Here is a 72,089-nt window from a genome sequence, read left to right as displayed (position 1 = left end):
TACACCAGACGCTGTTACATATATTTATAAATATATTTTCTTCTTTTGGCTGCTCCCGTTAGAGGTCGCCACAGCCAATCAACATTGGCCAAAAGACCATTCCCTCGGCACAATAAGAAAAGCACACAACCAATCTGGCCATGCCATCAAAATTAATTGGATTTTATTTCTGAACACTTTGCCTTTGCCTCTACTCCAAAATCTACTGCATTTTCACTGTCTGTGTTTTGGTGATTGAAAGCAAGAAAGTGTGTGTGTGTGTGTATGTGTATGTGTATGGAGGATAAGTGCAAGACGATAGATAGAGGACGAAAAAAAAAAAAAGGGTGGTGGGGATTGAAAGGCAAAAGAGTGAGCAGGGATACCCAGATGGATTGATTTTAAATAGCGCTGATAGTGGTCCATGTGCTGGGGAGAGTTGGGTAAAGACCATCGGCCGTAGACCTCTGTGACTGTGCATCCTCATCTTGCTGGAGGGCCTGTTGGAACCAAAATCCAACATCGTGGCACGTTCAGCTTTGCTATTCACTACTATGTTTCTTTGTTGGTGATGGATGGAACACTCAAGAGGAAAGTTTTAACTATAAGGGCTTTTCTGCACGCTGCTATCAGACTGTAGAACTCCTCCAGTGTATGTTTTCTGTGGTTTATAGGCTTCTTGCCAACATTTTGTCAATTTTTAATAATTATTAATAATTTTATAATTATCGTTGGGTCACCACCTTTCTGCCTCACTATAGAGTGGTGCAGGAATGAGTCCTAAAACCCAGAAATTAGTTAGCATTTCTGCATTTCTGGTTCCCTCGTCTGAAAGTCAGGGAAATTAAACGTCATCATGCCAAACACAGAAAATCATCTACTCACTAGTCCATATATATTTACATTTTTAAACCCCCAAACCGGGACCCTTAAATGTACAGCATGTTCATACACGCACACATGTATGCGCCATAGGCGTTTTCATGAGAGGGGAGCCAATTATTATGGTGCACAACGCTAAAAGCCTGCGGACCAGACCTTGACTGAGAAGAAACCCGGAGTGAATAATCCTCTTATTTTATGTTCCTATTTTGGCCAGCAAGCCTCTCTGTTTGAATCATTTATAAAGAATCACACCATGTCAGCGCTCCACTAACAGAAAGACTCTGTCTCCATCCCTAAACCTGTGGGTAGAAACAGCCATAAGTGGCGCCCAAACAGAGACTTAGGAGTAGTTGGGTGCTGAGTATGCCGCGACGGACAAGCCGGCCCACTGGCGCTGACTGGGAGCCGGTGGGGACGTATTCGGGCTTTGCCGGGTCCAGGACCCGCCTCCAGGACCAACACGGGATTCGGCGGGACCCTCACGGTGGCCTAAAGGAGACCGGCTGGGGCTCCGCCGGGCTCACTGGTGCCGCGGGATGCGCCTGGTGAAGCCGTACTTCTTTGAGATGTGGATCTTCTGGCGTCCGGGGAACTTGAACTTGGCTCTGCGAAGAGCCTCCACCATATGCTCCTTGTTCTGGGCCTTGGTGCGCACGGACATGATCACCTGACCAATCTGTCACCGGTGGAGATGCCTCCAGGCGTTACAAGGAGAGAAAGCATAAGGCGAAGGCTGCGGTTAGCTCCCGCCTGTTGCACTCAATGATTTTGGTTACGGGTTGGCCAGGACACTTTGACACTTTAGTGAGGGAGGTTGGGGGAGTGTGCCCACGGTTGGTAGGGAAATGTGAGTTGCGTGCGCAGTGATGCTGAGGGGACGTTAGTGGTTGCAACAAGGTCAGGAGGGGAGGAGTCCCCGCTGGGATGGTCCCCGGTCCCAATGGTCTCCTTCACAGATGATTTTCTGCTAGAGCAGTCACAGGACGGTACCCTACGGGTGGCCTTGAAGCAGGTTAAAATCAATGGCGAATTGGTGCGCCTTAATGCTGTGCTCACTCACACCTATTTCTCTGTGATTAGAGACAGATTATATCGAGTAGGCCGTAACACTCAGTCAGGAGAGGAAATAAGCCCAGCTGTTTGGAGCAGAGTGTGCTCTGCTGAGTGGAGCACTGTGCATGTCCAACAGTTTGACTGGCAGTTGTGTCACAGGGCGCATGAGCAGCTTGTTCAACATCTACGTGGAAAGGTACTGGGCTACACTGATTTTCTACGTAAATGTACATTATGGAGACTACGTATTTTTTCTTACGTATGTGCTTTGTGGATTGAACAAGAGTGTTTTAAACAAATGGAGGAGCATACGTTCTTCCACTGAGTGGAACGGCAAGAACGACTGCTGTGGGTGATGTACATACTGCATTGTTGTGGTTATTATTGGTGTGCTGACAGCAGGCTAGAGGTCTTCACGGGTCCCAAAATTCTGACCCAAACCCATTTGGACCATGGACATCCGATTGAAACCAACCATTAAAATATGTATTCATACCCAGACCTTGGCTGCTCCTGGATCCTGATTCCCTGCCTGTTTCCTGTTCCTGATTCCCTGCCTGTTCTTGGACCCTGATCTTTTGCCTGTCTCCTCATTAAACCATGCACCTACTCCCAAAACTGTTTTTGTGTCCTGCATTTAGGTTCCCCAGACTGTATCCCTAAGAGAACGATCTGACCAAACATGAACCTGGAGATTCACCTGGTAGCCACCAGTCTGCTAGCTGTAGGACCGCCGGTCGCCAGCATGCTTCCCGGCCTGGACGTCCACTTCAGGCACCCCCCGCCTGCACTCCCGTCAATTAGATGCAGGATTGTGAGCCTGGAGCCAATCCTTGGCTTAGCTCCCCAGTCTCCGCAGCCCAGCGCTCCCCAGTCTCCGTGGCCCAGCACCCCCATGTCTCCGTTGCCCAGTGCCACAGTCTCCACTGCCGTGCTTGCCTTTATCCTGGCAGGACTTTGGAGTTACTAAAGAGGTGTTTGAAGGCGAAGAGCCTGCTTTCCTCAGGCTACTCGCTATCTCCTGGAAGCAGGATCCTGAATTTGCCAGATGTTAGCGTTCAACAGGTGGAAGTTATATGCCCGCCCTTCTTCGCCTCCCCTTTCTTCAAAGCCTGTCATTTCAGCCTCCCCTGCCGAGGTTCAGGGCCTTCCTGAGACAATGGTCGATGCTGCTGAGGCTCACCCCGTCCCTGTTCCAGAGGCTCCCCTGCCAAGGCTCAGCACCTTCCTGAGTAGTTGGCCGATCCTGCTGAGGATAACCCTGTTCCAGAGCCGTCAGCCTCTCCCGGCTGAGGCTCAGCATGTTTCTGAGCCATTGGCCGACCCTGCTGAGGCTCTTTCTGTTCCAGAGATGTCAGTCTCCCCTGCCGAGACTCAGCACTTTCCTGAGTTGTTGGCCAATCCTGCTGAGGCTCACCCCGCCCCAGTTCCCGAGGTGTCGGCCGCCTCTCCCGAGGTCCAGTCTGTTCCAGTTCCTGAGCTGTTGGCAGCTTCTCCCGAGGTCCAGTCCGTTCCAGTTCCTGAGCCGTCGTCCGCCTCTCCTGAGGTCCAGTCCACTCCAGTTCCCGAGCCGTTGGCCGCCTCTCCCGAAGCCCAGTCCATTCCAATTCCTGAGCCACCAGCCGCCTCTCCCGAGATCTAGTCCACTCCAGTTCCTGGACTGTTGGCCACTTCTCCCAAGATCCAGTCCATTCCAGTTCCTGAGCAGCCTTCCACTTCTACCAAGGCTCGGTCCACTCCTGGTCCTGAGCCATGGGTCACCACAGCCTATGGTCAGCCACCCTCCTAGTGGCCCCGCCTACAGGGTCGTCCTCCGGAGCAGCCCCACTCATCTGCCCCGAAGTCAGGTCAACCACCTGAGAGGTCAGGTCGCCCTCCTGAAGGACTCCAATTGCCTGCCCTGTTGACTTGGGCAGGGTTTCAGTTCCCCGGCCATCTGCCTGATTGGTGCTTTGCTCCCTTTTGCTCCCACTTCTCCATGGCGGGTTGGGGAGGTCGAGTAGTCGGACAGGGGCGGGCGATTTATCAACCTAACCCCCTGAAGGAGTGGGGTCTGTGTCTCTGGTGATCATACAACTCATCCAACTTAACTCACCATCCAACTCATCCCCCTCAATCACCGTGGTGATTGAAGAAGAAAGAAGAAGAAGAAACAGTCTTTATTCATCACGCAACACACCACACTATAACACATGCTTGCACACACACACACATGCACATGCTTTTGATGGTGGCCGGTGAAATGGATTCTCTGCTTTTGACCCATCCTTCCTCCGGGGGCACAGCCAGGAGCAGTGGGCAGCGTACGTGGACGCGCCCGGGGACCAGGTGATAAATGTCCATTGCTGGTCAGACAATGATGTGTGCATGTTTTTGGTGGGGGTCCTTACTGATGTGAGGTGGAGGAAACCCCATGTGAGCACGGGGAGAACATGCAAACTCCACACAGAAAGGCTGAGGGTGATGAGTTGGGGCTGGAGGTTCCAAAAGCAATTGATCCCGTCCGCGCCCTGTCCATTAAACATCTCTCGCCAGGACAGAGCGCAGACGTGGCGACGTTACAGCAGCACTTCTTTGATGTCTTTTACCCCCTGCCGGGCCACACATCCCTCCTACACCACCAAGTGGAGACTAACCCAGGGGTAAAGGTACGCTCCCGGCCGTATTGCCTGAGCATGAACACAAAGTCAGTGCTGGTAGAATTAAAGGCCATGCTGGACATGGGGGTGATAGAGGAGTCTACAAAACTCCATAGTGCTGGTGGGTAAGCCCGATGGGTCGGTTCGGTGCCTAACCAGTCGAGCTACTTGACTGGTCCACTCTGCAGGGGTTGTACCAGTTTAGCAAGCTTCTGCTTGGGTTGGTCGGGGCCCTAGCCACCTTTTAGAGATTCATGGGCCAGGTTTTGAGACTTTTCTTTTGTGTTGTTTTGTCTTGCAGTGAGGATTGTGTGGTGCAGGACGCTTAAAGCCTGCAGACCAGACCACAACTGAGGAGAAAACCGGAGTGATTAATCCTTTTATTTCATGTTCCCGTTTTCGTTAAAGATATTCTGCCCTGTAAAGCTTTGACTATGTGTAAATGCCTTTGCCAAAGCACTGCCTAACGTCCTTCACCCTTTGGAAGCTCCATAATATATAAGGCAGTTCGACATTTCAGTATGTCAACCTTCTCAGAACTCTTGAAAGGTACTTACTACTGTTTCCCACTTGTTTTTTATCAGTAATGCAGTACTGTAACTTGTACTTATACGTTTAGACTTTTCTTCTTCCACAGTAATCGGAAGACTGACCCTGACACACACCCTGGGGTCACGGTCTCTGCAATGGAATTGATGAATCTCTCTTTTGCCCAAGAAAATAAACAATTTGTGGAAAAAGGTGCATAAAATGAAATCAATAAAAGAAATACTAAAAACCATCGTAAATATAGCTGGCATAGCAGGCTGCAACACACGGAGTCCAGTTTAGTCACTTAGTTTAGTAATCAGCAATTCATTCTCTTGATAAAGGTATACAGTATAATCAAATAAATTGTCAGTAATGGAATAGACCGTTATGTTGTAATGGCAAAGCATCTGGCTTTGATGTGCAGTGTCGGGCAATGATGACGAAGTGACGCAATGACGGAGTGACGACTCTCTGTGAGCAATTACAGTTTTGAGAGTTCCGTGAAACACAGCATTACAACTCTAGGGGTGTCACAATTCCATTAGATTTTCGATTTAAACATTTTCTTTTAGCACTGACGCTGTGCCATGGTTAGACTATCTACTCTTTATTTGTAAAGAAAAACACTTTTTTCTCAATAAGTAACTTTAATGAGAATAACCTTCTTCTTCTTCCGGCTACTCCTGTTAGTGGTCGCCACAGCGACCCATCTGCCTCCAATACCTTCTGTTCTACGCATCTTCCTCCCTTACACCAACCGCCTGCATGTCCTCTCTCACCACATCCATAAACCTTCTCTTTGGTCTTCCTCTTTTCCTCTTGCCTGGCTGCTCCATCCTCAGCATCCTTCTCCCAATGTAACTCTCATCTCTCCTACACACGTGTCCAAACCATCTCAATCTCGCCTCTCTCACTTTTCCACCAAACTGTCCAACCTGAGCTGTCCCTCTAATGAGAATATTTAAATGACACACCTAAATAGTTAAGAGCTTTATCAAAACTAAAACAATAAACAGTTGTTCATTTACCACACTATTTACAATTTACCCATTGGTTTTATGCCTTGACAACTGTTATTTACATATTCAAATTCTTCTTCACATGTTCACATTCTGTGGAGAGAGGGCTGCTTTTCGGGCTGTCACAATGTCCCCAGCCGTTGTGAACTAGGGATGTCACAGTGAGTAATTTTTTCCCATTGGTTAATAAACTCATGACAACATCTGTGTTACTGGTAACACTGGACATTTTATGCTTTTGCCTTTGACACCGAAACCCCTGCCATTGTCTTGTGTAAACCTAAGGTCTAGAGCAGGGGTGTCCAAGCTTTTTTCACTGAGGGCCACATACAGAAAAATATACAAAAGGGCTGGGCCACTCACTAGAGGTAAGGTATATCGCCTCACCTCTAGTGTATTAAAGTTACAAAATCAATCAAATGTAGGTAAATTATGCTTTATAATTGAAATGCTGAAGGAAAAAAAAACAGCCTTCATCACAGCTTTCCATTAACGAGTTTTAATTTATTTTGTTACAAAAATGGTTGGCAGCACATTCTCAAAAAAGCAGCCTCAGATTGCTTCTTAGTCAGGATGGTGATCCCCCTTCACAGCCCTGTATAAAGGGAGGGAAATAAGGGGAAAAGGGGATGGGTTTATTTCAAGCTTGTTATGCAAATAAGTTATTGGGCTTTTTAACACATCAACTAATGTTTGTCAGAAAATGTTATCAACTTTAAATGACTGAATTTATTAAGTAATTGGGCTTATTAATACATGAATAATGTGTAATATATTTTTAAGTCACCTATAATGGGAACAGCATTGCCCTCAGTGGTAGCAGTGATGCTACGCTTTGGACTAAAGGATGGCTGGCAGGTCAGGAATAAGTTTGGTGGTTGAGATGCGAAGGACATCACAGAGGTGGCTGTCAGTCATTTTGGTTCTCAATCTGCTTTTGTTCAGAGTTCACAGAGAAAATATTTGCTCACTTATGTTGAGCCGAACAGACTCATCATTCATTTTGCATGACGTCTCATCGAAAATTGGCCTTTTCCAAGCAGCGGTAGAAGTTGCGTAGGGAGAGAGAAGTTCTAATTGCAGACTCTCTTCCACTTCTTCTGCATCCATCAGGAAGGGAATCAAGAACTGACTGAATTCTGTCATGAGAGATCCAGGCATGCAAACTTTTGAGGGGTTAAAAAAGGTGAAAAGGATGTGTGAGCGTAGAAAAACACGTGCCATTTCTCAATACCAAGTACGCGAAGTCCGGACTTGCGGTAGTTCAGACTTGGCAAGTTCGACTCGGGAGTACAGACTCCCGGGGACGGGAGGATGCAGGACGGTCATTCTGCAAAATGCATTCTGGGATACTTGGCTGTCCCAAGTCCACACAAGTCACCACTGATGCATCCTCGATAAAATGGGCGGAACAAGTCCACATCCGGGCATTTGGACTGGACTTGGCTTGTTGCGTACTTTGAATTGGAACAGTACTTGGCTGCGACTGATGACGTTTCACAAGTCCACAAGAACACAAGTACAGACAAGAACGCAGATTGAGAAAGGGCCACAGACTCACTAGGAGGTTCCGGTGTTATGCTCTGGGGTGTTTCCTTTTTGAAAAGCAAGTTACTAAATTCCATTTTTTTATTACTTTTAGGATTACTTTAGGATTGACTTGATCACAAGTTAAAAGAATTACAAGACTGCGCAAAATTAAGTACAAATTATGAATTTATTAAGTTCAAAGGACAGCCCCACTAGGTACATAACTAATTACAAACTTGATACTCTCCAAGAACAATATTGTGAAACTAGACACGCACTCCTACCTCATTGCATGTCGTTGAGTTGCGTGGTGTGAACTAGGTGCGCAGTGGACGTAGTGGTCAGTGGCCAACAGAACTGGTCCTGACCTCCATGGCGCCCTATGGGAAATTCTATGTGCCAAATTCACCCTGAGGGTCCGTGTCAACAGAGAGGGTCCCTCTCACCAAGTTGATGTTGAGCCACTTACTGAACACAATGAAATTATACTAATCAAAAAAACTTTTACTTACATTGTCATCGTCACTTTCCACGTTACATGGAGGATTGGGGCGCTTTAGAACTAAACTTGCGTTATCTCCAATAGTTCACAACAATGCGACCGTCACTTATCTGATGTTTTCAGGACAATGAAACTTAAAATCAAAATAAGCTAGAGGTAAGCTAATATAGGATTTGTGTGTCGAAATATTTTATGACATATGACACCATCATAACTTACATTTGTGACCCACCACATACTTTAGGTACATTCGGTGGCTTTCGACTTTTATTTGTATCATTTGAAAGTGCAGAATCAGAGCTTCCAAACAAGGTGTCACTTGTGCAAATCAAGCAAATATTTACATCTGCGCCTCCCTCTCCTGCACCTTGGACCCGTTGCAGTTTGCGTACCGGCAGAACAGATCCACGGATGACGCGGTCTCCCAGGTACTGCACACCACGCTCACGCACCTGGATGGCCAGAAGGGGGCCTATGTGAGAATGCTGTTCATCGATTACAGTTCAGCCTTCAACACCATAGTCCCCACCAGACTGGCTGTCAAGCTGAAGAAGCTCGGACTTAATGCTCCGCTGTGCGCCTGGATCCTGGACTTCCTCACAGCCCGCCCCCAGGTGGTCAAGGTGGGGAAGCACATGTCAAGCGTCCTCACCCTGAGGAACACAGGATCCCCCCAGGGTTGCGTCCTCAGCCCCCTACTGTACTCCCTGTATGCACATGACTGTGTGGCCAGGTCCAGCTCCAACACCATCATCAAGTTTGCTGACGACACTGTTGTCGTGGGCCTGATCACCGACTGCGATGAGAAGGCCTACCGCGAGGAGGTGGCTGACCTGTCACTCTGGTGCCAGGACAACAGCCTCCACCTGAACGTCAGCCAAACTAAGGAGCTGATTGTGGACTTTAGGCGAGGATCACAATCGAGGACGCACGTGCCCTTGGTGATTAACAGGATTTCTGTTGACAGGGTGAGCAGCTTCAAATACCTGGGAGTCCACATCACAGAGGACTTAACATGGACTTTACAAACAGACACTCTGGTGAGAAAGGCGAGGCAGCGTCTTTACCACCTCAGGCAGCTAAAGAAAATCCGGGTCTCGGTGAGGATCCTCAAGTCCTTCTACTCTGGAGTAGTGGAGAGCATCCTGACAGGCAACATCACTGCCTGGTTTGGGAGCTGTACTGCTCAGGACAGGGGGGCCCTGCACAGGGTGGTGCGTTCAGCTGAACATGTCACTGGAACTACGCCCCCCTTGCAGGAGTTATACACCAGGAGGTGTAGTAGCAGAGCCTGCAGGATCATGAAGGATCCTCATCACCCCAACAACGGACTGTTCCAGCTGCTGCGGTCGGGCAAGCGCCTCCGCAGTCACACAGCGAGAACAGAGAGACTGAGATGGAGTTTTTTCCCGCAAGCCATAAGAACTGTCAATGCTGACCTCACCAGGGGTCCTCACTGAGCCACACACATAGGCTCAACTACCTACTGTACTATATGTAGCATACTGTACCGTATATTGTGTCACTGTTCAGGGTTGTTCGTGATGCCGTATTGCTGCGCCGTGTTGTTGTATACTGTGCTGTATTATCCCAAACACTACCTCACTTCAACTACATGCCACCTTAATGCACATATCTGTATATACATAATTGCCTATTACATATACATAATTAACAATAACAAATTCCCTCTATCTATTCCATTTTATTTCATTTTATTTGATTGTATTTTATTCGATATATTTTTATTTTATTCTATAAGTATTTGACTAACAGTATTACGTTTGAGGAGTCAGTTAGTTGGTCTATTAGAAATAAATTTTTCCTAGGACATATTGTGTGTTATCACCGGGTGTGTTGCATTACATTTCACTGCATATATGGATGAAAGTATGTATATGTATGTGACAAATAAACCTCTTGAATCTTGAATCTTGAAACTGCAAGCCTCTGGAGGATCCTACACCTTGAGGTTCACAGGACTCCAGAGGCACCAGCAGCTTCAAATACCGGTTTGCTGCTTTGTAATGGCATTTTATCAGCTGCTCTCTTAAGATTAATGTGTCTGGCAGAAACCTTCCTCATTCTGCTTTATCTGCACAAACCCGTCTGTGCTCTGAATCAGCCACAAATCTCTTCACAGTATGATGATCACGCTTAAGTTTTCGTGAAATATCGAATGTTTTCATACCTTGTCCAAGGCATCGCACTATTTGATGCTTTTCGGCAGCAGAGAGATCCTTTTTCTTTCCCATATTGCTTGAAACCTGTGGCCTGCTTAATAATGTGGAACGTCCTTCTGAAGTAGTTTTCCTTTAATTGGGTTCACCTGGCAAACAAATTATCACAGGTGTCTGAGATTGATTTCAGTGATCCAAAGAGCCCTGAGACACAATACCATCCATGAGTTTAATTGAAAAACAAAAAATTAAATGTTTATGACACTTAAATCCAATTTGCATAATAATTTGGTGTATGTACCTTTGGATGATGATGTCACAAAGTGGCCTACTCCTGAAACTAATGAAATTATGACCGTTTTTACACATTTTTGCTCAAAATGTAGATCGATATTGATCAAACTTGAGCGACAAGACATCTGAAACGTCTCGGTTCGAAGGAGACCTCAACCAGTTCATACTGCTGTTGTTTTGTTTCAGATACTTTTTAACTGAAAAATGCAGAGATAAAAAATAAAAAAACGCAGAGCAAAACAATAGGGATCCAGCCCTGGACCCCTAAAAATAATGGGCTGGACCCTAAAAATAATAATAAAGAACTATTTACAGATCTTGTAACAAATGCACAATATTAATCAATTTGATGTGCTGGATCTTGTGGTATACTATTACTAAGAAACATGAAACAAACAGAAATGCATTGGTGGAATAACCTCAAACATGTGCCGTTTTGGACACAAACACGTTAGTACCATTTCCTTCTCAGTACAGTACATGACAAAATCAATACTGGGCTGTTTGGCTCTGAATGAATCTAAGGAGTGAGGTCTTAATCCTGCCGACTGAGCACCCCTCAGCTTAGTGAGATGGCAATAAGTGAACGGAATTTACACAAGGGTTGCATTTATGCTATCCCCCGTGTCATAGAATTATCCTTTGGTTTATTATAGCCTTGGGTTAATGCCACTTGGGATTGAGCGAAGCACAACCCGTCCCAAGTTGTTACACGGTCACCAAAGCCCTGTCCACATGTTTACAGATTTCTCTGAAAATGCATTTTTCCCCCTCTGTTAAATAAAAGCCAATCTCTGTCCACACGAGAATCCAAAGACCAGGCCAGTAGGAGGCAATAATATCTCATAAAACGTTATGTCCAACACCACAGAAGAATTTTAAGAGCACGCATATTGAGCTTCTTCTTGAGCGTTCATAATATCAAACAATCATAATATTTATACGCAATACTGATTCCTAAAGTTGGAGACTTTTAATGTAGACACCGCAGGCAACACAACGGTTGTGGGTCGCCGCACGTAGGTTCCTAATGCATCCACTAATGCAAAAGTTGAGGTCCTGACATCAGCGATTTCAAGAAGCTCCGTTTTACTTTCTTTACAATAATACTTGGAAAGCTGAGCGTTGAAAAATCTCCACCCTGGACGACTTTTTCTAAATGCTTTGTTTTCAGTGACCTCTAACTGCATTTCCGTGTGGACAGGAGGCCAAAATGCAGAGAAAATACTTTGTTTTCAAAAATATCCGGGCCTAAAGTTGCTACATTTTGGTAATGCAAGGTTAAAGAAACATCAAGGGAAACTTAAAGAGCAATTAAAATGCCAAGAAATGGGTGTGGAGGGGTGTGTCTTAGTCTTGAGTAAAAAACTTGGAACTTGAAATACCAATCTACGTCAGCGCCCAGATTTCCATGTTCTCCCTGTCCTCACTCAGGGTTTCCTCCATTTAACATTATAAGAACCCCCACTAAAAACATGCACAACAAACATCATTTGACCGGCAATGGACATGGAAGTTGGTCCCCGGGCGCTGTACTGTTATCTGCCTGTCCCCCAGAGGAAGGACAAGCCTTGATGCGATAAATGCAGCAAAGACATTTCACAGCCTCCATCTGCATGTGTCAGCCGTAGCTGTACATAATGCATGTGTTGTGGTGTGTTTGTGACAATAAAGACAAGCTTAATATAATTAAGTTCCCTTTTCCACTGGCCCTTTTCAAAGACTTGGTTGTACAGCTACCTCTGTTATTTTTGACTCAGTAAAGGGATCTGCTGCCCTCTAAGTTTTAGAGATTGGTATTACATGCATCATGTCATTGATATGAAAACTTCCACCCAAGGAACAATAGCAAAATCACCTGATAATCACCCCATTTCCGACCTGTATACAAAAAAAAGAAGAAAAAAAAGAAAAATATCGTATTAATATCGGGCATCGCAGCCACTTTATTAACACTTTGAACAAAAGAGAAACTACAAATATACATGCTCAAACAATAGATGGTGCTGCAATTCAGGTCAAAAGTCACTCTGCCACAAGGGGGCCGTGGAAAGTTTAGAGGACTGTCACAAGTTATTTATTATATCTTTAGCATTGATCACCTTGCCAAAGGATCCAAGTCAGGTGCTAGTTAACGAAACACACCCTTTGTGGAATTTGTGGTTAAAAAAAAAAGATAAAATTCCAGTGATGTCAATAAAAAAATACTAAATAGCGGGCGGGTGTGAATTTACAAAGTGCAATGTTGATTGTAGTTTTTATCCCAGACAGTCTGTTAGACACAGAAGTAGGTCTGAGCACTGTTATCGAAGAGCAATTTAAGAAGACAAAAGAAGGCTAATGAGCTATTTTGGCAGAGGCCATCTCAAATTATAGCAGTAATTCATTCATTGACCCTTGTGTCCCGAATGGATTTCGTTCCTTGTCATTCAAAAAAAAAGAGGCTCTACCGTTATCTCTTATTCCATGAATTGTATCTTTAGTTCCACAAACTGGACATGGTCTTTTAATTTATATTAACCCAGAAACGTGCGGGTACAGGATGCAAACCGACCATGAAAACCCAAAAAGAAGAAGAAGAAGAAGAAGAAGAAGAAGAAGAAGAAGAAGAAGAAGAAGAAGAACACTGTGATCCTTAGTGTTATCTCCACGTCCCCGGGTCTGCCCGAGGCATCGAAGTGGGTGAGACTAACCCCGTGAAGTTCATCTTGGTCTTGAGTGCCACTTTGCCCGGGTCCTCCAACCTCCTCCTCGCCTCCTGGCACTTCCTCAGGCACTTCCCGCAGAGGCTGCCCTCCGAGACCAGGTAGAGGCTCTCCACCCGATCGATGGGGTCCAGGCTGCAGTCCACATGGAAGGGGTTGCCCTCCACATTGATCTTCTCCAGTTTGCTCAGCTGCCCGAGGCACTCGGGGTCACGGGTGAGTCGGTTGTTGAAGAGGCCGAGGTGGCGGAGGTCCTTGAGGGCGCTGATGAAGTGCGGCAGCGTTTCCAGGTGGTTGAGGCCCAGATTCAGGTGGTGGAGCTTCTCGAGGAGGCCGAGCCCGTTGGGGAGGGAGCCGGTGCTCAGGCGGTTGTTGCACAGGTTCAAGGTCACCAGATTCTGGAGACGGCCGATGGACTCTGGGATCGTTTCCAGCTGGGTGATAGGTTGGACATTTTAGTTTTTCTGGAACTAAATTATGTTTACATTTGTAATTTTTCTCTACTTCTACATTTTTTCTGCCTAGTTTTGTATATTTTCTCTTGAACATTATTTTGTTCACTTTTTCTCGTCTGGTGTCACTCAGCGTCTATTTATATTTCACCATTGAGAACTGGCACGAATGGTAAAAAGCACTTCCTTTTTAACATTGCAAATCTGGCATCTACTATATATGAATGTACACATTACATTGCCACTTTTTTTCTGTTTCGCAAACTCCTCACACCGAGTATCCCGGGCCACACTCACATAGTTACTGTGCAGATCCAGAAGGCGTAGATTGACGAACTTGTCGATGAAATCCGGGAGCTTTTTCAGCAAATTCCTGCTGAGGTCCAGTTCGTACACGTCGCACAGCTTCTGGATGCACTTTGGCACGATGGCAATTCCCTGGTTGCTCAGGTCCAGACGCCGTTTACCGTCCAAGGTCTGTTTCACGCAGCTCATGGCCATTTTCAGGGTGAGCTTCTTACCTTTGTCTTCAGCTGCTTTATTTTTGCCTTTAGCCATGTTTCTGAGATTTATTAACATAAAGGCGAATAAAACATGTTTTTCTCAAAACAAGGTTGATATTAGATGGACTTGTGGCTTCTACGGGAGAAAAAGCAAATTATTATATACCTTGCGTAATATTTACACAATTATTTAGAAAGGTTTGAAACCCTAACCCTAGCCAACAATGCATAGGCCTCATGGGTTAAGTAGTTATATTAGTAGTTATATTATTATAAACCTAAAAATGAAAAGAAGGTATGGGTGAAAAACGGGTTGGTGGGCAATAGCCATAGAGTTACTACTACTGGTTGGTCAAATCAGGCTTCAACATTTTCCACTAAGGTTTCCAGAAACGTCTGGGACAAAGTAGTTGACAGTGAAACAGTTGTGCTTGATCTTACCGCCTATTTAAAGTACAAGTGTTAAGGATTTTTCAACCCAGACCTGAAAATGGCCTGAACATTAAAATGTTCTTTCACATAATTTATGGCACATCCTCAATGAACACTTTCCTATTGAGAAACATACTACTCTGCTGCAGCTTCTCACTGTGTAAATGCCGCCCAATCCCTTAAACATTTAAGCCTAAACAAAAAAAAACAACAACCTGTTAAATCTCCCTTTCGAAAATAGGAAACTGGCACTTTAGTCAGTGGTTGCAAATTGTGGATGCTATCAGGTTCTCAAGAGTTTTATTGACTCTTTTGGGTGATTCTCATAAAACACCACAAGAACACGTCTGAAATAAATTGACACACATGTTGACAGAGAATGTAAAATATCGTCTGTGGTAAATGGACTGAAATTTATATAGGGCTTTTCACATCTTGGGAGCACTCAAAGCGCTTTACAGTACATGCCTCACATTCACCCACACATCCATGCATTGATCCATCGGTGGCAACCGTGCAAGGCGCACACCTGCTCATCCAGAGCAATAAAGGGTTCAGTGTCTTGCTCTAGGACACTTCGACGTGCTGCCAGGGGCAGCCAGGTATTGAACCAGGAACTCTCTCATTACTGGATGACCTGCTCTACCTCCTGTGCCGCTGTCTCAGGAGGTGCTTGCCTTATCAAAAAATGCATTATCGTATCATGTCCAGACAGTTAAAGTTGGCTATTGTGGTAAGGGATGGAGCTTAAAATGGGGGACACACAATGACAGTGCAGAAATGTATACTTCATCACTACATTCCCTCACTACTCTTGTCATGTTTACAATTAACAAAATGTACATTTCTTTCAAAAATATGAGATACTAACGACAAACCATGTTTGCCGGGATAGTTAAAAACAATTAAGCGACCAATATAGTAGGTGTACTTAAATATTTAAATGAATTTATTCACATTCTCTGTAAATATGTGTATAAATTCATTTGGGACATGTTTTATGGAGGTTTCATTAGAATGACTCTTTTGCACTTCTGCAGATCAGCTCTTTTGGCTACATCTGAGACAAAGAGACTAGAAACAGGATGTTGCTTCATACTGTTGTGTCCAATGCTATGCTTTGGATGTACTGCGGAAATTACCAATAAAATGTTATATTACTGTTATTAAAATCATACACTCAGGCACATGTTACTATTCTCGTTTTCGAAAGGATTTCTTTTAAGGGTTAAACATTTGCACATAAACATTTGGACTGGATTTCAACACAGTGAGAGGCTGTAGCAGAGTAGTATGTTTATCATTTATTAATTAATAAGGAGCTCGGCTCGGTGCGCGGGTTTGCACTTTGAAAAGTTAAAAGATAAGTACAGAAATGCACTCAAATATGGATTTTATTACCATTGTACATAAAGTGTTAACATGTACCTACAGGCCTTTTGTTTGTTTCTTTATACCCATTTCTATCCCAAAGGGTCACCTCAAGGAATGTTCGATTACTTGAGCTGTCCTTTGTCAAATTGTCAAAAAGACAACTTTCTTACCAGCAAGTCAGCCAGTAGCTTCTTCTGTATGTTGGGAAAAAAATTGGTCAGACTCCACTCGATCGCTCAAGACGGCGTGGCCAAGATGTGGGATAGTTCTCCTCTCAGTCCCTTACAAGCGGCGTGCCGGTGATGTATTGCTTTCATCTCCCTGGGCCGTTAATTATTTATGAAGATGATCCTTGTAAATAAAAACCAGGGAGGTGTGGGCAGATTTGTGTGCTCTGGAGTGGAAAGATCAGGCTAGTTCCACAGAGGGCCAAACTGCAGCACAGCAGGGCCTTGTCTAAGGGAATGTTTTCTTGGGTTTCTAAGCAACTGCTGGCCCTGTGTGTGGAATAGGTAGGGCAGTGTTTTGTCACCAGGGCAAAGGTGCATTTCATATTGGAGGTTGGATATCTAGCTCGATAGCTTGCTACCTAGCTTGATGGAGTTCAATAACCTTTAATCCATTCAATAGCTCAGTACATATTTAAATCTGCATTAATCAGAGGAGTATCTTTCAGCACAACAAAAAAAACAACTCATAGACGATTCCTGGTGAAATTGTCATGGTGTACTGGCCCTCTGCATGTTTATGCGCATGCTTTCTTCTTCATCTTCTTTGGCATGAACCGACGCCAGCTTCATGCTCAGCTTTAAAAGGGGCAAGCTGTGACGTCACAAAGACATGACATGATGGGGGGGTAGGGGATTCCCCTAAATCGTTTATGTGCGTTTCCATGACAACTGGGTTTGCGCCGCACTCTATTTTCTACAGACACATTGTATACTGGTAAATCCATAATTGTTTTAATTGTATTACTTTCCTGTTATAATTGTCTCCCACATCAAAACACAAAACACAATTTTCCTCCTGGAATGAATAAACTCCAAATCTATCTATTTATCTAGCTATACATAAACAGTATCATTGCTCGCAATTTTGCAAGCAAAGCGATTTTTTTTTGCCAACTTGTCATGTTAATAATAACGGTAATAAGGTTACAGACATCAACTTTGACGTTATACATAAATAGCCCACCTGTCTGACCTATTTCCCACTGTTTGGTATCTAGTGCGGTCATGAGACACTATATTGTGCCAGACTTCCACACATACCTTGTGTGTGTGTGTGTGTGTGTGTGTGTGTGTGTGCATCCTAAGACACAGACAGACACACACACATTTCACTTGTATATGATTTCACATAGTACCCACAGTATATTTAGCTTCATGGGGTGCACACGCACTACCAAAAGATGGTGCTGCGAAGGACAGTACTGATTACCTTTTGGCTGGCATTTTTAAGAAGAAAAATAACATTTAAGACCTGTCTTTTGCTCCCGAATGCCACGGTTCTGATCAGAGTCAACAGTTTTCCAAATGTCTTCTTTTTCTTCCTGAAAAAAAATAATTATAATATCTAAATAAATATTTGTACGAAATTGATTCAACTCCACCCCAACTTTACTTGCGTGTTTTGGCAATTTTACTATTTCCATTCCCACACACTTCCATTCACAGCCAAACCGGCATTTTCCCAGAAATTATACTACGTTGAGAGTGAGGAAATTTATGGAACGACTTTTACGGAACATCACTGGCTTGTGTTTACATATTACGCCAATACGGCTTTCATCCCACGTGGGAAAGGGGCTTACTGTAAGTCAAATACAGTTCAGACCATATGCAGGTCACACCAGAGGAAATGGACCTAACTGACCTCGACCTAACTGAGTGTGGTATTGAATGTCTGGCAGTATGAATGGCTTAGATTAGATCTGACGATTTAGGAATGTGAGCCTGTGTGTCTGTCTAAGAGGTGTGTTGGAAATGACATAGAAAAACCTTGTTTTTCTTAGTTTATAACATAGTTATAACAAATATGACAATGGTACAAAAGGTTAATGCATTCACTTGAGAAAAAATTGCCCTGTTTTTCTAAATTAATGCGATAAGTTTTTGTAAAAAACAAATTCTGCTCTGTTTTTCCAAAGTGACGATATACGTTTTCATGGAAAAAAAAAATATTCTCTGGTTTTCATAAATAAGCGGAAACGTATGTTGTTAATTTGGAAAAATAGAGCAGAACCACCAAAGAGAGCAGGACTGTGTTCCTGCAAGAAGCTCTTATTCCTACTTGATAGCTCAATTTCATGGACTCCTGCCTGTTTGGTTGAATCCAGTTTTATCTTGGTTTGGGTTTGAAAGGGAGATACGTGTTTTTAAGTAATATAGAGGATATTATTAGTTTGTGGACTTTGCGCAGGCACCTCAGGACTTTGCGGTTGTTCAGACAGAAAGCCCATTCTGATCCGCTGGACATTTTGCGTTTCTCCAGGATCTTTTGTACGGCGCAGATCTAAAATCAATATAGAATAAAATGATAATAAACTATACATTTGACCATAATGATCGTATTGTCAGTTAATGACAATGCGTTTCTGCACATAGTGGCATTTATTAACAAATCGCTGAGTCCCTACTCCTTGAATTGAACTACCAACAGTTGACAGAGTTGTAGAAAGTTAAATAGATACAGATTTAGACTGACACATAGATAGATACTTTATTCATTCCCAGTGGGGAATTGCAGTGTCATAGCAGCTCACGTCCAAAAAAAGGCAATAATAATAAAGCAATACAATAAAATTTAAAATGTCAATATACAGTAAACTATTAAGTATAACTAGAGGATATGAAGTTAACTATGTGATGGAAAAATGGGAAAATATTCAATAACTAAACAGTTAGTGGTAATACAAAAATGGTAATATACAAGAAATATAATGATACTGTGGCAGTTCTCCCATCACCCGCCACCCAAGTGGTGTGTTGAGGGACCTGCGGCACAGAGACACAGAAAACGAGGGGTTGTAAACACCACTTTATTGTAGAGAGAAGGCTAGGTGGAATTAGCCCAGGAGCAGATAAACATGTGTCATGACAGGGCTCCTCTCCTGAGTGTGTGTGGGGATGGGGGTTTTACCTGCTGCTCGTTACACCAACCAACGAGTAACATGTACGCAGCCACTCTGATCCTTATCACCCGGATCCAGGTCAGGTGTGGCTTCTCAAACCATACCATCCCCACACCATATACCCCTGACACCAAATTGAGGCAAGGGAGAATTCCTGGCGCCAATTGGCTGATGTGGGGGCTACTTGGAGGGGTGGCCTGGCTGATGGGCTGCTGGAAGTGGTTACCCGTGGTGGTTGCTGCGGCTGTTTCTCCCCCTGTCCTGCGCCGGACATCCTGGGTGCTGCTGCTACCAGTCGGGAGAGGGTTGGTGCTGGGGCCGCCTGTTGACCCGCTGATGACTCCAAGGCGTCGTTCCCTTCCCCGTGCCGGAGAGTCCCTGTACAGGTGTTAGTGTGGCAGCTTCTCCTACCACGCGGCACCCAAGTGACGTTTCAGGGACATCCAGCACAGAAGACGGGGGGCTGTAAACACCACTTTATTGTAGCGAGAGGGCTAGGTGGAATTAGCCCAGGAGCAGGTAGACATGTGTCATGACAGGGCTCCGATCCTGAGTGTGTGTGGGGATGGGGGTTTTACCTGCGGCTCGTTAGACCAACCAACGAGTAACATGTACGCAGCCACTCTGCTCCTTATCACCCAGATCCAGGTCAGGTGTGGCTTCTCAAACCATACCATCCCCACACCATATACCCCTGACACCAAATTGAGGCAAGGGAGAATTCCTGGCGCCAATTGGCTGATGTGGGGTCTACTTGGAGGGGTGGCCTGGCTGATGGGCTGCTGGAAGTGGTTACCCGTGGTGGTTGCTGCGGCTGTTTCTCCCCCTGTCCTGCGCCGGACATCCTGGGTGCTGCTGCTACCAGTCGGGAGAGGGTTGGTGCTGGGGCCGCCTGTTGACCCGCTGATGACTCCAAGGCGTCGTTCCCTTCCCCGTGCCGGAGAGTCCCTGTACAGGTGTTAGTGTGGCAGCTTCTCCTACCACGCGGCACCCAAGTGACGTTTCAGGGACATCCAGCACAGAAGACGGGGGGCTGGAAACACCACTTTATTGTAGAGAGAGGGCTAGGTGGAATTAGCCCAGGAGCAGGTAGACATGTGTCATGACAGGGCTCCGATCCTGAGTGTGTGGGAGGATGGGGGTTTTACCTGCGGCTCGTTAGACCAACCAACGAGCAACAGGTATGCAGCCACTCTGATCCCAATCACCTACATCCAGGTCAGGTGTGGCTGCTCAAACCAGACCATCCCCACACCACAGATACACAATCAATATAACCAGAAAAATAACAAAAAAAAAACCTATAAAAATGATCCAAATAATAAACTAGAAAATGTACATATATTTCATATATAATACACCTATACACTAACTAATGTATAGATTCATTTTCCATAGGCAATAAACCTAACAACTTTTAAATAACTAATAAAATAAACCTAACAACCAACCAGGGAAAATAAACTAAAGATAAACAATGAATGGTAAATTCCCTGCATTGAAATATTCCAATAAATATACTATGAATACAGTATCAGTACAAGCATTCTTTAGATTGTATTGTAATGCTACAGGCCAACACTGTTAATTGTAAATATTCATTAAGTACTACTGTACAGAATAACTATACATACAACTATAGTGTTTTATATGTAATAGTAGTGATAGTAATAATAGTTCTATAGTGCAATTCTACGATAATATAGTCAGCGCAGTGCAGCAGCAGAGCAGAGATTACACACAAATGGAACAAACTGACACAGTTCTTTTACCTCACGATTCCTTCCTTCCTCCCTTCTTTTTTACTTTTAATATCTCACCTACTGTCATCTGTTGGTAATCACCCCCTAATGAGGTCTTGTTTAGTTCCACAAAACAACCCAAATTTGTGTTTATCATAGATAGCAGATATCTATGATAGATCGTAGATAATCTAAATTGTTACTTCACCTGCTAACCTGCACTTTGTTACATCGTCGAAAGTTACATTTTTTTATTTTTATTTTTAGTTACCGTGAGAAAATAGATGTTCCTTCATAATTTTCCGTGATTTGTCATTGAACTGAAAATAATTTTCTCTTGTTTATTGCATGAGGAATTGTGTCTTTTGATGGATGATAGTATCAAGTTGAGATGTAATTGTTCGGATCTCATTTCGGATCTGTTCAGAAGACGAGTGGGTTTGTTGGGAGTGCAACTCCTTTAGTCGCTGTTCGAGTTTATTTTGGCATTCTTGTCCTTTCTTTTTCTTGTGAGTGGAGAATGAAATAATACTACCTCTTAGAACTGCCTTAGCCGAGTAAGGATGGTGATATTTCTGGAGAGTCATTCAGTTCAATGGAGGAAGTCCGTTCTCTGGAAAATAAATGGTTACATTCTTTATCTGTCAGAAGTGGTGCGTTAAACCGCCACCTGTCAGGAGGGTTCGGGTTGGTTTCGTGATCGGAGTTAGGGTGGATTTCCGGATTAGTGATTTTGGACATTACAGAGTTACTTGTCAAAAAAAGTCAGTTCTAGAGACGCTTTTGTGGGGTGGTGAATAATGTGTATTCTCTAGTATGTGGATCAACAATCAAAACAAACAACAATCGCTAGGAGCAAGATCACTCATATATTGTTCTATAGTGTCAGACGAACGCCAGGGCTTGTGATTATCTCTGGTTTGTGAACAGTCTAAGCTTGGATCAAGTACTGTGTTGAAGTCCCCTCCCAGTATAAAACTTGAATCAGAGAATTCTAAGAGTTTTGAAAATATATTGTGAAAGAAATTTGGGTCTTCCTCATTGGGGCCATAAATATTAGTTATGGTTAATTTGATGTTTCCTCAAATTCTGTTTATCATTATGCATCGCCCTGCTGTGTCTGATATTGTGGTTTTATTCTGATATGGGATGGCTTTTATTGATCAATATAGAAACACCGCTTTTTTGAGTTGTACGATGCAGAAAACATCTGATGAACCCATTATCTTTGAGTTTGAGGTGCTCGGATGCAGTGAGGTGAGGAACTTGACTTATATTTTTCTCCAGTCCTTTGGGATGTCTCGTCTTTCATTTGAGGTGTCATTCGGGACCCTGTAATTCAACGCAAGGCTCAAGATGTGTTTGCAAGTGATAAGTGATGGCCCATCAGACCATGTTTTGGAAAACTGACACCAAGGCGGCCCATGATATCAACCCCTGGTGTTTATCTGAGCTCCGAATGGACGTGGGTAAGTGAAATGATACACAGATATGATAGGCCTCAGGTTGAAAAATGGTGAACCTATCCTTAAAGTGCCATCAGGACGTTGCTTTGCAAAACTCAGATCGCCAACACAGGATACATTAGTACTTCTTGTTTACTGCACATTGCAATTGTATCGATGGCGATGATGATACGTCTGGAAAGGCTCTGTGATCAGACCCAGACGGAACAAGCTGTTTGCTCTTGTTCTTCCTTTGTTCTGATGACTTCAGTCGCTTATAATAGTTGTGCACATGCTTTACTTCGGATGTGATTTCACAAGAGGGTCATCGAGGGACCTGCCTAAACTTGTACGACACCCTTGCTTTGCCATATGGGTTTCTTTTCCATCGATTTACCTCCTTCTCCCTTCACGAAATGCATTTGTTTGTTTTTTCTTTTGTTTACTGTTGATTTAAAACATTGTTGTCGTAGAATTAGAATTAGTTTAGCCAAGTACATTTTGACATGCATGGAACTTATCGTGGTAAAGATTGGTGCATTGCGGATAAATTAGAAGAAAAGAGGAAGAAGAGTCTTTTATTAGTCACGCAACACATGCTTGCACACACACGATGGTGGCCGGTGAAATGGATTCTCTGCTTTTGACCCATCCTGGCTTGTCCTTCCTCCGGGGGCACAGCCAGGAGCAGTGGGCAGCACAGTGCCAACAGCACCCCAGGCGGGAATCGAACCAAGGACCTTCATGCTGTGAGGCAGCAGTGCAATGCACTGCGCCACCGTGCCACATTAAGTAAATGAAGTTGAAGGCAATAGCTGGGGCTAAGTGAAAGTATGGTCGTGAGTATGGTAATAGGTATAAATCAAATAAAATAAAAATATGACTATAGGTGGATGAGTTTTGATGTCATGCCGTGTCTTTTATATATATTTTTTTACATTTCTTGTACCTAAATTGTTAATTGAAGTTCTATGTCTTCCTTGTCCGAATCCAGACTTGTTTTTCTCGTGTTTACAGATGTTTTTTTAAATCATTGTTATGTGCAAAAACAAAACTAAACAAAACAAAAAAGACGTAACCCATTATTCCAAAACACATTCTCAGCTCATACTCAACTCTCTATTTACTGAGCCTCAACCAAAAAACTAGTTGACACCCATCCAGGCTACTGGCAGTTGTACCCCTCCCTTTAAATCCTCTCATTAAGCTAGCTGAGAGGTGAGATCTAACCACTGTTAATAGCAGGGTTTAAATCCATACGGAGGTTGTGGAGAGAACATTGGACCATAATGTCCCTCACCTCAATTGATACGTCTAGCTACGGCCGCTCCCTTTCACCACAAACTTCTGTGGTTGCCGTGTGTGGGGATTTTCTTTGTTTCAGCTCTTTATTGACTTCCGTTGCTTTCCCAAACCGAGCCTCATAAAAATATCTCTGACTAAAATATGATCATATCCGATCAAAATATTCCACTCAAGTATAATAAAAATAAAAGTATTGGCAGCCTCCGTCCTGCGCCACTTGGGAGGGTAGCGGAGTAGCAGCGCGAAGTGGTCGGAGGAAAAACGGTGCGACACGGCCGAACCAAGTTGTATTATTTAGTTCTCAGTGGACACCTCAAACCCTGGGGTTAGTTGTATGCCTCGCAGCAGGGAATAAAAGCCTGTTAAGCTTCACACAATGATACGGTCTGCTTCTCCTTCATTGCATCCGTCTGGTTAACACCGCTTAGCCTCACAATATATATATACTGTATATATATATATATATAGAGTGGTACCTTGACTTACGAGCGCACTAACATACGAGTTTTCCGAGTTACGAGCCGTCGTTCTGTAAATTTTTTGTATTGATTTGCGAGCAAAAATTCGAGTTAAGAGGAGGGAGCTTCCTATATATATATATATGTATATAAACAGAAAAATCTTAGAAAAAATTAAAAGAAAAAGAAAAAAATAAGGTATTCCTCCTAAGGTATTCCTGGTGCACAGTGGTTAGTACCTACCAAAAGTGGTCCAAGAAAGGAAAACCAGTGAACTGGTGATGGGATCATGGGCCTCCAGTGCTCATTGATGTGCATGGGGAGCGAAGCTTAGCCGGTCTGGTCCAATCCCACAGAAGAGCTACTGTAGCACAAATTGCTAAAATAGTTAATGCTGGCTATAATAGAAAGGTGTCAAAACACACTGTGTAGCCACTGTGTAGCCGCAGATTGGTCAGAGTGCCCATGCTGACCCCTGTCCACCACTGAAAGCGCCTACAATGGGCATGTGAGCTGGACCGAACTGGACCATGGAGCAATGGAAGAAGGTGGCCTGGTCTGATGAATCACATTTTCTTTTACATCATGTGGATGGCTGCATCATTTAGCTGGGTAAGAAATGGCACCAGGATGCACAATAAGCAATGTTCTGCTGGGAAAACATGGGTCCTGGCATTCATGTGGATGTTACTTTGACACATGCCACCTACCTAAACATTTGTTGCAGACCAAGTACACCCCTTCATGGCAATGGTATTCCCTGATGGCAATGCGTCCTGCCACACTGCAAAAAAATTTCAGTAATGATTTGAGGAACATGACAAAAGAGTTTAAGGTGTTGGCCTCCAAATTCCCCTGATCTCAATCCAATCATGCATCTGTGGGATGTGCTGGAACAACAAGCCCGATCCATGGGTGCCCAACCTCGTAACATATGCCATACGCACGACTTTTAAAGTCATCAGATGGCTGTACTGTTCACACTACAAAACTTTATGTCTGGTGATTGGGAATCTTGCAGTAAATCTACATGACTGATCGCTGGCAGGGTCACACATTACAAGATCTTTCACCAGGAGGAATCCTCGACGAGTCTGTCAGGTCTCCAAACGACTTTTTGTCACGGAAATACATACAAGAATTGACACCGGAAATGACACAATACTATGCGCAGGACAGGATTATTTCTTTTTTATTAGATTACAGTTAGCGGAAATTACCAAAAAATAGCTATTAGCATCTCACCTTTTGCTTTGATACAGTTCAAAATGCATTTTAAAAATGTGCATACCTTTCTTTGTGAAAAGAGGGAAAAAAAGAGAATTTGTCTTTCTTGAGAAGATTTCACATTTCAGTGTGTCCATGAATGTGTCCATGTGTTGTCCGAGTATCACACACACACACACACACACACACACACACACACACACACACACACACACACACACACACACACACACACACACACACACACACACACACACACACACACACACACACACACACACACACACACCAATGGCCACGGATTGTACCACATAGTGGGGGGGACACAAAGAGGGCGGGAGGGGGGTCCCATTACGCACGGTGCTTTTTTGTTTAAGGAACCTTAAACAAAGGAAACGGCACACAATAAAGTACATGTAAAATTAAAAAAAACACATTATCATTATTAGGACGGTGTCTTAGTGTGTTAGGAATGAAGCATGGGGACGAGCCTCGTTCAAGTTCGAATTGGCGGAGGCGGAGATGAGCGAGCAACACACACTCATCATGTGGCCACAAACAATATTGATAGGCTTTAGACATTATTGCCAAAGTTCTATTACTGTAATACCTGGCATAGACGTTCTTGCCAAAAAACTTTTTCCATAATACCTAAAAGTGGGGGGACAAAAAAATCCCGGTGTCCCCCCTACTCCGGCACAATGACACACACACACACACACGCACACACACGCACACACACACACACACACACACACACGCACACATGCATACACACACGCACGCACGCATTCCTCAAAAGTACAAAAATGAACAGCAGATGTGATAGCAAGTTAGCAAAGGGCTGAATGTTAATGTGGGCAGAGGTCAGAGGTGAGAGAGAGAGAGAGAGAGAGAAGGAGAGAGAGGGTGTGTGTGTGTGTGTGTGTGTGTGTGTGTGTGTGTGTGTGTAAAAGAGCAGAGCAGAGTTCACACATGTGGTTCTCGTTAGCGGCCTCCCACTGAGGACAATTTGGTCCGGAGGACGCTTTCACAGTTTCAGGACACTCTTTTTTTCACCCTTGAAAAGTTTGCTTTGAGTTGTTGTAATCACAACATAAATACAAGTTCCTATGAGATGGTGGAGAAGGGGGGGGGGGGGGGGTATGGTGCCTTTGTGTCTGGGTTTCAAATTCGGTTTGTGAGAGAGGGAGAGAGAGATCCTGTCTCGCTTTTTGCTTTTCCACCCTCAAATCCAAAAAGTCGTCAGATGGAAAAAGAAGGATAAGCATTTTCGCACTGATGCCGACAGTTATATCGTCAGTGTTGATGGTATTGATTTTTTTGATTATTTTTTTTTTTTACAAGTGCTCTTGGTAGGATGACCCCATTTTGAAACTCCCATATATATATATATATATATAAATATATACATACACACACACAATATGGACAAACCGGGGAGGTCTGCTCACCGTAGCTTTTGGATGCAAAAGATTACAGCTCACGCGTGAAAACAAGTTTGCAGCTTTATGTATATAGCTATGGGAGCATGCGTTTATGTGCTCTTGCAGGGCACATAAACGCGTTTGTGTAACTAACACACCTGTTGGTGTTGGCGCCAGATAAAAGGGCTAGCGTGATAAAGAGGAGGGGTGGTGGGAGGTAATCGCTGCCTTAATGTCAACCTTCCACAGCTGCAGCCATTTTAAACTGCAACCGACACACACCAGACAGAAGGCAGATGTGAAGGTTGATAGGAGCAGTAACTTGGGATGAAACTTGTGTGCCAACAAAAGGGGCCATCAATACTCGAGCACTGAACAGATTTGTGTTTCCATTTTTGTGCCATTTAATACTTTCTGATGGCAATTCCTTCTGCCATACATGCTTGTCCATTACACAGTGGTGAAACTGCTTTAAACAAACCATACTTAAAATGACCTTTTCGCAGCCTAACAGTATAGTTAGGTCAAGGAAGATACAAGCTCGGTAACAGTATGAGGGAGAAAAAAAAAAAAATCCATTGTATTACTGTTGCGGATTAAGGACAATTACAATACACTTGGCGTACAAAGCAATAATACAGATTATAAATATACAGTACTTTATACAGAAGCCACAATTAATAGTGGTGCGTTTGCGCTCCCTTCAAAATTGCCTCTCTTTGAACAATATCTGTGCGTACACCGTGCCGGTGCACGATGTCTTGCTCTCGGGCAGGGGCTTCATCAGCTCCAGCTCTGCATAGGTCAGACTTTCCTCCGCTATCTTTGGCTGGTAAAGGGGACAAAAAGTGTACAAGTATGTAGGACAGCGGGGAAAACTGCATGTAACACAGAAATAGCAAAATTCCCAGCTGCAATTAGTGAGAGATTTTTTTAAATATATATATATGTGTGTGTTTATATGTATACTGTATGAACTGTATGTTCTGTATGTCTGTGTTGTGGTTAGCGTCATATGTTTTTGGAATGGGAAAAAAAAACAAAACTGAAAATCTCCAAGATAATCCTTGGTTTACAACCCTGGTAGCCAAGACAACTATAAAAATAAAAAATAAAAACTGTCAGCAAATTACCAACAGCCCTCGGGATGCACACATACCGTGTAAATGTCTTCATACTCGTAAAAATGTGATGATACCTTATCCAGACATCAATGTAAAGTGAAGATGTGTTGAGTTCCCAGTTTCATGTTTTATTGTGAGAACTCAGTGATGTTTGACCTTGTTTCTACTGTATCATACAATAATACTAGCAATATAATAATTATGTCACTGAAAATAAAATAAATAGTACACAATTTTAGCGACTGGTATTTACCTTTACCGACTGAAAATTTCAAAGAATGAATATAATACTAATATCAGTGTTACAAAAAAGTGAGCCCCAAGTGAGAATAGGTCTTTAACCATTTATACTGCAGTGCTGAAAGCCCAGACTGTGTGTTGAGATCCAATCAAGGAAAGAGGGCGGTACTCACCAAAAGCACTTTCCTTGGTTGCTGCTTGATAAGTTTTGGTTTCCGCAACTTGTCTCCAATGGGAGCTGCAGAGAAAAAATGAAAGCCAACGGTTTCGCATGGAGCCTCTGGAGCCAAATATGATTGTCTCAATCAAGACCCCTCCAAACCACAGACACAACAGACCCTCCTTCATATGTTTTTAAAGCTGGGTATACATTTGACCTACCTGTACCAAGTTAAGATAGTCGGCTAAATATTTAAAGTGACAATGGGAGTGAAGATTTTCTAGATGTGCGTGAACTGATGAATTACCTATCAAAATGGGTTTATGGCGGCTTAAGAAACAAAAGGCAGGCACAAGGAAACACTAAGGCTGTAAAAAGAGTCTGGAATCTGTTCAAATACCTCCGTCAGAGTATTGTCAGTGACTATTCATAGTGATGAAAGGTACGACTCATCTTTAAGATTCAGTTTTTATGAGTCACTCAGTAAAAAGAGTTATTTTCAGACTTGTTGTTCATCTGTTCAGTTGATGTAATGCAAAGTTAACAACTTACTCTTACTAGTTGACTCTTATTGCGAACCAGAGTCAGAAGAGTCAGTTGGCTCTGAGTCGTGAATGGAATTCTAACACAAATCATTTTATTATGTCAAAAGTATTCATTTTTGTTGAAATGCAAAGAGTAAATCCGAAGCATTCTAATATGAATTATTCCTTTCTCTTTTGCTTTGGACTTAAATGTATTCCTCAGTAATTATTTTTAGTTTGTTAGTCAAAGATTCACTCTTTTGACTCTCGAGTTATTTAAAGGATTTATTCGTGTCAGGATTTATTTGAGTCGTTCAACGTGTCACTACTAGCAGGTCATAATAATGATCACAATTAGACATGTTTCGGACATTTTTATTGGTTAAAAGGATAGTGGCCTGAAATTTGCATTGTAAAAAGTGTGCCATGGAAGTAAAAATGTTGGTAAACTAAGTACTACGTATTGATATAAGTATTGACTGTACATACAGACACTCTGGTGAGAAAGGCGAGGCAGCGTCTTTACCACCTCAGGCAGCTGAGGAAATTCCAGGTCTCGTCAAGGATCCTCAAGTCCTTCTACTCTGGAGCAGGGGAGAGCATCCTGACAGGCAACATCACTGCCTGGTTTGGGAACTGTACTGCCCAGGACAGGCGGGCCCTGCAGAGGGTGGTGCGTTCAGCTGAACGTACCACTGGAACTACCCTCCCCCCCTTGCAGGACTTACACCAGGAGGTGTAGTAGCAGAGCCCGTAGGATCATGAAGGATCCTCATCACCCCAACAACGGACTGTTTCAGCTGCTGCGGTCAGGCAAGCGCCTCCGCAGTCACACAGCGAGAACAGAGAGACTGAGACGGAGTTTTTTTCCGCAAGCCATTAGAACTGTCAATGCTGACCTCACCAGGGGTCCTAACTGAGCCACACATATAGGCTCCACTACCTACTGTACTGTATGTAGCATACTGTACCGCATACTGTGTCACTGTTCAGGGTTGTTCCTGATGCCGTATTGCTGCGCCGTACTGCTGTATACTGTGCTGTATTATCCCAAGCACTACCTCACCTTATTCACATTCCACTTTAATGCACATATCTGTATATACATTATTGCCTATTCCATATACATAAGCATAATCCCTCTATCTATTCCATTTCATCTCATTTTATTTTATTGTATTTTATTTTATTCTATATATTTTTATTTTATTCTATAAGTATTCAACTTACTGTATTACATTTTAGGAGTCAGTTAATTGGTCTATTAGAAGGAAATTTTTCCTAGGACATATTGTGTATTATCACCGGGTGCGTTGCATTACATTTCACTGCATATATGTGTGAAAGTATGTATATGTATGTGACGAATGAACCTCTTCAATCTTGAATCTTGAATCTATACTGGCTAGAGTGTTCAGGGACATTTTTTCAAAGTTCCTTCTTCATTTTTGGTATGCTGGATATATAAAATATCATATTGCCACTGTCCATCATATTGGCACAAATTGGCAACATAACCGTTGATGCCTGCGTACCTTTGGCTGGTATTTCTGGAGGCGTGTCCTCCTGGTAATGTTTACTTATTTTCTTTCGGTACCTCTTCTCTTTCTTCGGCAAGTCGGGAGACACACTGATCACACTGGTAACTGTCTCCCCAGAGCTGGAGGGGAAAACCAGTTTAGATACTCGCTGTGACTTTATGTACTGTTCAATTCAATTCAAAGACGGGAGGTGTATGTGTATTTTTTTCCATAGTGTGACTCAGCAGATTGCGAGTAAATAATGTAGGAAATACCATTTGGCCTGATTTATGGAAAGTTTTGTGTTTGGGGAGATCGGGGAGATGATTCTCAGGGCGATTGGAAGTATTTAGCAATCCTTGACATTACAGGAACTCTTCTGATTTGATTTCATGGCTGAAATATTGCATAACACAGCTTTGATTGACTTTGCAAAGAACGTCGTCGAACAGGGAGATGTTCATTAAATGCATGGAATCATAACATGCTGTAGGATAACACACACCAAAAAAATATAACTCAAAGTTAAGTAAACTGTCATTTTTCAAGCTTACCTGTTCTGCTGACTTTTGACCAAGTGATAATTGTCTGCATGGAAAAAAACTAAATGAAAAACAGATTCAGACATAAGGAAGGACAAACTATTCTTGCATAATGGCATTATGTTCATTTCAAGCGAGCTTGAACTTGAACAAGCAATAGCTGTTTATACAGTGTATTGTTATATGATTGTATAATGTGGTGGTGTAGCAGAGATGAGTGGAGCTTTTGGGAAAAAACTAAAGGAAACGAGGAAGACTTTATTTTCCAAAAGGAGGGTAATTTGAAAAAACACCAAACAAAGAGGTCATTGGGTATCGATGAAGATGATGGTGCACTGCTGACCTTTTAACCTCTGCTTCTTCTGTATGTACTGGCACGTCACCGTCACGGTGAACATGCACATACACAGCAGGCCCACCGAGCAGATCAACACCGCGCAGATGTACACGTCTGTAAAACACACACACACACACACACACACACACACACACACACACACACACACACACACACACACACACACACACACACACACACAAGTTTGACCTAAGATTTATTTCAAAAGTAGTGCTTAGTTATGAGTCACTTTGACAGAATCGGAAACAGTCCACATTTTGTCTGAGTATGAAAGGTAACTATAGCGTGGTTGGGCTATTTTTGTCAACCAAGCACTATACTGTCCACATACACACGTGGTGAAAATAAACAGAAACACGTCTTACCTTCAAATAAGCTCCAAAGGCTTTCTTTGGCCTTGGTGGCGGGGAGAACATGCACTGAATAAGGAAAAAGAGAGGGGTGTGGGGGGTTAGGAATCAAGTAAGGTCCATGTTCATCGCTTGTGGCTTCCCAGCCACTTGATTACACACTGCACAGTTTAAATAAAGCTAATTGTAGGAAGACGAAGGAAGAAGTTGAGGTTTGTTTGACCTCGTTGCCATGAGCGCTTAACTTAACGGTATCAAATGTGTTATTAGCAAGTGTGAAAATCTGGGTAATTCAGTCCGCAAACATCTCAATGAGACATTAACGTGAATTTTTAAGAAAATAGTTGTGCTGAAAAAAACCTCAAGAATGAACATTTACTGTAATGGGAATTCCTGTAGCAATGTGTCCAAAACGGCACCAAAATATGTTCCCATGCTCCTTGCCTTGCCCTGCAATGTTATAACATTTTTACTTCTCCACCCTTGCTGACCACACCGGTTTTAGCACTGTGTTGTACCTCCTGAGCTGGTGGTAACAAGCTGGTGGGGTAACACCCACTGATGGAGGCCATGCCAAAATGTCACAAAACCGTGAGCAGCTGATGACAGGTGGGCACTTGTCCAGGCTACAGCCTCGCCTACATGCAGACAGAGTTTTCCAGAACTTTCACTGGATGACTTACAAGTCTGTCAGAGTCACGCAGTCTCTAATTTGCGATGCATAACTTGCTTTTTGTGAAATAGATTTAACTTGTATGGCTACCCACAATTCTACATAACTATTTCACTCTAGCCATGGTTAAATATTGTATTGTTTGCGCAATGGAAAGAAGTCTTATGATGAGTCATATTTCACCCAATTTCCTACATCCAGAAGAGTTTATGTTTGGATCAGGCAGTCAATGGTAGCCTTCAACGCACAATGGTATGGGAGTCATTGGGTCCAATAAGTCTTCTGCATGGTCATAGAACGGCCAAGGACTTCTTCGTCTTCTTTTTTCTTCTTTCGGCTGCTCCTGTAAGGTGTCGCCACAGCGGATCATCGGCCTCCAATACCTTCTGTTCTGCGCATCTTCCTCCCTTACACCAACCACCTGCATGTCCCCCCTCACCACATCCATAAACCTTCTCTTTGGCCTTCCCCTTTTCCTCTTGCCTGGCAGCTCCATACTCAGCATCCTTCAACCAGGGTAACGCTCATCTCTCCTACACACATGTCCAAACCATCTCAATCTCGCCTCTCTCACTTTTCCACTAAACTGTCCAACGTGAGCTGTCCCTCTAATGTACTTATTGTTAATCCTGTCCATCCTTGTCACTCCAAATGAAAATGTCAACATCCTCAACTCTGCCACCTCCAGTTCAGCCACCTGCCTTTTTGTCAGTGCCACCGCCTCTAAACCGTACAACATAGCTGGTCTCACTACCGTCCTGTAGACCTTCCCCTTCACTCTTGCTGGAACCCTTCTGTCACAGATCACTCCGGACACTCTTCTCCACCCACTCCACCCTGCCTGTACAATCTTCTTCACCTCTCTCCCACACTCTCCGCTGCTTTGGATGGTCGACCCCAAGTACTTGAACTCATCCGCCTTCTCCACCTCAACTCCTTGCATTTTCAGCTTTTCGCTGCCCTCCCTCCCATTCAGAACAGCCAAGTACTATGAAACCATTTTACAAGACCTGGTGCACCCTAGGGTGCAAACGATGTTCCGTCACAATAATCTCTCATGATGTTCCCACACACAAAGTTAAACAAATTCAAGAGCAGCTTTACATACACCTAAATGCAGTAAACCTTCTACCATGGCCTGATCTGAAACTCACTGAAAAAAGTTAGGGATATTTGGCTTTTGGGTGAAATTTATGGAAAATGTAAAAAGTTCACGCTACAGTGATATTATATCATGAAAGTAGGGCATTTAAGTAGAAGCGTACAATGGTGATTTCCTCATCTCAAACAATTTATTGAAACAAAAGCCAACAACAGTGGTGGGTTTACCACAACAAAAAATGTCAATGTCTCAATAACTTGTCATGTGCCCTTGACCATCAATTACAGCTTGACAACAACATCTCATGCTGTTCACAAGTCGACTTATTGTCTGCTGAGGCCTGGCCCCCCACTCTTCTTGAAGGGCGGCCCTCAGGTCATTGAGGTTCTGGGGTACAGAGTTACGAGCCTCTACACGGTGACTCAGCTGATCCCATAGGTTTTCTATGGGATTCAGGTCTGGAGAAAGTGCAGGCAACTCCATTTGAGGTGCCCCAGTCTCCAGCAGCCCTTCCCTAATGATGCAACCTCGATGAGCTGGAGCATTCATGAAGCGTCCATGCGTCCATGAAGATGAAATTAGGCCTGTGTTGTTCATGCAGGGGCACAATGGATGAATGATATTATTCAGGTAGTATGGGCTTGTCACTGTACCATTCACAAAGTGAAGTGCAGTTCTGTATTGACTAGACACACCTGCCCACACTGTAACACGACTACCACCAAAGGCTCGTCTGGTGATAACAGTGGCTGATGCATAGCACTCTCCTTGACGTCTCCAACATTGTTGGCGGCCATCATTCCTGCTCAACGTGAATCAACTTTCATCAGAGAACAGCACTGAGGCCACTGGTTCGTCGTCCAGCGTAAATGCTCCCTGGCCCGTGCAAGACGATGATGCCTGTGCCTGGTGGTGCGGTCAGGTACCCTTGCAGGTCATCTAGCACGCAGACCACGCTGATGGAAACACTGATGGCGGGGGACGGTAGCTCAGGAGGTAGAGCTGGTCGTCTAGTAATCTAAAGGTTGCTGGTTGGATCCCAGGCTCCTCCTGCTAGCATGTTGTAGTGTCCTTGAGCAAGACACTTAACCCCTAATTGCTCCTGATGGCTGCATCCGTCGGTGTTTGAATAATTGTAAGTCGCTTTGGATAAAAGCGTCTGCTAAATGAAATGGTCTGACATGACACTTGGGTGCCTCTCACCTCCCTTAAATGTGCCTGGAGTTGAGTGGCATTCATCATCCGGTTCCACAGGGCACTGTTCACAATGAAGCGGTCATCAGTGTGGGATGTGGCCAAACGACATCCACTTCTATGCCTTTCTGTGACTCTTCCAGTCTCTCTGTTGCAACCTTCTGATGACACTCTAAGCTCAGTGGCCACTTCCCTCTGACAACATCCTGTTTGAAGCCTCACAAAGGCAAGGTACCGTTGATCAGTTGTTATGTGTCATCTTGGTCTCACAATGTCAAAATGTGAACAACATTATGAAGAGGACTGTTTAAATACCAATTCTAATTGAACCAGGAAATGTATTGGTCAATTCATGGATCAAACACCTATTGTGAATTTTGCCATTCAGCTCCTTGTTAGAGAACAGCAAGTTGTGCAAAAAGTATTGAAACATTGAACAGTTGGACATGTGCATTCAAAAGTTTAGAGAAGGTCAAATTAAGTTCACCTGTAAAGGTTATAGTGCATTTTAGGTTCATCCTGAAATTTCACCCAAAGGCGAATATCCCTAACTTTTTGTGAGTAGTGTGTATACGTACATACATAAATACACAAACATATATACACATACAAACACACATATACACAAGTGTATATCTATATATATATATAAAAATAAACTAAATAAATAAAAAATAGAAATAATAATAATATAAATAAATATAAAAAAATAGAATTTAACTTAGTGAAAGGTATAATTTAAAAGTCGAATTTAATTGTGAAGAAAAAATGTGCCTTGTGCATTGCCATTCAGAGGAGGAGTTTCCTCTCCTGGCAGAGGGGAGTCATTGTAGGTGGCTATTGTAGGTGGGGGGGAATGACCTCCTGTAATGGTCCTTATTGCAGTGGAGCTGAAGGAGCCTCTGGCTGAAGACACTCTGTTGTCTGACCAGTGATGTGATGCAGCGGTTCTTAAGAGCAACGGGTCACCCTATTTCTCATTATGTCCTCAATATTCTTTCTTCTTTGAAACAAGACAAATGTGTAATGGCCATTTCCAAGAACTCCCGTATCCTCTGCAGGTCCTGTTGCTTGGGATTCTATCCCTTTCTGTTAAACCACTAACTCTAAGCGCTTAACTGATCACACGCTATGACCTACATTCTACAATTCTTCTGGAGGGTCGAGCCATAAAGATCACCCCCACCTTCTTTTGAGATTTACTGGTCTAGAACTGGGCGTGTAATATTACTCAGCTCACTTTGAGAAAACTTGTCTTCTATCTCACTGAAAGAAACCCCAGCTAATTCCTTCATTCTTTTTTCACTTAATTGCGGTAACTTTTTAACTTTTTAAAGACAACAGTAGCAGAAATCCCTAAAGAGCTTTCCAAACAGCACAAAAGATGGCTTTGTTTGTCTAGGAAGGGATGCAAATTTGTATCGCTCTTCTCAGCTCTTTCAGAAGGGCAGCTGCGCATGCTGGAATAATTAGAAGCCAGATAAATCTGTTATAATGCACGCCATAATACCGCCCTATCTCCATCCACAAAATGTCACCCTTTGATAAGTGAATTTTAAAGGATGGGGCAGGGGCATGGGCGGGGGCGGGGCGGGTTGGGGTGGTAGTGAATTCTGCTGTGGCGGAAACGCTCTGACAAACTGCCCCTTGTTTGTTTAGCCACAAACATGCATTTCTAAGGGTCCTCTGACTCTGTCTGTTGCCTTGCCCCCAACAAACACAATGCTGTAAATATCAATAGTTGCAAGTGGATTGCTGTTGTGAATAGTGAATGACAATCTTCTGTAACTCAGTGAGCTATGGAGCCAGCTGGAATCCTGCATGATGTCATTGACTGAGGGGGTTGGGAGGGGGCACTAAAAACTATGCTAGATGACTAGATGACTAAACTAAGCCTCCAATTGACGTGGGGATGCACAGATACCACCATCGGGTATCAGGTGGGATACTCTGTTCTTGTACTCTGTGTTCGCACTGAACGCTACGATATCTAAAGCCGTACCATATTTCCTCAAATATAAACCAATAGTCAAATAAAAACCCAGCCTCTAATAAATCCAGCGTGTGTGGTCTACACAAACAAAAAAAGCTTGACTCAAATACAGACCAGGGGAATAACTGATCAAAGCTGTTCCTGCAGAGATCTGCTCCTAAACAATGCAAATAGTGGCACGGTGGCGCAGTGCATTGCACTGCTGCCTCACAGCAAGAAGGTCCTGGGTTCAATTCCCGCCTGGGGCGCTGTTGGCACCGTGCTCCTGCGGGTTATCTCCCAAATAGGAGACTTTCTGTGTGGAGTTTGCATGTTCTCCCCGTGCTCACATGGGGTTTCCTCCACCTCACGTCAGTAAGGACCCCCCTCAAAAACATGCACACATCATTGTCTGACCAGCGATGGACACTTATCACCTGGTCCCCGGGCGCATCTACATATGCTGCCCACTGCTCCTGGCTGTGGCCCTGGATGAAGGACAAGCCAGGATGGGTCAAATGCAGAGGAACCATTTCACCGGCCACCATCCAAAGCATGCGTTGTAGTGTGGTGTGGTGTGTTGTGTGACAAATAAAGATTGTTTCTTCTTCTAGAACAGTGTGTTTTTATTGTAGATGTATTTAATTGACTCAATTTCCTGCCGCTGTGTAACAGATTTGTCCCAAGAAGTCTTGGGGCAAATGCCCCGCTCTGAGCTCTCTCGCTCTCTAGTGCTCCAAGCGGAGAGTGGTGCATTAAACAATAATTCCACCATTGGCTACCACGACAAGTGTGGCTACTAGCTCTCTTTTTTCACCATACATGTGCTTGCATGGCATGGCACAGAGGTTGGAATTTTGATTGAAAATGCATACTAAAATATGATCAAATATACTTATTAAACAGAGGGAATTAGATATAAAAACCGGCCTCTTATATAAGCCTGCTTTCAATAAAAGACTGGTACCCTCTGAAGTTCAGGTAAATAAAGGCCCGGTCGCTGGTAATTTGATGTGGTTGCAACAAATTACTATGAAGCGCAGTCATGTTATTTTGGATTTTATTCAAACTAAGCAGCAAATTAATTGGTTACTACTCTGGATTGGCAAGAACTCAATCAGAATCAGAATCAGTTTATTTCGCCAAGTACATTTTCATATACGAGGAATTTGACATGACGAGAAAAAATTAAAATTGAGAAGTAAAATAAAAGAATTAAAAAAAAAAAAAAAAAAAAAAAAAAAAGCCAAATATACAGACATTGTCAAATATACAAAATAGCCAAATGTGTAGAAATATACAGAATATACAAAGTGCTGTTCTATGTGCACAGGGTAAACCATTGGCATATATATGTAGGGAATATTGACTAAAATATTACTATGTTATTACGACTATTATACCACGAGGTAGTACTCAGTAAGAATAAGAATAAGAAATAAGATTAAGAAATACTTTATTAATCAGGTGGGAAATATAAGAGCCACAACAGCAGCGTCCAGCACACATCACACACAACGGTTAAATAAAATAAAACATTAAATTAAATAATAAAATGTTATTATTTAATTTAATGTTATTATAATGTTATTATTAAATCTGTGTTGCTCAGTGGCACATTTGGGGGAGATCAGTCTGTTGTTGAAGGTGCTCTTCTGTTTAACAAGCCCATCGTGGAGGGGATGGGAGTTGTTGTTTAGAATGCTCACCAGCTTGGTTAGCAACCTCCTCTCTGTCCTCTCCAGAAAGTCCTGCTCAATTCCACCTCCTATGACACCTCCAGTCTGTTAGCATCACTAGTTATCAGACGCTACCCCCAGCACACCATCGCACAGACGTTGAAGGATCGTAGCCTCTGCAGGAAGTAGAGCTAGAGCTACGCTGGCGGTGTTCTTAGTCCATTCCAGCCTGTCGTCAAGGTGCACTCCAAGGTATTTGTAGCAGTGGACTACCTCAACATCTTCCCTCTGGATGGAGACAGGGATCAGAGTAGGCTTAATCCTGCGGAAGTCCACGACCAGCTCTCTTGTCTTGCTGACATTAAGCTGCAGATGGTTCAGGCTGCACCACTCCATTAAGCCAGCCACCAGGCCTCTGTACTCTGCCTCCTGTAGCCCTTTGATACACCCCACGATGGCGGAGTCATCTGAGAACTTTTGAAGGTGGCATTACTCCGAGTTGTACCTGAGGTCGGAGGTGTACATGGTGAACAGGAAGGAAGAGAGGACGGTTCCCTGGGGCGGGCCCTGTGCTGCACTGTCTATGACAAACTGCTCCCTAGTCTTACATACTGTGGTCTTTTGGTCAGGTCGAACGTTATCCAGGTCACAAGCGAAGCATCCACCTGCATGCACCTGAGCTTGTCTCCTAGCAGTAAAGGCTGTATGGTGTTGAAGGCACTGGAAAAGTCAAAGAACATGACTCTCACAGTGCTCCCAGCCCTGTCAAGATGAGTGTAGGCTCAGTGCAGCGGGTGCGTTCCTGGTGAGCAAACTGCAGAGTCCAATGCTGGTCTGACCAGGGGTCTTAGGTTTGACAGGACCAGCCTCTTAAGGTTCTTCATCACATGTGATGTTAACACCACTAGCCTTTAGTAATTTAGGACCTCCGGGTCCCCCTACTTGGGCACAGGGACCAGTCATGACATTTTCCATAGTGTGGGAACCCTTCCAAATCTTAGATTAAAGATGTTCTGGAAGACCAAGCTGAGACTTTCCAGTCACATTTTCACCTGGCAATTTGTGATGGTTGGGGGGAATGGCGAGGGGAAGGGGCAGTTCCAGCTACAGGGACCTGAGAAGGGCAATCATTATAGCATGTGAGAATTCCCTTGCCAAACAATTGGGACGTAGGCCCACTGCTAAAAGTTCAATGTCCGGGCTGCAGACTCTATCCTTGGCACTAAACGAGTATGCCCCGGATTACACCATTTGTTGTTAATGAGAATGCCAAGAAGAAAGGAGGGGGGGATCCTTTCTTCTTACCTCTTCCTTCCTGTCTCTGTCTGCCGTATTGTCTGGAAGCCGGTGATGGTGGAGTTTGAGTCCGGGATATCTTCACGGAGCCATGTCTCCATAAAATACATGATATTGCTCTCCCGAAATTCCTCACCAGCGTTGTTAGTTTGTCCGTATTATTCACCAGCGATCTCACATTTCTCATAATGATGGAAGGGAGATTTGTATCACCTCTTCTTCAGTCGCAGTTCAATCCCCACTCAGCAGCCACGGTATTTCCTCCTTAATTCACCCGGAATATGTTGGTCATATTCCTCTGGGGCAGCTGCTGTTCGCCATGAGAGAAGTTCCTCCTTACACACACACACACACACACACACACACACACACACACACACACACACACACACACACACGCACACACACACACACACACACACACACACACACACACACACACACACACACACACACACACACACACACACACACACACACACGCGCTTGCATATCTTCTGGGTGAAATAAGTGTCCTGATGAGTTGGAAGGTCAGACACACTTCAAAAAAATGTGCAGGGTTTTAAGAGACTTAGGAGAAAAGGGCAAAAAAAAAGATGCTAAAAGCAAAAATAAAATAGACAACACAAATAGGTCGGAGCGGTTGCAACGGGCTGCCTCTAGAGACGGCACCTAGAGTGAATAAAGATGGCATTGTATCCTCCATTGTTTCTTAAAACCTCAACATCTTTTTTACAGTCCTCTTTCAAAAAGCATCTTCTTGTGAGACTCTGACCCAGTGACGGATTGGCCATCTGGAAATTGGGAAAATGCCAGAAGGGCCGCCCTAGTATGGGCTGCTGAATACCTGGCCCCTTGGCATGTTTTAATTGGTTTGAATGCTGCTACAACGTCACCTTTAAAGCATTACCATACCTTCAATCAGTGCACTCAGTTGTATACTGTATATACCACCTACGTGACATAGGAATTATGGTCATGGTTGGTAGTAAATTGACAACAATTTGAGTCATGAGTCAAATCAAAAAATTGAATTCATTGTATAATTTTGAAATGTGTTGTAGTACATAGTGTAAATAGTGTAAATAGTGTAGAATAGAAGTAAATAGTGTACAAGTGAATCACTTCGGTATGCCAGAATATACATGCTGTGTCATCTGCCAAAAAAATTCTGTACGTCATAATGAATCACTTCTCAACAGTTTCTGATTGTTCTGGTCACTGTCGCGACTGCCAAGCACTCATTCTTCAAAATAAAACAAATTACAAACTATCCAAGAGCACAATGGGACAAGATAGACTAAGTGGATTGGCCATGTTATCAATTAAAAATGACCAAGCGATGGAGTTGGACATACGTGTGTGTACATAAATGAAGAAATTTCCACCATAAATTGATGCAGAAAAGTCATAAAATGAAGAGTTTGACGCTCAAAATTTCCTTAATGTGTCCCCTATGTTCAACTGAAACCTATGCAGCAACTGACATGCATCATCTGACCTAGGCATAGGGGGAAAGACTAATTGAGCCATCTAGTAGCTGGTTCCCTCTCAAGTTTCCCTCAGGATAGCAGGGCCTCGACACTCGCAGTTTTATATGGTGAATCACTATCTCAAGCTTTTCATGTTAACATTTGGGTGGAGTTGGTGTTGGGTTTGAAAATAGGGCCTCTCTGTTTCTAATGCAAGGCACATTTTTTGATCTCAGTGCGTCACTGCTCTGACCCGTTTATGATAATCTCTTATGCAGACGTGGGGTGATACCCAATTAAAAAGTGCTGTCGCTTTGAAACGATTTACCTCAAGTATGATTGAACGTGGCTGTCGGATTCGCAACTTGAGTCAGAGTAAGAATGTATCAGGGGCCAAATTGTGACTCAAGTACTCGTTACTTCCAGTACATTCAAGCTTATTTCTCACAATGACGTGAAGTTTTCAAAATGTGCTACTTCAACATGATTAAATAACCTCATTTCACTAACTTTAAAAAATCAACTGAAAATGTAACTATAACGGACTGACGCAATGTAAAAGCAAATATACTTGGATAATAGTAAAAAAAAAAAAAAAAAGTGATTTTAAAAACTACCTCTTCAGATACTGTTAACTTTGCGGTCTTGAATACCATCTTAAAAACCTCGGAAACCCAAAGGAGTTGCTTTAAAAAAAGACGGTTGTCACGTCTTCGCTTATTGCCAACGATTGTTTTTTTTAAACACTAACCACTGTGTTTATTTGCTTCACAAGTACCTTTCCTATGAGTCATGTTATCCGAGACAAGCACAAACCGTTTTGTGGCTGCTTGTCCCGTTCGTTCTGTTAATAACCGGAAGAAGATTTTACGATAGCAACCATTGCAGCAGTTTCTCTTCAGGGTTTAGTTTGGTCTGTATGGGGTGGACTACCACTTGGTCTCGGTCACTTAAGATGGTGGGGCATGTTTTTCATCTGAGGAGCATCAGATACTGGATTTTTTTTTACAAAATTATCTTACTGATTACACTTTCAGAAATCCTGCAATGAAGGCTACAATCCCAACTTTGTGTGGCATGTTCATGTCAATTTCCAAAAGTTAAACATAACTGTTCCTCTTGCGGAACAGACCTCTACCACGGCATTTTATTATTTTAACAATCATTCTACCAAAATGCTTTAGTTTCATAGGAAATCCCGTAAAAAGAAAAGATTGCTGCCGGTGCCCCTCGGAAGAAAATATTACTGCAACTCCCAGGTGCTCGCACATGACAAATAAACACGTCAACATGAATTACATAGAATAAAAAATAAAGTTGTGCTGAGCAGGAGTTGTATTGGCAGCACTCTGACTTTGCTTAAACTTACAAAATCGTTTGAGAATATGTGTGGTGGGCCAAGGGGGCGTAGTCAAGCCGCCACTGCATGCAGGTGGCGCAGACTCCCATCAGCGGAGTCCCTCCATCCCAAAACCAGGAAGTGATATATTGTTTGTTGTCCCCGCAGTGAGGATCGGCGTGCTTGCAGGATATAGTAGGACCGGGTGAGACAAGCCCCCTATCCAAGCCGCTGGACACATCACGGCAGGAGCGCGGCTTAGCGCAGATCTAACAGACTGTTTTCATACTGGCCTGCGAGCCACATTTTGTCTCGAAAACTGTGAATAAAAACACGCCGCGCTGTTTCGCCTCCGCCTGCCTCCTCTTCCTCAAGTTCAAGTTCAAGCTCATTCCCTGGCCCTGCGCCAGAAAACACCTCTACACCGTGTTAATGTGTGACGCAGAGAGAAGAGGAAGAGACAGTGGCCCTTTCTCAATCTGCGTTCTTGTCTGTACTTGTGTTCTTGTGGACTTGTGAAACGTCATCAGTCGCAGCCCAAGTACTGTTCCAATTCAAAGTACGCATCAAGCCAAGTCCAGTCCAAATGCCCGGATGTGGACTTGCTCTGCCCATTTTATCGAGGCTGCATTGGTGGTGACTTGTGTGGACTTGGGACAGCCAAGTATCCCAGAATGCATTTTGCAGAATGACTGTCTTGCGTCCTCCCGTCCCCGGGAGTCTGTACTCTCGAGTCGAACTTGCTAAGTCTGAACTACCAAGTCCGTAAGTCTGGACTTTGCGTACTTGGTATTGAGAAACGACCAGAGAGAGAGATGGGGAGTGACAGACAGACAGACATCAGCATACACAATTATATATCAGATTGTCAGGTTATCTATGTATTTTTTTTTCAGTATTCATAATCGAAGGACTGGGATATAGTTTTTTTTCGTGTAGACCGTTCAACACCAGGGGATGACTCTCATGGCAAATAATTTGCAGCATTTTTTTTACCCTGTACAAGTCCTGGGTAGGCTTGTTTGTATTTAAAGGCCACTTCCAGCCAAATTCACTTACTGCTCTTTCCAGAAAATTGAACATTGGAACGCATGTAGTAATAGAATGTAACCCATAACATGCAACCCGTAACAAATGAAATAGAATTCCACAGTGCTCTCGTGAACCGAGTCAGCTGAATCAGTGCCCGCGTTACTGATTGGTCCGATCCAGGGCAGGGAGCTTTCTTAATATTTGTCTGTCTTGCAGAGGGGTTCCGCGCACAGGCTTGTCAGCCGACCAGGAGACAGAGCGGAACACCATTCCTCCTGTGCCCGAACACATTATTCCTGATTATTTATCCTTTTGGCCAGCGAGCCATTTTGTTCAGTTCGTTAAATAAAAATTCTTGCTAAACCCCGACTTGTGGGTAGAGACGCCGACAAGTGGCGCCTGAAAAGGTACCTGGCAGGGTCTGAGTGCCTAGCAGACTTGGAGGAGGAGCGGGACTTCCTCCGCTTCCAGCTGGAGCGTGTCCTCAACAACATAAGCTCCCGGGAGTACGCTGCGACTGACCGCTGGCCCGCTGCCACCAACCAGGAGCCAGCTAGGGTACCAGACCCGCGTCTGACCCTAGGACCCATGCAGGATTCGCCGGGTCCCCAGCCCATCCAGATGCCAGGAGGAGAATGTCCGGGGGTCTGCTGCGTCCGACTTCAGGACACACGTGAATTTGGCCGGGTCCCTAGCCCATCCCGGTGCCCCAGAGAGGAATGGCTGGGCTCCGCGGCACCCACAGGTGTCCGGATATGCCCCTTTTCTTACCCGCACATTCCCCCTTGCAGGCCCAGGGAAGGGCAGATGTCTACCAGCTGGGTCCTGTGGTGCTGTGGGACACTGTCTCTTGTTCCCGTGCAGTCCCCTCTCTGTCCCCTGTCAGCTCCCGGGACCGTACGCGGGAAAACAGGGAGTTGCGCAGACGTCTGGGAAGGGGTGCGGGCACTGCGGATGACCCGGCCATGACCACCGGCACTGCCACTGGATAGAACTCAGCCAGGTGGTCTGGGTTGCCTGCTCGCTGGACAACCCCCCGGTTGGGAAGGGGCCTACCAAGTAAGGCTACAAAGGGGTAGACATGAGGCTTTGCACTATCTTAATGTCACGTACATTTCGGGAACTTTATGAGTTACTGTACATCCACTCAACTCGGACAACGTTTACCATCCCCAGACCGACGGTTTGGTGGAGCACTTTAATAAAATGCTGAAAAACATGATTCTGAAGTTCGTTCGCAACGATAGCCGTAATTTGGACAAGTGGTTGGACCCCCTGTTGTTTGCAGGTTCCCCAGGCCTCCATGGGATTTTCTACCTTTGAACTGTTCTTTGGCAGGAGACCCCGGGGGATTCTAGACCTAATTAAAGAAAGCTGTGAGGAAGGTCCTAGCACCAATAAGCATGAGATACAGTATGTCATGAACCTGAGAGCAAAGTTACACATGCCGATTTGGTCGTTGGAGAATAGGAGAATTGGCTTCAGGCTCAGGAACGTCAGCGCCTCTTAGACGACAGGGGGGCTTGGCTCAGGCAATTTGCACCAGGAAACAAGATGTTATTGTTGTGCACTACATCCAGCACAAAATTCTGGCCCGATGGCCTAAGTCGGGCGGTGGGGTTGAGGCAGACCAAGGACATTCCGACCAAGGGCAGGCCAAGATGTCTGAGGTAATTTGTGTCTGGCTCAGCACATTGAGGAATCTAGATTTCAATATCAATGGCAACTAGTAAGTTCCCACTGTCAGATTCCCACTACGCATAACCAGAGCTGCCAAGTCTCACGCTTTTACCGTGACACTCACGCATATCAACCAGTTCACACACTCAAATGCCACACCTCATATTTCTCATGCTGAGAATCCCAAAATGAGTAATTTTTTAAAATCTTTTTTATTCTACCTATATATTTCCTCAGTTGCGCTTGCTTGGTGCATGTCACAGTTTGCATGGTGAACGGTGAACAGGCAAGGCAAGCACTCCAAGCCGCCCTGGTTCTATTCCTGTAGAGTCTTTCTGGACCAGACGGGAAACTCCACTTTGCAGCCAATGTCAAAAGTGTTTGGTAAGGACCATGCGTCTGCTTGGGATTCTTCGCTTCTTGGCTGTGGACACCCCCAGATGTCAGCATGCAGGAGATACTCCATGGAAAATGTGGTGAGCAATGTCTGCAGCTCAAACCTTGCAATGGGATATTAATTGCATTAGAGTCCTCACATTGCTGTGGCAATGAGATATCGGGATTCCTTATACGACCCAGGCATCTTTCTCTATACTGTATGACCACCACAACTGAACTGAGCCTCATGTTATGAAAAAAACCCCAACCCTCTCACTGTTTCATAAAAGAGAAAATATTGGAAAGATTATGCAGCACTGCTAAATATTCGTCATCCATCCAATACCGCCAGTCACTGCGTTGCAAACCACACTCTCTCGTCATTCTCTCTGCTCTTTCTCCAAAATGTAGCCTGTCAAAGCCACAGCTTGTCGCAATGGAGGATCCTTTCATATCTGTGCACCAATGATGCTTCCCCCTCTCAAATGAAAAGTAGGGCCATCTTTTGCACAGTGAAACAAGTTCAACTGCTACTTGGCCAGCAGAATTAGATCATCCACTTGAAGTGTGATAAACTACAAATCACTGCTACTGGAGGCTTGCCTCTATTGATCTAGAACAAAAGGCTAGATGACAGTTTTTCATTATGACTCCAATTTGATAGATATCCTCAACTGCGTATAATATGTGGGCTTTTGAAAAGTGTCCTCCTTCTTCAGCAGGCTCAAACATAACATTAATTTGTGGTTTCAGAGAACCTTAATGTTAAATCCTCGACTGAGGCTTTCTACTGGCCATGCAAGTCGATTCAATACATTATTGTTGCTGGTGGGAACTTTGGGTTGCAGAAGAGAGGTACCCAAATGATCAAATTAAAATTAGATTAAATGACTTAAACTGTACGATTGCTAGAAAAGTTGCCTTGGAAACAAATTGTAATCAAACAAAAAATGGAAGGTAGTCATTCTTATTTTCATTTTATTTTGAAGGGGGGCGTTGCTCAAATAATTGGTCAAATTGAACGCCTTTATTAACTCTGGCCGATCGGATCCATGCTCCCGCGGGACGGGAGCATGGATGCGAGGGACGTGGGTATGCTGTGAGATGCGAGGGAGGGGAACATGCTGTGATCTTGCGAGAAGACGGAAGTGAGTAGTGAGTTGAGATCCAACATGGCGGCGCCCTGCTACACTGACTAACACACCGGCAGCTCCATCTCAGACAAGATAACAAAGCAAATTGTAAATAATATTTATATATATAAATATAAAAAAGGGAACACTGCGCGAAACCAAAGTGGAGGACCTCAAGGATTATATTGATTTTTTTTTTTAAAACAAATACGTGAAGGAAGACAACCAGGACCGCAATAATCCCGTGAAAAGGAAGAAGACCGACTCAGCAACGGACACAGACGATCTCATACCGGGTGCTGTAGAGGTGAGTGTCTTGGATGAGATTAACAAGAAGCTGGGCATGCTTGGTCCACTTCTCTGAGACATTATAGAGATCAAAGCCAGCCTTGATTTCCTGCACCGCACGGTCAGCGAGATGCAAAAAGACAACGCGGATCTAAAAACCTCTGCGAAGCGTCCCACAGCAGAGATGGAAGTTGTAAAAAAAGAGAATAAAATAATGAAAGAGATTATCCTGGATATACAATCCAGAAGTTTGCGGGACAACCTCATCTTTTTACAACACCGAGTCCCCAGAAAAAATGGTGAAAGACTTTCTCCTCACCTCCCTGAACCTCCCGACAGACACCGTGAAGCAGATCACCTTCCACCGGGTTCATGGGCAGGGACACCGAGTGGTGTCATTGCCAAGTTTGAACACTTCAAACACAAGGAGCTGGTTAAAAGCAAAGGACCGGAGCTGAAATGAACCCCAATGGGTATGGAATGATCAATTCAACGATCGACAGAAGGTGCTTGTACCCCATCCTGAAGGAGAACCGTCAGAAGGGTAAACACGTATCGATGGTTGTTGATAAACTATATATAGGCTCTGTTATTCCGAGACTCCTCCACCACATCCTGGTTATTTTGATCATTTTTCATGTATTCTTGTAATTCTGGTTATGATATACTGCAAGATTTAGAAATAGGCATGCTATCTATGTCAGGATTTAAAATATCGCTCACTCTCATCTCACCCTCCTAATTCCCCCTCCCTACTTATCTCATCGTCTCACCTCCCTAATCCCTCTCTCCTCACTTCTCCTATCACTCTCACTCTATTCTGTCTCTCACTTTATGTATGTCTAATCTGGCAATGTTCTATGTTTATCTTTGTCTATGTATCCCTACAAACTTCCTGCAATACTATGACAGTGAAAAGGAATGTAAAGAAGGAAATCCCAGACTTATCTATGGGAAAGCATAGGAACAGTAGTATAGCTATTGCCTTGGATGCATTGTGCCATCACCCCCTAACTAACATCAATGACACCCATTAAGTCTGTTAGTTGGAATGTGAGAGGCTTGGGCTCACCTGCTAAACGTAGCAAAATCCTATCTCACCTCACCAGGATGAACCCCAGCTTCTGTCTACTGCAAGAAACCCACCTTACTGCATCTGAGCATTTCAAACCCAAAGCTTAATGGGTTAATCAGACGTTTACCGCAACACACGACTCAAAAAAAAGAGGTGTTTCTACATTGATCAATAAAAGTATCCCATATCAAAATAAAACCACAATATCAGGCCCAGAAGGGCGTTACATAATGATCAATGGAATTTTAGGTAACATTAAATTAACCATAGGTAATATTTATGGCCCCAATGAGGATGACCCAAATTTCTTTCACAACATATTTTCAAAACTCTTAGAATTCTCTGAATCAATTATCATATTGGGAGGAGACTTCAACACAGTACTGGATCCAAGTGTAGACCGTTCTCAAGGCAGAAATATTCACAAATCCTGGCGTTCGTCAGACACTATAAAACAATATATAAGTGAACTTGCTCTTGGGGATTGTTGGCGATCAAATAACCTACATTCTAGAGAATACACATATTACTTACCACCCCACCCAAGCTTCTCTAGAATCGACCTTGTCTTGACAAGTAACTCTGCATTGTCCAAAATCACTTATACTGAAATCCACCCTATTATCATTTCCGATCACAGGCTGAACCCTTCTGGCAGGTGGCGGTTTAACACCTCATTTTTGAAAGATAAAGATTTTAACCATTTATTTTCCTGAGAACGGGCTTCCTCCATTGAACTGAATGACTCCCCAGAAATATCACCATCCTTACTCTGGGAAACAGCTAAGGCAGCTCTAAGAGGTACTATTATTTCATTCTCCACTCACAAGAAAAATAAAGGACAAGAATGCCAAAATAAACTTGAACAACGACTAAAGGAGTTGCACTCCCAACAAGCCCACTCATCCACTGAGCAAATCCGAAATGAGATCCGGACAATTCAATCTCAACTTCATAATATCATCCATCAAAAGACACAATTCTTATGCAACGAGCAATAGCAAATTATTTTGAATTCAATGAAAAATCAAGTAAATTTCTTGCCAATCAATTGAAACGCTAGAGAAAAAACCCCTATTGCAGCCGTAAAAGATCCACAGGGTAGGATAATATAATCTCCGCAGGACATCAGTAACATATTTAGAGAGTTTTATAATAAGCTATATCACTCGGATAATGAATTTAATATATCAAACATCCACTCATTCTTTGATGATATTGACCTTCCTAAACTTTCAACAGAGCAGGCTACCACCTTAGATCAACCACTTACTCTAGAAGAACTCGGGAAAGCTCTCTTCTCTATGCCCAACAATAAATCACCTGGATCAAATGGCTACCCAGTGGAATTTTATAAACACTTTTGGCCACTTATATCCCCATTATTCATCAGAATGGTTACAGAGATCAAGTCCACCTCCACCATGCCTCCGCACATGAATACTTCTCTCATTTCGGTTTTGCTCAAACTCAATAAGGAATATAAGTAAAACACTAACCAACAGAATTGAAAAAGTAATTCCTTTTATAATTCACCCAGACCAAACAGGCTTTGTCAAAGGCAGACACTCATCCAGCAATATGCGTCGTTTATTCAGTCTGATCAGCATATAGCAAAGGAATAACTTAAATACTGTTATTGCCTCTTTAGATGCTGAAAAAGCATTTGACAGAGTTAATTGGACTTATCTCTTTTCAATCCTCAACAAATTTGGCTTTGGAGTCACTCATTCAATGGATCAGAATCCTCTTCAACTCCCCATCTGCTTCTGTCATCACCAAAGGTTACACTTCACAGCGTTTCACTCTACAACGTGGCACAAGACAAGGATGTCCGCTCTCCCCTTTACTATTCGCCATCTTTATTGAACCGCTCGCAGCAGCCATTGGTCAAAACAGTAATATCAAAGGCATACAAACAGGAAACTCAGTTCACATTATCCGTTTATATGCAGATGATATCTTGTTGTACGTATGGAACCCAATATCATCCCTACCCGAGGTGTTCAATCTTATATCTAAATTCTCAGCTATCTCAGACTATTCAATAAATTGGACTAAAACCACAGTCTTACCACTTAGTGGGGGGGACTGCAATGCTGCAACCCCAAAACTTCCCTAAACCATCACAATGGGCAATATTAGATACCTTGGTATTGATATCTCCACCAATCTGTCAGATTTGTTTACCCTTAACTTCACTCCATTGCTCAAATCCATTAAAGAAGACCTCATTCGATGGACCTACCCATCTCACTGATAATATACTTCCAAAAATAAACTATGTATTTTCAGTGACCCCAGTACAACCAACAGTACATTGGTTTAATACTCAATAGTCAATACATTTTATTGGAAATACAAGAAACTGAGAATTAAACTATAATGAAACTAAACACTTCAGAAAAACAAAGACTGTGGAGGCTGAGCAGCCCCAAACTTTAGATACTACTATCTAGCAAACCATCTTCAATTTATAATTAAATGGTTACATCCAGAGCAACTCACTGTTCCCTTGATACCAGAGATGACTACTTTCATGCCTTCTGGCTCTGCCCACCTATCCTAGCATTTTATACTATCAACCCTTCTGGGTCGCAGCATTCCAGTCTCCCTGTCTCTATGTCTTCTCAGTGACCTTTCCTCAGTCGACCCACCACGGAAACACCACAAACCCATTTTGATCGATTTTGAACACTATTGCCAATATCCAAAAAAAATGTTTAATGAAATATGGGCTACTTTTATCACTGACATAACTCCATCATTTAATACTTGAGTCTTCCTAAGTCAGGGCAATGTTGTGGTGTTTGGGTCGCCTGTCCTGTGGGTGGGGTGGCTGGGCTTGTGTGTCCTTCTGCGTCCCGTGGGGGGGTGGCCCGTTGGAGTCCTGGCGGCTTGAGCCTGGTGGCTTAAGGTGTGCTGCGACCTGGCAGGGCTGCGGAGAGCGCCGTCGGGTGTTCGGCCTTCTGCTTCTGCTCCATGGCTTCATCCAGGTGCCCCGCGCTGAGCACACGCTGCTACGTGTATGGGCACTTGTCGCTCACGCCGGGTGGGCTGTCCGGTCGACTGCACACACACACACACACACACACACACACACACACACACACACACACACACACACACACACACACACACACACACACCTGCTTCCAGTGCACCCCAGCACCCTCCTGGTTGCATTCCTCTCCTTTCCTCCCTCATTTACTGCCATAACTATGACAGAAAGAGGCCACGTGACCAGTTGTAGTTTCAGTTTTTCTGGACCTCATTCACTGTTTTTCAAAACATGTTATCGTCCAATGTTTATGTTTTTGTGTAAATGTTATTTGTTTATGTTTATTTGTCTCACCCGTGGTGATTCTCCCCCTCTTGGAGTAGTGATCAGTTGTTTATAGACCCAAACATGATAAATAGTTCTCCAAAGAGGGGGATTAGTGGTTCTTTATAACCAAAAACTGTGCTCTTGTCATTCTACAGGTCATCCACAGGACAGAGTTATTGCAGCAGTTATTGATGATTTAAGAATTAATCAAGAGTTAATTAAGAGTTGCATTGCAGGTTGAGAACTTGAACTCCACTTGCAGACTATCTCTGTCCTAGATGCAATGGCAAAAATACTCTGCCCAGCATGCTGACAGCACAGGTTTAAAAAAAACAAAAAAAACGGACCGATCTGTGAATAAAATGCGCTAGATGGTGATGGTTCGTGCAATGCCTCAGTACTTATATTTCTGTTACAGGAACACCAGCATTCCAATGTGCAGGGCATCCACTTCCTTCCCCTTAATATCTCCCAGCCAGTCAGACGAAGTAGCTTCTTCATGTAGACAGACATGTAGATGACACTGTGAACAGGTTTTGCTAATTGCAAGGATATTCTAACAGGAATTATAGTCCAAAGATCGAATGCCCCAAAAAAGCTCTGGAAGACAGTTTCTAACAGGAAGATAGTATCTCGCAGTTTGTGTGCATAACAACATTTGTTTTCCTGCAATTTTGGATACAAATACAACTCCACGGCACTTTGCCTAACACTTGCACAATTACACACAATACCACACCTGGAATTTGCACAGATTCATGCTGCGAGCCAATTCTCTTACCACTGTTTTATTTCCAAAAGTACCACTGTTTTTTTTTTTTTAACTCTGATGTAGTTTTTTTTGGATGAACTAGAAAGATACAGTATAGTCTCAAAGACTTTATTTTTTACTCATGATTTGTATGGTGTTTTACTGTGGAATCAAATTATCTTCCATCGTATTTTCTATGTAGAATTACAAGACCTGTCAATCTCCGCTCAATCCCCGGTCAATGTCGCCACTAACCGGTTTCATGGATCAATGTTATGCTACCAAATCACTGGTGTTGTAAGACCCCTCTGCTGCAAGGCTAAGAAGCCTCATAGAGGAGGAGCAGTCATGATTGGCGATGTTGATCACCAAACATCTATGATTTTATTAGAAGTTGCTATTTACTGCTTATTGTCCAAATTTTAAAATCTCAGACATGCTTTGTAATGGTGTGCTGTGTAGCATGGCGTGTCAGTTTATTATATAAAATGGAGTTAAAATAAACAAGCAGATATTACACATTTGATTAATCTTGAAAAAAAACCCAAAAAGTCAGCCAGTTTAAGATGCACAATACACATTAAAACTTCACTTCTTTGGATGAATACTGGAGTTTTCTTTCAAGGGTGATAGATTTAGGCAAACGGAGAACGTGGTCAAATGAGTGCTAATGATCATATGTCACTAAACTGAGCACTGAGCGATCAACTCTACCAACCTGCTAAGATCAAACCTTTACCTCAGGAGACTTTGTTTCTTTTGATGGTGGCAAGACCCTTTTTATCAAAATGTTGGTACAGCTTTAGCGAAGAGACGTAACTTGTCAAATTTGGGGAAATTCCGGCAAAGAAGCAGAATGATTTACGTATATCTATTAATCCTTTACTATGAGGATGCCCTTAAGCAGAGGTACTTAACTTTAGAGGCCAAGAGGGCCATATTTAAACCACAAAAGATGCAAAGGGCCACAACTTATTGATATATTGGTACAGTTTAATTGACTGTATTTACTACTGCTGAATAATATGCTGGACACTCTTGCTCGTAACTTGTAATGCATCCCAATGGTATTTTGATGAAAGAAAATCACAAATATTGGAAAAAAAGAAAAAAGTTTGTCTTAATCATTGAATATTGAAAAATAATGAAAAACATTTTATTTTGGGAAATTAAGTTTACAATTCATGATGGAAAACAAGTTCTTTATTCCTCCTGAGAAATTATAATAAATCAATCCATAGTAAAATAAAAGTAAAAGAAGTAAACAAGGCTACACACCCAACAGCATATTGAAAGTTGGAACGAAATTGAATTGGGACATGTGGCCTTTCCCATAGTCACTGTAGTGCCCACGTGATGAGTGTGACGTCTCCTATCTGCTCATCTTCTGTCCTCTCAATTTGCGCTGCTTCTCCAAATTTCCCCCCGTTTCTCCAAATTAAACAAAATATCTGTGTGTTTTTATTTTATATCATGTATTTATTTTCCCCAGTTTCCTAATTGAAAGAGTATAAAACGCACTGTGCAATGCGTGTCGCATCATGCATGGCACATAAAAGCACGGGCTAGCCCTGCCCATAGTAAGGAATAAAATAGCCCAATAGCATTTAGATTGTTAGAAAATAACAGAATTAGGTCAGGCCTGCGTTACCATAGTAACAGAATAAACAAGGCCATGCCCCCAACAGCATAGTGAAGTAGAAAAACAAGGCCACGCCGCTAATATCATACTGCTGTGCATAAAACTGCACTCTCATTGGCTAGGGGAATAGTGTGCTCTGATGTGAGAAATCCATTCACAACTCTGAGCAGACTGACTCTCATTCGACCGGAAGTCCTCCCACACTTACTGTGCGTTATACCAACTGAATCAAATGAACGAGATGTCGGAAAATCAACTCTTTTTACTGAGTGACTCATCTAGAACCTTATCTTATCTTAACCTTAACACTTTTTGTGCAGAAAAGCTGGAATGAGTAAAATCACCACCGGATTTCAGATGGGTGCTTACCAGCCATATTTGTTCTTCCACATGTGCATGTTGATGAATCTAAATCATTCTAAATTGACAGGCACATGCCCACAACTTCTTAATAGCACAAAACACGCCACTATTTCTCCTAATACGAAAATTCCTGCTGCTGTTCGGAGACAAGAGAAGAGGAGGAGACAACTTGTATAGCGCACTGAAAAGGTTAACCATGTCCCCTAAAGGTCACTGGACTGAGAGAAGGTCCTGAGAGAAGGGGAGCTCATTTGAAAAAGGAAAAAATACAAATCCCAATTTCTACTTTGTATACATAACTCCCATTTTCAATGGGAAGAGACGATGCATAAAGTGATATTGGGAAGTGAAGTTGCAATGATACTTTACCTCTAAGCTCAGTAGCAGCAGTGCAATTGGTGGAGGCCTTCCAGCGGTGTCTGTGCTTGTTGAACTCCTGCACTCGGCACATGTAGAGACCCCTGTCCCAATGCGACACATTCAGTATCAGCAGGTGGAAAATCTTGCCCTGCTTCACCACCGTCAGCTTCAGCTTGGGCCACGGGAAGCTCTTGGTGTAGTTGCCGTAGAAACGTTCCTTCCTCATGTTGACGCGTGCAATGAGGACCTCATCTTCAGGGCGGTCGGCACCTTCCGGAAAGAAGGTCCATTTAACCACCGGTAGGGCACTGTTGGGCCGCCGCTGGGATACAACACAGGACAGCGTGACATTTTGACCCTCCTGAGCCACCGTGAAAGGGGAGGGGCTAACGGTGACGTTGAGGGCCCAGCATAAATCTGTGTAGAGATATGAAATTTTGTTGTTTTAAAAAACTTGGCCATTGTCATTTGCAGTGATATTTTCATTTTGTTCACAAAGCTCAGGTCAACATCCTTTTGCCAGAAAGATGGAGTTGGATGACAGATTCCTGGCGATTAGGTGAACTCAATCAATTATAGCAATAAGGCTAATAGGAACATATTTAAATACCTAAAATTGTCATTCCTGAGGGTGTTGCATGACCAGGTTTGTACTTTTGGCTTTATCAAACTTTCATAATGCACCATTTTGACAGAAAAGCAAGATTAAAATCAAACTTCATTTTGAGGGGTTATTTGTTGGGCTTTCATTCCTTCTTTGTTTGATTTTATTTATTCATTTTTATTTTTTATTTTTTGTATTCTTTCTCCTCAATAACATCCTCAACCTTAACTCATCACATTCATTGTCTCAAATTTCAGCGGAGCACCGACTGCCAGAAATAGTTGTTTTTCAAGCATTAAAAGTGAAAACTATCAATTTTTTTGCTAAGCTTGGGCTGCTCCAAGAGGACGGTTCTTATCCACTCTCCTACCCAGTTTGAAGTTGAAAAAAAGTTTTCCTACCACCAAAGAAGGTTCTGGTCAGAAGAGCGAAGACCACAGAGGAGATCTTCATTGTTCAAGGCGGCAGCCTCCATAAACCTCCACTGAAATAGCTGGGAAGAAAAGAAGCCCGAGGAGTCCTCCACTTTTTCTCCTTCTTCTTTGTCGTCTCCTTCTTCTCCTTCTTCTTCTTGACAGCGGAGTGTAATATGAAACATCAGGAGCTCTGTTTCCCTCAGAACTTCCCCCTGCCCCTCCCCCCCTTGGCACGGCTGGTGAAAACATACATTGGCTGAAGTGCATGACCACACACCCACCCACCCACAGGCCGGGACTGTGAGGGGGGCGGGGGTGAGAAAGGAAGGCACACGTAATAGAGGAGCGTGTTTGCGAGGTTGCCGCCGAGCAAATCACACTTCCAGCTGTGGAGGGCTGCAGGAAGTGACCCCCCCCAATTGTGGCTTTATTTAGCTCTATAAGCACAGACACAGGGGGAAGGTGGTGCCTTGTATTTTTTTCTTGTCTATCTGTGTGTTGATTATTAATAATAGTAATAATAATGATAATAATAATAATAATAATAGTGCTTTCATTTATAAAAAATAAAATAAAATAAAAAAAGTGAGATATTAAGGCTTATTGTGTGGTTCCCGTTAATGTGTATGGGAGTTTCAGTGTTTTGTATGTTATTATGTGTGAGACAGGAAGTGTGTGTGTGTGTGTGTGTGTGTGTGTGTGTGCGTGTCTGTCTGTCTCTATAACAGGATGCCACAGCAAATGTTTGTCCAGCGCCCTGTAAACGCCATGGTTTTGGACACACCAGCAAGTAATCTGACTCTCTGGAGTAAGAGTTCTGGAGACCTTTGGCGATGGTGGCTCACTATAGATAGTGGTAATACTGTATATGTTGAAACAAGGTTGAAGGATAGGTTCTCTACTTTTCCAACTTAGGCCTTATTAAAAGTTTGGTTCCCATCACTTATAGCTGCTCTCAGCACAATCTCACTGAACACTTCACTAGTGAGAACCTTACCACTCTGCTGCAGCTTCTCACTGTGCTTCAATGAATTTCACCATGGGTAGCAGGAGTAAAGCCAACAAGTTAGAGAATCGAAGGAATGTTACAAATGTGAGAAGGGACAGAGAGACGGGAATCAGGGGAAGAGACAGGGCCAGGAAAAGGGACAAAGAAAGCAGAAACCATCAGGACTCCCATCCTCCCGTACAGCGTCAACCTCCAAATCCACCCAATCTCGTCCTTAATGACGAACCTAACATCATCAACAGAGAGATAACAGTGGTCAACCTTGAGAGTGACAATGACCCGCAATGACCCGCAATGAGCCGCCGCCCCGCAGATACGGCTACCTCCACCTCCACCCAACCTGCCTAAAAACGGCAACAAAAGAACCACCATGAACTTGAAAAAAAAAAAAAGAAGAACCCAGACGAGAACCCAGAAGCCTATGCCTGACACCATCCTGACAATCCTGTTGGCGTTACCTTAGAATGAGCCGTTTTTAACTACATAGAGCTTCCACATAGGCCGCCATGTTGCACAGGCATGTTTCTACAGTAGCCCAGAAAGGACAAACCAAATACTGGCTCTATGGAGGGCCTTTCGCGTTTTTTGCGAGTTTCACGCCCACCGTCTCTTTCACGGAGGGCCGCCATTTTGGGAGGGGAATTAAGTTGGTTGCAATCTGCAATTTCACCGCTAGATGCCACTAAATTCTACACACTGCACCTTTAAGAACACAAAAAATAAGACATTTTCTAAAATTCTATGAGTTTGCTTTAGGTGCAACCAACATTTATGTTATTATTATTATTGTTTTATTTTTTCTTATTTTTTATTTATTGAATGTGAATGTATATGAATAGAGAGGGTTGCGTCAGGAAGGGCATCTGGCGTAAAAACCATGCCAAATCAAACATGCGGACAACAAATCTGATTTCCATACCGGATCAGTCGAGGCCCAGGTTAACAACGACCGCTAACACTGGTGCCGTTAGCCAACAGGGTGCCAGTGGAAATTGTGCTACTGTTGGCCAAAGAAGAAGAAGAAGAGGGGGAAGGCGTGTCTGGAGACAGAAGGAGAGGAAGAAGGGTAGGAGAGTAGAGTTGAGAGTAGGAACTTTGAACGTTGGTAATATGAAGGGTAAAGAGAGAGAGCTGGCTGCCATGATGGAGAGAAGGAAGGTAGATGTACTATGTGTACAAGAGACCAGGTGGAAGGGGAGTAAGGCCAGAGGTATCGGAGCATGGTACAAACTGTTCCACCATGGAGTGGATGGTAGGAGAAATGGGGTAGGGATAGTCTTGAAGGAAGAATATGTCAAGAGTCTATTGGAGGTGACAAGAGTGTCGGACAGAGTGATGAGCATGAAGCTGGAAATTGGTTGGGTGATAATGAATGTGGTCAGTGTGAATGCTCCCCAAGTTGGGTGTGAGATGGAAAATAAAAAAATAATTCTTTAGTGAGTTGGATGTAGTGATGGAGAGCGTCCCCAAGGGACAGAGAGTGGTCATTGCAGCAGATCTTAATGAGCAGGTTGGCGAAGGGATCAGAGACATAGGTGACGAGAAGGTGATGGGTAGGTATGATGTCAAGGAGAGGAGTGTGGAAGGACAGATGGTGGTGGATTTCGCCAGAGGAATGGAATTGGCTATTGTGAATAGGAGGAGGAGAGCAGGAGGAGAACAGGGAGGAACACAGGGTGACATACAAGAGTGGAGGAAGGTGCACACAGGTGGACTAAATCTTATGCAGGAGGTGCAATCTGAAAGAAATTAGTGACTGCAAAGTGGTGGTAGGGAGTGTGTTGTTAGGCAGCATCGGATGGTGGTCTGTAGGATGACTCTGGAGGCCAGGAAGATGAAGAGAGCGAAGTGGTGAGATTTTCTTCTGTGTATTACTTGGTGCTTCTAACAGGCCAGCAGTAGATGATCGTAGCTCTCTTTGGGGCACATAGTTAGTAAGGGAGTTGGTGATGTATTCTGGTCCTTGCCCATTTAGAGCTTTATATAGGAGAATGACCTTAAAGTCTACTCTAGATGTAACTGGAAGCCAGTGTAAGGCAGCCAGGACTGGGGTGATGTGTTCTCTCTTCTTACATTTACATTTACATTTACATTTAGTCATTTAGCAGACGCTTTTATCCAAAGCGACTTACAAGGGAGAATAACATTCTTAGTTCTAGTTAGTAATCGGGCAGCCGAGTTTTGGATGAGCTGAAGCCTTTCAGTAGTTACTTTGGGAAGGCCAGTGAGAAGTGCATTACAGTAGTCAAGTCGGCTTGATACAAAGGCGTGAATCAGCTTTTCAGAATCCTTTTGGTTTATGAAAGGTCTTACTCTTGCTATATTTCTAAGGTGAAAAAATGAAACTTTCGTCACCTTGTTAATATGGGACTTGAAGCTTAGGTCGGAGTCTAGAATGACTTGTAACCTCAGGTTTGACCCAGGGTGCCAGTTTCCCTAGGTTTTTAAGTAGCATATCCCTTTTTTTGGGGGGGGGCAATCAGAAGGATTTCAGTTTTGTTTTCATTTAGCTTCAGGAAGTTATTGCTCATCCACATTTATCGCTAGAAAACAGTTTGTGATGGACTGTATGGCTACAGTGTCATTTGGTTCTGCCGAGATGTATAACTGTGTGTCATCGGCATAGCTATGGAAGCATACATTGTGCTCTCTAATGGTGTGCCCAAGTGGGAGCATGTATAGTGAGAAAAGCAAAGGGCCAAGGCAACTTCCTTGCGCGACTCCGAAGCTGCTGTCATGTTTCTCTGATACATGATCTCCCAGCTTAACGTAGAACTTTCTCCCTATAATGTATGTTCTGAACCAATTAAGCACGTGGCCGGAGAGACCAACCAGCGTTTCAAGACGATTGATTAGGATGTCATGGTCAATTGTATCAAATGCTGCGCTCAGATCTAGCAGGACAAGGATTGAGACCTTATTTGCATCAGCGTTCAGCCTGAGATCACTAACTATTTTAGTGAGGGCAGTTTCTGTGCTGTGATTTGTTCTAAAGCCTGACTGTAATTCTTCCATAATGTTATTTTCTTTGAGAAAAGAGTTTATTTGTACTGAAACTATCTTCTCGAGTACCTTACTGATGAAGGGAAGATTGGATATTGGCCTATAGTTTTTCAATTCATTCACATCTAGATTGGCCTTCTTTGGTAGCGGTTTCACTACAGATGTTTTGAAGGCGTCTGGAAAGATGCCAGTTTGAAGTGACATGTTTATGATCATCAGGACGTGACTCGCGACACTATCAAATACCCGCTTTAAGAATGCCGTTGGTATAGGGTCAAGGCAGGAGGTGGCTGAGCTACATTCGTCAACAGTCTTGCAGAAGTCTGACAGTGTAATGCAGGTGAAATCCTTCATGGTTACTTATTTTCTGTGAGATTGACTGATCTCGTCTAAGTTTACGTCAGGGGTGATTCTCGCTCTGATCATGGTTATTTTATCCTCAAAGAAGAGCGCAAACTCCTCACATTTCCTGGCTGACTGCTGTGGTGGAAGTGGGGGGGCACATTTATCAGCCGATCGATAGTGGAGAAAAGCACTCTGTGGTTACCTGTATTTTCTGAAATGATTTTGGACAAATAATCTTTTCGTGCAAGTCGTATTGCTGTATTGTAAGTAGTCAAGGAGTCTTTGTATATGCTAGAGTGAACTGTGAGCTTGGATTTCCTCCAGTTTCGCTTAGCTGTCCTACACCTTCTTTTTTGGTCTTTGATATCGGTGTTATTCAGCCAGGGGGAAACTCTATCAGTTTTCACCTTTTTGACCTTTAGGGGGGCGACTGTGTCTAGCATTGTTGACAGAGTGTAATGGAAATTATGGACTATATCATTCAGGGGGGGGGGTCATGGCACGGCCTGATTGATCGCATAATATTAGAGAATTTGGTCTCAGCGCTGTCGTCTAGGACCCTTCTGTGGACAAGGTGTTTGCTTCTGGACGTTTTCATGATTAGTTTTGTCTCATAGAACACGCAATAATGGTCGGAAATGGGCATTTGTTGCACCGACACATTCTCAATATCTAACCCTGCTGTTATTAGTAGGTCTAATGTGTTCCCATATCGGTGGGTGGGTTCGTGTATATGCTGCGTCAGCCCAAAACCGTCAAGCATGTTCTGAAGCTCACAACCTTTGGGGTCGTTCTCCTTGTTAATATGAATATTCAGGTCTCCATTTAAGATTATTTTATCAAATCTAGTAAGGCAGATTGAGATAATTTCTGAGAATTCCTGTATAAACACTGATACTGAGTATTTTGGTGGGCGGTACAGTATCACACTGATTAATGGAAAGTGTGTTCTAATTTCTATAGTAAGATACTCGAATGATGGATATGTGCCCAAGTCAATGTTATTTGACGTAATCTGCAGTGCCATGATGGCGGCTATTCCTCCTCCACCCTTTCCCCTCGGTCTGGTTGATTGATAAGATTTAAAATTGGGGGGGCACGCTTCATTCAATATCCCAGGACCAGTGTCCTTGTCCAGCCAGGTCTCCACTAAAAACATACAGTGTAGACCATTTTCAGTTATTAGTTCATTGATCAAAAAGGTTTTTTGTTTCAAAGCCCAGACATTAAGCAGCGCTAATTTCAGCTGAAATGAGTCTGTGGGGGAACAAGAGTCTGTTGGGGGACAGGGGGCGCTCTGATTTGGTTTAATACAGATCAGGTTTGACTTACATACAGAGTGTGCTGAGTAATGATTGTTCTTTCTAACCGTTATCAAAGTTGAAATGGCATCTGGTGTGTGATCAGTTATTTGGCCTTGAGTGATGCGGTTCTTGTCTGTCTTTTCTGCACTGTGGGCATGGGGAACGGGGGGGGCAGACGACGAGGCCTTTTCTGGTCGCTGGGTGTGTGGGGGGCTTTTGGGGTAATTGGCGCCTGTTCCTGGGAGCTGGGTGTGGGCGAGGCTTTCTGGGGGGTGGATACTTGTTTCCGAGGGCTGGGCGTGGGGGAGGGGGGTCGCTGAGGGCTGGGCGTGGGGAAGGGGGGTCGCTTGGTGCGGGCGGGTCGAGAGGAAATTGCGGAGGGTCGGGCGAGTGAGGGGGAGGGGGGTCGTGAAAGGCGGGCAGGTCGAGGGGGAGTTTCGGACGGCCGGTGGGGGCTGGCCGAGGGGCTGGGTATGTTGAGGGGTTTCAGGGGGAGGATAGAAGGTTTGGTCGTGGGGGGGATGATGGACAGTGATGGGGGTGGGGGGGTGGGCGGGAAGGGCCTGTCCAGGAAGGCGAGGCCAGCAAATTTCGATAAAAATCCTGATGATGGCGAGGTGGTCTCCGCAAGGGGCGAGGCAGGTCGAGGGGGAGTTTCGGATAGCCGGTGGGGGCTGGCCGAGGGGCTGGGTATGTTGAGGGGTTTCAGGGGGAGGGTAGAAGGTTTGGTCGTGGGGGGGGATGATGGACAATGATGGGGGTGTGGGGGTGGGCGGGAAGGGCCTGTCCAGGAAGGCTAGGTCAGCAAATTTAGATAAAAATCCCGATGATAGCGAGGTGGTCTCCGCAAGGGGCGAGGCACCTGGCAGCGCGGTGGTCCCGCTTGCTGTGGTGTCTTGTGCGCTGGGGAGGGCAGCCAGTGGGCAGGTAGTCAGCGGGGTGATCTGGTCACCAGCTGTGGCGTCCGGGTGCGAGGTGATTTGGTCACCAGCTGTGGCGTCCGGCTGCGGGGTGGTCTGGTCACCAGCTGTGGCGTCCGGCTGCGGGGTGGTCTGGTCACTAGCTGTGGCCTCCAGCAGGGTGGTCTGGTCACCAGCTGTGGCGTCCGGCTGCGGGGTGGTCTGATCACCAGCTGTGGCGTCTGGCTGCCGGGTGGTCTGGTCACTAGCTGTGGCCTCCAGCAGAATGGTCTGGTCACCAGCTGTGGCGTCTGGCTGCGGGGTGGTCTGGTCACCAGCTGTGGCGTCCGGCTGCGGGGTGGTCTGATCACCAGCTGTGGCGTCCGGCTGCGGCTGGTCACCAGCTGTGGCATCCGGCTGCGGGGTGGTCTGGTCACCAGCTGTGGCGTCCGGCTGTGGGGTAATCTGGTCACCAGCTGTGGCGTCCGGTGGCGGGGTGGTCTGGTCACCAGCTGTGGCCTCCAGCGGGGTGGTCTGGTCACCAGCTGTGGCGTTCGGGGGGGTCGTCTGGTCTCCAGCTGCGGCGTTCGGCTGCGGGGTGATCTGGTCACCAGCTGCACCACCCAGCGGCGATGTAGTCTGGGCGCTAGCTGTGGCATCGGGTGGTGAGATGCTCTGCTCCTGTGTCAGGGCCTTGCGCTTATCGCTGACTGTCCTTGTGCTGTTCCCATGTTTGGCTACTGTCGGCTGGATAATAGCGAAGGCTAGATTGTTTATTAGCAAAGCCTGGCCGGTTTGGTTTAAAGTGCCAGCGCAGTTGTAGACGCCTGATCGTAGCCAGAACAGATTAAAGTTGTCAACAAAGTTCAGCTTGTGTAGGTAGCACACATTTGTTAGCCATGTTTTGAATCCAAGCAGTCTGCTAAATAGTTCAGATCTCTGTCTGGCAGGGGGCAGGGGGCCACTAACATAGACATGCACGTTTAGAGCGCTTAGCAGCTGGAAAAGCTCGGAGAAGTCACTTTTCAGTAATTCCGACTCCTTCAGTCCGACTGTGTCACCAGTTCCAATGTGTAGAATGATCTTATTGACACTTTTGTAATTAGCATGAATTTGTGGGATCTTTGCTGCTATGTTAGAGACCAGTTCATATGGAAAACAACATGTCATGGTGTTTTTGCCGATCTTTAAATGCTTCATTGTCGAGTCGCCAATAAAGAGTGTTGTTATTTGCTCTGATGGGCCATCAACATTACCTTGTTGTGGTGTTTGGGGTCCAGGCCTGCTGCTGGCAGTAGCTTGCTGTGTTGCAGCTTGGGTAACGTTAGCTGGTCGTGTATTCTTCGTGCGACCACTCCCCCCTCCATGGTATCGGGGTGTTGTGGGTACACTATCTTGTAATTGCTCAAATCTATTTTCTAGGCTCATCAGTGGTAAAATTGGTGGTTTGACAGCGGCAACCTTTTTTCTAAATTTTTGTTTCACGGTGGTCCCTGACAGCTCTCCATTACTATCAGTTTGTAGTGTTGCTTGCTGTCTTGTGTTGCCAAGTCGCTTATCTTAGGCTGTTTCATGGCTACTAGTCAGCGAAGGCCATCCAGTTGCTGAGCTAATCTCAGATTGCGAGGGACCCTTGCATGTGTTAGCTTCATGAATTTCAGGAATTTTAATTGTCATCACAGGCTTTCTCAGGTAAGCAGCCTCGTTATCTTGCTTGTAAGTGGTTTTGCTTGGCAGAACACCCGGCAGAGTGAGCCCAGCTGTGTTGTGGGACGGGCAAGGCCTGGTAGCATTGTCTAGCTTAGCAGTACTCACGTTAGCTCGGTTGACTGAATCCTTCAGATTTAATACTGTTGTTTCAAGTACAGCAACCTTCTGTAGGAGTCCACAGCATTCTTTGCAAGGTGGCTAATTCTTCAAAGTTTCGCCGAGACTTGGCTTCCTCAGTGACAGTAAGTCCTCTCAGTAAGTCGTCTCTCTGTGTGTGTAGCAGGGGTAGCAGTGTGGGGTAGCAGTGTCCATACACCACAATCTTCTTTAAGCTGGTAATGATCCTTTATAAAATAAGTGTCCAGCTGTAAGATAGAGTCGCTGTTTCTTCTTTAAGTGTTGCAATAGGAAAAAAGGTGCTGAGACTGGTGAAAAGCAGAAGCAAGGCACAGAGCAAAGCAGAGAGCGGAGAGAAAAGTAAAACACGTCTGCTCCGCACGAAGGACACAGCAGAGCTCAGAGGTGGAGGCATGCATTAGAGAGAAGAGGAATGAAAGTCAGCAGGAGTAAGACAGAATACATGTGCCTGAATGGGAGGGAGGGCGGTGAAAAGCTGAGAATGCAAGGAGTGAGGGGGAGAATGCGGATGAGTTCAAGTACTTGGGGTCGACCATCCAAAGCAGCGGAGAGTGTGGGAGAGAGGTGAAGAAGATTGTACAGGCAGGGTGGAGTGGGTGGAGAAGAGTGTCCGGAGTCATCTGTGACAGAAGGGTTCCAGCAAGAGTGAAGGTCTACAGGACAGTACTGAGACCAGCTATGATGTACGGTTTAGAGGCAGTGGCACTGACAAAAAGGCAGGTGGCTGAACTGGAGGTGGCAGAGTTGAGGATGTTGAGATTTTCATTGGGAGTGACAAGGATGGACAGGATTAACAATAAGTACATTAGAGGGACAGCTCACGTTGGACAGTTTGGTGAAAAAGTGAGAGAGGCGAGATTGAGATGGTTTGGACATGTGTGTAGGAGAGATGAGAGTTACATTGGGAGAAGGATGCTGAGGATGGAGCTGCCAGGCGAGAGGAAAAGAGGAAGGCCAAAAGAAGGTTTATGGATGTGGTGAGGGAGGACATGCAGGTGGTTGGTGTAAGGGAGGAAGATGCGCAGAACAGAAGGTATTGGAGGCAGATGATCAGCTGTGGGGACCCCTAACGGGAGCAGCCGTAAGAAAAAGAAGAAAGGAAGATTTTTTATTTATTTGGATTATATTTAATTATTGTATCTTAATATATAATCTTCTTCCTTAATATATGTGTAATGAGTATTTTTTGACATTCATATCTACAAATCTTGTTCTTTTCGATGTGCAGCATATCACGCTAGAATGTCTCCCCCCGGTGGCCAGAGCGGTATGCTCACGCATTAGACCCACAAAATGTTCAAATCATTTTTTCGCATGTCAGTGGAGTAGTTGGGAGCCTGTCATGACTCATGATAGAGTGGAATTTATATTTTTTTTTATAGATTGTGATGTCTTGACTGGATTTAAAGAAAAAAACATGTGTCCAACATACCGTATACACACACATACACACACACACACACACACACACACACACCCACACACACACACACAGACACACACACACACACACACACACACACATATGTATATACAGGTTATATATATATATATATTTATTTTTTTTAATTTTTTTTTCCTTATATATACACTCTAAAGTCAAAGTCAAAGTAATACTAAAGCATAACAATAAGTCAGCTCTCTTATCATCAGCCAAAGTCTTTTGTAAGTTGTGAATCACTTCTCCAGGAAAGTATTGGGCCTTCCTCTTTTGCAGGGAGCTGCAAAAACAGTTAAAATTAGTTTTTAATACTGTTTTAAACTCACTGGTCCTGAAGGACTAATGTAAATGTTTCTTCTCTGCAGAAGTTTGTTTTTGAGTGGGGGGGGGCAGACAACAGTAAATTCAATAAGGGATCATCACTCATCACTATTATTTGACTATGACTATTAGACTTCACTCAATAATTACACCACAACAAAACAATACAGACTGATTTTTAATAGGCCCTTAAATTGTCAAGCAAAGACTGGCCAGGAATGGACAGATCCTGGCACCCATTAGGGCATACAACCTGCGTGTCATCTGAGAGAGAGGCAGACAACCGAGAATCTCATAAACAAGCCATAAGCAATGCCCCTTGTGAAAGAATCTGGAGCAGAATGCCAGCTCATGTTTTCTTTCCTCATATGCTCGTGACAGATGACGAGTGTTTGTGTGAGCGTGTGTGTGTGTGTGTGTGTGTGTGTGGAGAGAGAGAGAGAGAGAGGAAGAAGTGGAAGGAGAAGAAGTCGAATTTCACAATCTATTTACTTTGAAGGAGACGGAGGTCTCTGATATGACGTCAAACCTATATATTAAGCAGCAAGTGAACAGCCAGTTCTTGAAGTTCATGTGTGAGAAGCACGAAAAATGGGCAAGCGTAAGGATCTGAGCGACTTTGACAATGGCCAAATTGTGATGGCTAGATGATTGGGTCAGAGCATCTCAAAAACAGCTGGTCTTGTGGGGTGTTCTCAGTATGCAGTGGTTAGTACTGACCAAAGGTGGTCCAAGGAAGGACAACTGGTGAACCGGCAACAGGGTCATGGGTGCCCATGGGCTCATTGATGTGTGTGGGGAGTAAAAGGCTCACCTGTCTAGTCCTACCCCACAGGAGAGCCACTGTAGCACAAATTGCTGAAAGAGTGCCCATGCTGACCCCTGTCCACTGCCAAATGTGCCTACAATGGGCACGTGAACGTCAAAACTGGACCATGGAGCAATGGAAGAAGGTGGTCTGGTCTGATGAGTCATGTCTTCTACATCATGTGGATGGCCGGGGTTACGGTCCGATCCGATCAAGCATCTGTGGGATGTTCTGGAACAACAAGCCTGATCCATGGGGGCATCACCTCGCAACTTACAGGACTGAAAGGATCTGCTGCTAACGTCTTGGTGCCCGATACCACAGGACACCTTCAGAGGTCTTGTGGACTCCATGGCTCTACGTGTCAGAGTTGTTTTGGCGGCACGAGGGGGAGCTACACAATAATAGTGAATATTAGTGGTGGTTTAATGTTGTGGCTGATTGGTGTATATTTATGCTGGTAAGCTAGTGAAGTGTTTATAATTATATTTATATTTATTAATATAATATTATCTCTGTAAGAGCCTAGTTCCAATGGCAGCGAAAATGTATAACATTAAAACTTAAAGGTGTATCATATAATTCTGATTTCATGTGATAATTTAGTCAAAATTAATAAAGATACACCATGATACTAAGACTGTGTGTTCATGCTTGAAAAATGTATCGAAAAATGTTTTTTGTTTGCATTGTTTCAAATGTAACTCAATACAGACGAGTGAAGGTGAGAGCTGCGTGTTTTCTCTTCATCCTTCTCCGGTTAGTATTCCCCTGTTTAGGGGCACAACATTTGGAGGCACCGATGGGATGTTCATCCCTGAGCTGTCAGTGTAACCATCTCGTCGATCATCCCTTCAAACAACCCAGGCATCAGAGAAAGGAGCCTGGCAAGACAGTTGAGGTGGTCTTCACACCGACATTGGCAACGTGTATCCTGAAGTGAGCAAAAGTGATCACTTTGGAGCAATGGAAGACGGTGGTCTGGTCTGATGAGTCATGTCTTCTACATCATGTGGATGGCCAGGGCATTAGCCAATTAAGTCAGAAAAACACTCATTTTACTGCTTATGCCCACTCCTCTGATAATAGGGAGTCTGAATTGGAGAAGCTACAGCTATAGATTAAAGGAGCATTGTACAACCAGACTGTAGAACAACTGATTAAAGTATGCTACACACTTCAGATTTCAGGACCAGGAAAAGACTAGTGACTGGTAAAACTCAGTCAATTAATTTCACATGTCTAAAAAGTATCTTGAACGGGAAGAATTGACATTGGGCATGTCACATCTCCTTAATGCTCAGGACATTATGAACAAAATCCAAGTGGCCAAAGACTTAAGTGAATGTGAAATAGTAAAACAAAGTGACGAACAGGAAAACCTCCAGAAAAAGGTAGAGGCGCTAAGGCTCTCATACTATAAAGAGAATGAACTGTATGACCTAATGGAAACTCTAGTGGCGCCGCCCCTAGCGGTCGCCTGCGCCGGCGCTCTTTTTATTTTATTTTATTTTTGTACTTTTTCCTAGGACTTATTGTGTGCTATCACCGGGTGCGTTGCATTACATTTCACTGCATATATGTATGGAAGTATGTATATGTATGTGACAAATAAAAAATCTTGATCTTGAATCTTGAATCTTAATGAACACAAGTATGAACAAGTTTCAGCCCTCTAGCAAAGAGTAGGGCCCGAGCACACCTTACTGGTTCAATATGGCACAAAGATTTTAAGATATCAGGCCAGAAAGGCGAGTCATTTCTAGTCTGACAGACAGTTTGAAAGTGAGCTTGGCAAAGTCTATCCAGAGTCAGAGATCATTGATACTGTAATACGCACCATCACACCAGATCTGCAGTCACGGATTTCCCTCGAAGGGAAAGAAAAATTCACGCTGCCTGCCCTTCACAGGATTCTGAGGTCTCATAACCAAGAGAGAGGTGCCACAGAGTTTTATAAACAACCCACGTCTGAGGTCCAGAGCAGTAAAGAGAACCCTCAAAATTTCCTGATAAGGGCAATGGATATGAGACAAAAAATGCTGTTTGCTTCCCAGCACGCCTAATCATGCTTAAAATATGGCCCAGCACTAGCCCAGAGTTTATTCATGCATATTGTCGTGACTGACCTACAGAGCAACAATATTTAAAGTGACCTGCAGCCCTACCTGATGCAGACAAACACTTCAGATGAACTGTTGCTGGAGAAAATGAACATTTGCATGTACCAATGAAAGGGAGGGACAGGACAAAAAGAAATATGCTGCTCCACCACAAGTAACTAATATGAATACATTCCAGTCCTGTGATGTTCCGGTGGAAAAGAAAAGTACCATCCAGCAGAGCATAGCCACTCGGCTTCTGGATCTGAAATCAAAGAAATATGCTCTGACATAGTGCTGTTGAAAAACTTGAGAGCTGAGGTCTCCCAAATCAGGGAAGCTTTCCAAAGGTCCACACCTGCACCCCTACAGTATCCTCCAATAAGGAGAAAACCAGCAAATGTGTCTATCCCTTATCCAGTGTTTTCACCCCACAGCCCTCACCTTATAAGACTAAATCAAATGCCATGCCACTTCACTACCATTAGCCACTAACAGTAGTGCAGGAGTACTGACCAGCAGTCAGCGCTGGTCGGATGAGAGAAACAGCTCAGATCCGACAAAGGTTTGCACTACAGTGATATTACTCAGCACCATGCCCCCACCCCAGATTTTATTCTTGTATACAAGCAGGTGAAGAGTACTGTTGGCATTGCTTTCGGTGTGGGAACAGTGACCATTTCAGAACAGGTTGTTAACCATAGAGACTAGCAGAACTGCGCAGGAAGAGCCTTTTAAACTAAGAGGAGTTGCTCCCATTGGACGTGGGGCAACCGGCAACATAGATAAGTCCCAAATTTGTGCACGTTGTGAAGAAGAAAAAGAAAGTGAGGAATTAAAATGTTGTTCACTTTGTAAAACCCTATTATACTTGTCAAAAGAATGCCAGGGGACCTTGGCCTGCACACAAAAATATATATAAGCCATACACATGTCCAGGTATCAAGAAACAGGCAACACAGTTAAGGAAGAAATCTAAGTGCAAAGAAAATAGTGCTCCAGAGAAAACACCTTCTTTAATGGAGTTAGTAGGAAATAAGTGTCTCATAAGGTGTTTCCTGCACAATCAAAATATTCAGGCACATTGGGATACAGGTTCACAAGTTTTTGCTATAAATGAGGTATGGAAAGAAAGCCACTTACCCAATGTGCCACTAAGGGATGTAGCAGAACTAGTTGACCCCCTTGACCCTTTGCAAATCGAAGCGGGCCAATGGGACAGAAATGTCCTACATTGGTTGGCTCAAAGTGTCCTTTAAACTTACTGCTACTGATGATGAGTAGCCAATACCCATTCTAGTGCTAAGAGGCAATCAACAACGATGTCCAATTATTGGCTTTAATGTCATAAAAAATTATAGGGGATGGTAGCTCAGGAGGTAGAGCTGGTGGTCTAGTGATCTAAAGGTTGCTGGTTCGATCCCAGGCTCCTCCTGCTAGCATGCTGTAGTGTCCTTGAGCAAGACAATTAACCCCTAATTGCTCCTGATGGCTGCGTCCATCGGTGTTTGAACAATTCTAAGTCGCTTTGGATAAAAGTGTCTGCTAAATGTAATGTAAACATGTTGTCTACAAGACCACACAAAGCATGGGGACAACGAGAAACTTATGAATGCAGTAAACATGGCTTTTCCACATCTTAGGAAAAGCAAAAATGTTTATTAATGCAGTGACAGTCATTTGACCCTAATGTGAAGACAGCAAATTAAAGGATCAGTGTTCCTAATCATATTTCCATCCAAATTGAGTGTGGCGTACAGGCCCTGCCTTTCAGAAAGGATAAGACTCCGATATTTGAGCCACATGAGAACCCACAGTGGCCCGAAGGACTCGAGTTTTGTGATACCCTTGTGTCAGTGAAGGCAGGCATAGTCCCAAAAATCACTTTGTTTGAAAAACCCTACAACAGGAAGGACAGTTATTGGAACTGTACAGTCAGTGAGGTCAGTATATCCTGCCAACATATTTAAAACAGATCACCTACCAACTGCATCCATCCACCATGTCCAGGACCAGGGCTTCAGTGAAAGCCTGCCTGCCCATGAACAATGGGATCCTCCTATCTATTTAATTCACCTTGGTGAACACCAGAGACAAATAGCCAGTCAAATGTTAAGAGAAGATTCAGAGTCATTCTCCAGATGACTTGTGTGCTGTGTGCAAACATGAAAATGAACACTTTACTAAGACACTGAGCCAGTGTCAAGAACATATCTCTCTGTTCCAAAGCTCTTATACAAGGAGATGGAAGACTACTTCCAAAACGTGATTGCACAAGGGTGTGTCTACCTCTTCCTACTCCTCCTCAGTCTTCTATGTAAGAAAAAAGGACAGTACTCTGCGCTTATGTATCGACTACATGGAGCTCAACAGGAAAACTCACCCAGATCGCCACCCAATTCCCAGAGTACTGGACATTATGGACAACCTGAGAGGAAACACTCTCTTTTCACTGCTGGACCAGGGTATACTATACCACCAGGGGTTCATGGCCAAGGACAGTAGACATCAAAATCTTTTGCGACCCCCTGGGGCCTATATGGTTAGGTCAGAATCCTGTTCGGGCTCATGAATGCACCTACAGCATTCCAGCGCTGGAAGAGCACTTAGAGGGTTTAAGGTCTATGTGCCGTATCTTAATGATGTTCTTATGTTTAGCAGAACATTTGAGGATCATGTCAATGATGTCAGAAGGGTGCTGCAGCAGCCGAGGGAGCATGGGATAAAACCTAAACCAAGAATGTGTGACCTGTTTAATGCTGTTTTAGGTATCTTGGGAGGATCATGTTGGCAAAGGGAAACAGCGTGGACCCTGCCGTTACTGCTAGAGTAAGGGCTCTGAAAAACAAACAGCCAGGTACTGTCGTCGAGTTAGAATTTTGGGACTTTTGACTTATTACCGACAGTATGAAAAAAGACTTTTCACGCATTGCCTGCGCCTGTAGAAACTGAGACCCTGCAAAACAAAAACACAGAGTGGCAAACAAAACAAAATACCAGATGAGTTCCATCCAACACACCCACTGAGTGGACTGACATGCCTCAATGCCTCAGATCGTCTCATTCAACATCTTGTTCTAGGCTTCCCAGAGTTTTCACAGCCATTTGTTCTCTATACCGATGCTTCTAAGCAGGGACTAGGTGCACCAAAGGCAGAATGAAATGCTCCGTGTGATTGGCTCCTTTACTTTAACTGCAACAGAGAAAAATCACCATCTGCATTCAGGAAAGTTTGTCAAATTGGCCATCACAGAGAAATTTTGTGATTACCTAAACTATGCACCATTGTTCACAGTCTACAGGGACAATAATCCACTTACCTTTGTACTGTCCACTCCCAAACTGCAACAGGATGCTGATGGGTAGCAGAACTAGCAGATTTAAATTTTACAATCAAATTCCACCCTGGCAAGGAAAATATTGATGCAGGCAGTCTGTCCAGAATGAATTTAGATATGGAAACAGTTCAGAGGAAATTTTATGTGATGTGATTGGAGCAGCCACACAAGCAGTGGAAAATCAGGATGAATCCAGTGTTTCATTGTCCATGGGTGTCTCTGTCAAATGTGCTGCAATAGCTACAGTCACATCCCTCATTT

General features: G+C 43.9%; 2 protein-coding genes across 2 annotated transcripts; both read right to left on the bottom strand.

Moving 5' to 3' along the window:
- Positions 1-13,253: 13,253 nt before the first annotated feature.
- Positions 13,254-14,327, bottom strand: lrrc18b (leucine rich repeat containing 18b; the record flags this gene model as incomplete). Its single annotated transcript, XM_080021901.1, has 2 exons — positions 13,254-13,751; positions 14,067-14,327. 2 exons carry the CDS (start codon positions 14,325-14,327, stop codon positions 13,254-13,256), a joined length of 759 nt encoding a protein of 252 aa, XP_079878027.1.
- Positions 14,328-25,376: 11,049 nt separating this feature from the next.
- On the bottom strand, positions 25,377-55,550 carry vstm4b (V-set and transmembrane domain containing 4b). The gene is made up of 8 exons (XM_080020904.1): positions 55,396-55,550; positions 54,400-54,807; positions 31,649-31,702; positions 31,269-31,376; positions 30,938-30,971; positions 30,399-30,523; positions 28,353-28,417; positions 25,377-27,644 (listed from the first exon to the last, which is right to left on the bottom strand). Exons 1-8 carry the CDS (start codon positions 55,445-55,447, stop codon positions 27,519-27,521), a joined length of 972 nt encoding a protein of 323 aa, XP_079877030.1. The 5' UTR covers positions 55,448-55,550; the 3' UTR covers positions 25,377-27,518.
- Positions 55,551-72,089: the final 16,539 nt, after the last annotated feature.

Source organism: Zeus faber, assembly GCF_960531495.2.
Source record: "Zeus faber genome assembly, chromosome: 20".
Taxonomy (NCBI): domain Eukaryota; kingdom Metazoa; phylum Chordata; class Actinopteri; order Zeiformes; family Zeidae; genus Zeus; species Zeus faber.
This window is presented reverse-complemented; position numbering and strand designations above follow the sequence as displayed.

Coding starts and splice junctions, on each gene's coding strand:
- vstm4b (XM_080020904.1), bottom strand. CDS start 55,447: ATGAAGATCTCCTCTGTGGTCTTCGCTCTTCTGACCAGAACCTTCTTT. Junction 30,972..31,268: donor GAAGAAGCAGAGGTTAAAAG/GTCAGCAGTGCA, acceptor TTTTCCATGCAG/ACAATTATCACTTGGTCAAA. Junction 30,524..30,937: donor GTCAAAAGTCAGCAGAACAG/GTAAGCTTGAAA, acceptor TTTCCCCTCCAG/CTCTGGGGAGACAGTTACCA.